At 52.9% G+C, this 71310-nt stretch overlaps 1 protein-coding gene and 2 long non-coding RNA genes across 3 annotated transcripts; 2 read left to right on the plus strand and 1 right to left on the minus strand.

Annotated features, from left to right (window-relative positions):
* Window positions 1-9045: 9045 nt before the first annotated feature.
* LOC119103541 (uncharacterized) lies at window positions 9046-19854 on the minus strand. Its single transcript, XR_005094775.1, has 3 exons — window positions 19618-19854; window positions 13662-13827; window positions 9046-12302 (listed from the first exon to the last, which is right to left on the minus strand). It is a non-coding gene; the product is annotated as an uncharacterized LOC119103541 (long non-coding RNA).
* Window positions 19855-21328: 1474 nt separating this feature from the next.
* LOC119103158 (inhibitor of Bruton tyrosine kinase) lies at window positions 21329-51198 on the plus strand. Its single transcript, XM_037226608.1, has 18 exons — window positions 21329-21469; window positions 21853-21978; window positions 22879-23100; window positions 23515-23599; window positions 23963-24081; window positions 27273-27403; window positions 27945-28073; window positions 29479-29650; window positions 29995-30117; window positions 30402-30497; window positions 30710-30921; window positions 39193-39218; window positions 39697-39902; window positions 40343-40540; window positions 40867-41003; window positions 50116-50130; window positions 50379-50563; window positions 51185-51198. The coding sequence occupies exons 1-18, from the start codon at window positions 21329-21331 to the stop codon at window positions 51196-51198; spliced, it is 2337 nt and encodes a 778-aa protein (XP_037082503.1).
* Window positions 51199-56101: 4903 nt separating this feature from the next.
* On the plus strand, window positions 56102-62018 carry LOC119103358 (uncharacterized). Its single transcript, XR_005094748.1, has 3 exons — window positions 56102-56140; window positions 56323-56646; window positions 61310-62018. It is a non-coding gene; the product is annotated as an uncharacterized LOC119103358 (long non-coding RNA).
* The last annotated feature ends 9292 nt before the right edge of the window (window positions 62019-71310 follow it).

Here is a 71310-nt window from a genome sequence, read left to right on the forward strand (position 1 = left end):
AGTTACCACCCCCTACCCTCCCCCTGCCAGCTTGAGGTCCAGCCCCAATTTGGGAGGAAAGTGAACCAAATCTGAGAAGAAGATTGTTTGCTGGCTAACCATTTTGGGCTCTAGACAACAAGGTTTATCTTGTTTGTAGATATGCTCTTTAGTACGCTATTGTTGAATTACCTAAAGAACGGTTGTTTGGCGTCAGAGCTGGCGTCAAACTGACCCTCCCTTTAGTACTCCAACTTGCCGAGAGGTGGCAGTGATAGTACTGGAAGTGTTTGCTGGAACAGAATCGTTATGTGCTCATGCTTTGGGTCTGTCCTGGCATTCTTGCTATTTGTCCATGACTTTAATAACTCACTTCTATTCACATACTCGGCTATGATGCTTTTCTTAACACGAGCCCGGGTGGCCGGGTAAATTCCTTTCGCTTGAGTGGGGGTCAATTTTACCCCCTTAGTGTAACAGGCTGAGAGAGCTAGAAACACCAAATTCCTATGGTGTATTGCCCTATAAGTGAGCCTACTTTTCTTGTTGAATTTTGAGGTTCCTAGGCCATGACCTTCTGATCAAACACGTGCAAACAAAATCAAACTCCAGATTGATGTCCAAAGTACCTCAGACCTTTTCATGCAACCGCCGTGAACCTAGATACCTGTTCTAAGGAAAAGGTAATTGGTGCTCCTTTCAGGTCACCAATCTTGTTTAAGAGGAAGGTCGTGTGGCCACAAACTGAAGAAGGTCATCGTGGCGAAAATTTCAGAACACTTCTCTGATTTTTGCCTTTAAATACATGCCCAGGATTACGTCCGCCCGTTGGCCACGGCTCACTGTTGTCAGCCACTGGGCCGACACTGTGCGGCCCGACGAGATTGCAACGTCTGCCGTCGAGGTCCGTTGGCCACGGCTCACTGCTGTCAGCCACTGGGCCGACACTGTGCGGCCCGACGAGATTGCAACGTCTGCCGTCGAGGTTTCTGTTGCTAAGGTTTGCGATTGCACATGATCAAAACAACAGTACATAATTTGTATCGCCGATCGATTCTGACTGAGTTCTGAAGATTTCTAGACGAATATGGCTTGACCATGTAAATACACATTGGTGACCATTTCGAACTATAGACTACCTTCGAGGGGTCCTTGATATGTCCGTTGAACTCAGATGAAAAATTCTGACAAAGCTTCTCAATTCCATTTGTTTAGAGCTTGTCCATTGAACCATTGCAAGTCAAGAGCACAGGTGATATTTTACATGCAGCCGTTCAAAGCTTGATTTCTGCAGCATATTGATTTCAAAATGTTAACAAAAGTGATTTTGTAGCAGCTTCTGATTTATATTTCCGTTCTGGTTACAAGGTAAAAATAATAATAAAACAAAGAAGACTGTGTCAATTGTCAACAAGTAAGTGATGTCCGGTAAGTTTTTTTTGGAGGGGGCCACCATCGGGGGAATTATGTCAACTCCGCACCCCTACCCCCTAGCAAAGCTCTGGCTATGCCCCTGCCGGCATATCAGGGCGGATCAAGTCGACTGCTTTGAATGGGGGCAACTGAATGTCCGTCGGGCCATTTCATACGTAAGGCGGGCAGGTTCCCTCAAGCCTATTTTCTGCGTTGGTGTAAGGAAAGATAGTGCAGAAAAAGACATTGTTGAAGATGTCTAATGTATTTTTTTACACACCAATAAGTAGTAATGCTGATCCATACATATGCAGCAAATCAGCCAAACCTTCAATTCACAGTCTTCCATGAGGAAAGCAGCCGGCCAGGGCAGTGGCTTCCGATGGACGACGGAAGGACAGCCCAGAAAACGAATGCATGCCAGAAGGGCCTGCATTTTGTGGCGTGGTTGTTACGGCAAAAACTCCAGCCTTATGCTTTTTGGCACTTGTTTTCGGCACTTAGTATCTGAAGCTTCCGAATTGGTTTCCACCTATCACATCTCTTTAAAAGCCATCGTCAAAATCTAGGTGAGCGAAAATTGGCGCAATATAATTGCCGTTAATTTGCATGCCACATTTTGACAAGCCTAGGTCTGGGCCGTATGTTGTCACCTACTCTGTGGAGGCAGAGGCTTCCTCAATGAACCGAAATACCTACCCGCTCGTAAAAGCTCGCTTCCCGGGGAAAACAGTGTCGAAATGGACGAATAACCTTTAGAAGCTGAGCAGCCTTATTCGCCGAATGACATAGGTGAGTCGAGTAGGCAAGATTGTACATCAGTGGGAAACAGCTGTAGGTTATATCTACCAAAGAGACTATGCTATTTAACTACTTTCAAAATTCATGTGAATCTAGAACAGACAGTAGCCTCCATTTCCACTCCCCGGCACTGGGCTTGCTTACCACAAAAGTTCCTAAATCATACCTTGTGCCTTCACCCCCTCCACACAGGCACACATTTTAAGGCGTTCCGACACCTGTGACAACGCCTATGGCGCCGCAGAACAATCAAGGATTTGAGCCTGCTTGTTTTTCTTTTTGAGTCACAGCCACTGACATAAACAAATCATTTGTGACATAATTTGTTATAAACCACAACTTTGAAACTGATCATGTGCGACTGCACACCATATTGTTGAAATAAAATCTGTCTCTCTACGTGGCTCAGAATGGCTGACAGGTATGTTAGGTCGATCAAAATGCAATCTTCACCTACACATGATCTAGAGACGCGTTTGGTTTGATGATGGCAGTGACGGTCGCCGCTGCAGTGAGCTGACGCGTGCTGTGACACGACACCGGCCGGTCGGGTCGTAACGGGTTATTTCGATTAGTTTCTATGAGGCTGAACTGCATTTGATTGTTTTTCAATGGGATCTGGGTTTAAAGAAAATCAGGCCTACCATGTTTACTTAAGAAACCGAGGTAAAATATCAAAACAGTCCGGCGTATGCACCCAGTTGACTTTGAATACTATATTGAGCGATATTTTAGAAAAATATCGGTTTTTAACTTTCAGATGCAATTTTACCAAACATTTCATATAGTGCACAAACTGCTCTCGCTCGGAAATAACATTTGAAAAATAGGGCTCATGACGCCATCACGTTTTTGTCTGCTCCTGGTTTTTTTTTAATCCCGTTGTTGGCCAGTGCTTCGCGCTAGACAGGACCGTGAAATGCCACATTACACTTGGTGGCCACTCCCACGCATTAGGGCTCATTTTGGTGGTTTGGTGGTGGTTCAGTTTAATGCACACTTGCTCCGCCTGCCACGCGTTATGGGTGTGCAGGCCCGGGAGGGTTCGTTTAGCGTTCACCACAGACCAACCCCAACACAGCGCACCAGGAAGGGAAAGATATGTTCACTGCACATGTATAGTATATAAAGGGCCGTCCTCAAATCCCGGTGGTTCTCAAATCCAACCCGTTTCTCTCCAGTTCCAAACACAGCCAATCGCCTTGGAATCGGCCTGAACAATGAATTAAGATCAATCGCACATTTTATACAAGTCAGATCTCTACGTGCAGTCCTTTACAAACACATGAAGGAGCCTGCCCGTGAAGGCCGCAGGGTGTCGCCTTCTTTGGCCCGTCCCAAGGAACCCACCCCAGGGTGGCCACGGTGTGGGGTGCCTCCAATGACCAAGATCCCCAGCATACATAGGGTGTGCGCCGAACTGATGCAAGCCGTTCCATTGCGCATGCGCACCACCCATCTACAGCGCCTGGAACACCCGCTCCGGAGTTTGTCATCGCTCGGCGGCCGGCCTCGGCCTCCCGAGCCAGCGCGGCCGCCATCTGCCAACCAGCGTGAGTTCTCCGAATCAGCTGAGCCTTGGTGCCGTTTACAGCAGAGGCCCGCGCCTCACACACAGGACGGCGCTCGTCTGCCGTTCCAAGTGTCCGCACCATGTCGACCGCGGAGCGGCACGCGAGCGTCGCACCGCCGCGGGTGAACACGTTTACGCCAGGGCCCCTAGGTCTTAAGAGTCCGCACCATGTCGACCGCGGGAACGGCACGCGAGCACTGCACCGCCACGGGTGAAAACGTTTACATTCTTTACCTGCAATAGGCCGGGGGTCTGAGACAACCATGCCCCGGCCGGAGGGGAAATTGGCCTTCCCGTTAGGATTTCCAACTTTCAGATGTCGTACGAGAAAAGGCAAATCGTGCTAAAAAAATCCAAGATAGCGCGGTAAAGGTCCCACCAAATGATAACGAATGCACACAACTTTTCTAACCTTTATTACAATGTGAGGCCACCACAGGTCACGAAAGAAAAACAATGATCAGTCGGATAGAGACAGTTACAACGTATGGTAATACTTCTCGACAGATGTTGAGGGCACGGGAGTAAATATTAAAACTTCGGGGAGACAATTCCAACCATTTTGCTTCTCCAAAACTGTTTTCTGATTTAATTTGTGTTTAGCTTACTTTTGTATTATTTCAGACATGCATGCGGATTTACCCAGTTCACCAGACATCTTTCTCAGACCGTACTGAACGCCATGCTTCATGTGGTAAATGGTGCCATCTTTTCCTATCATACGCGGCAACCGGAGATATTTAGGGTCAAACCCGAGGTTCCTTCATGCCAAAGGCTCCGTTCTGTCCTTTTATGTAGCCTTGGTTCTTGTGCATGGCTGCTTACAGCCACCTCAGAGAGTTCATGGCGGTCAAAATGGTATGATGTATCCCCTTAAGGGCCTTCGGATCGACCAGGGAACCCCGCCTCTGTGTCACCAGAATAACAGCCAGAACGCACCCCGCGCCTGGACGGATTAGCCCTTCAGCCCTGGACCGGTAATGGTAATGTGTCCCCTGGTGTTTTTCTCATGGGCCCCTTTCCCGATGAACGTAAGGGGTCTCAGAGGTGTTAAATGGAGTGGATCGAGATGATGGCAAGCATGGAAAAGGTCATGTCATATTCGCCTGAGAACGTTCATCCACTTGCAAAATCGACAAGCGAAACAGACCGAGCGCAATGTCAGCAGCAAGAACAGCGATGGCCGGGGTTGCAGTTTCGCAAACAAACGGTGTTGGCCGCTGCAGGTAACACCAGGTGGTGGGCTCCCTGCGCGCAAGAGCGATCGTCCCGAAAAATACTTCCAAAGCGTTTCCAAAGAATTTGAACCATATGAAATTTGGATCGGGGCGTATGTTTTTATCAGTTTAGAGGATGTCATTTGGTCAGATTAATAGCCAAAGCAGCACGAAAAACAGATATTCCACCTTAAATCGTCCAGTTCCACAAGCCGAATATATGAATGAGCGCCCGGCTGAGCTGCTCTTATAATCAATCTAAAAATCCCACAGCTGAAATAGGTGCCCGGACTACTTTCTAAGCATATGAATTAATGTCCTTTAGCATTCAAAAGTACTTTTTTCTCAGATGCGTCATCTTTTTCGCCAGCGCGTTGGCCACCTCTCAGTGTCAGCCGCGGGACCGACGCCGCGCGACCTACAGAAACTGCAACGCCGGGCGTCAAGGTTGTCACAAGATCTGCGGGCGCGCATGTCCAAAACCATGTTGACTAATTTTTCTGGGTGGTAGATTCTCACTGAATCGTGAATATTTCAAGACAAACATGGGTTAGCGATGTTAATATACAATTTGGACCCCACTTTGATCTACGATCTACGCTCAGAGCGTCCTTAAATATCGCTGAAGAACACAGAAAGCATCTGGTGAATCTTCCGATATCTATCGGCTTAGGAAGAGTCCACTGAACCATTATAGAATGAAGAGCCCAGTGATTTATTCCACACAGCAGTTCGATGCCTAACTCCTGCAGTTTATTGATTTCAAAGTACAAGGAGAATTGATCTCGCGATAGCTTCTGGTTTCTGCTTGTGTTCTGGTCAAGTGTAAAATTACAATAAAATGAAGAACAGTGCCCATCTTCAACAATTGAGCATGGGGGAAGATGCGCCTTTCATCATCTGGGGCCTTTGTCAAACCTGTTCCTTCCCTCTTGGCCAGGCTCGTTAACAACTAAGCTGTACCCGGCGGTTCTTAGGGGGGGGGGGGGGGGCACCACCTGGGGAAGCTTCTTTCAACCCTGTACTCCCGACTGGCAAGGCCCTGTCTACGCACCTGCCTAAGTATGAGAGCAGATCAAGTTGGCTACGTTGAATACCAGGCAAATGAGTGCCCGGTAGAGCAAGTCACACTTATGGCAGACGGCTTCTTGAAAGTTTATTTTCCGCTATGGTGTGGTGCAATAAAAAGTAAGTTGGAAGTAGCTAGTGTAGCAGATGTACAATCTATGCTTTATACGCCAATAAGCAGGGATGCTGATCCATAAGCATGCAACAAAGCAGTCATTCGATCGGTTCGCAGTCCGTCGCGTGGGAGACTGCCAGGCCAAGGCAGTGGACGCCGGCACCGGACGGAAGCACGGCTCAGAAGAGGAACATATGAGAAAGGGGCCCTTCTTTCACTTGGTTTTTATAGGAAAAAGTCTGGTTTACTGGTTTTTGTCACCTTGTTTCTGGCAGTAAGTATTTGAGGCTTCCGAGTTTGTTTCCGCCTAAAATGGCAGCAAGCGAAATCTAGACACATGAGAATACTGACACATTATTGGACATTAATTTAATTAAAAATTCTGACCAGCCTGTGCCTAGGTCGCATTTTGGCATCAACCCTGAGGAGGCAGATGCATCCTCAATGACTCAGCATGCCTACCCGCTCGTGCAGTTTTGTTTCCCCAGCGAAAACACTGCTGAAATAAACGAATGCCGCTGAATTCAAATTGACCCCCACCCGAGCGCGCTAAGAGCGGAAAATACTCTCTACCCTCTCCCCTACGTTTATCGATCCCAGTCAAGTATGCGATGAACCTGCCCCCCCCCCCCCCGACACTTTTTGAAACGTTCCTACACCTATGGCTGTGGGAAAAGTATCCCAGACACAAAAATACAATGTTAGGCTGACTATGAGGTCAGCTGAGGCCAACTTAGGTCAAATTCATAAATCAACACAATGAGAAAAAGTTGAAGTGCTAACCGAGTGTAAGTGACCAGTGCAATGTTTGTCTATGGCCAGAAATGGTGTGATGCACGTTTACAAACACTCAAGATCGCACAGCTCTTATGTACATTTTATAAAGTCCTCTCAACGCTTGGCAATGTACTTGTAACTAATTGAGAACAGGCGCGTTGGTACATTAAACCATACCTCATCAGCTTCACAAGCAAGATATAGAGGTGGTTACACGCGCCGCCCTAGTTCCTCTAGCCCCGCACTGCTGACAACAGTGGTCATTGGCCTTGGATGACCTCACATGGCCTTACGTGTCCTTACGTGACCTATTATGACCTCCCTATGCATTTCAGTGATTCAACCATGTCCGTTTGGTGGAATAGTTTAATTCTGCGCCCAAAATTAACTTATAAAAGTGCCTATTTAAGCTCAGCATGTGTATTGCACAGGGCACCCATAGGAGCATACCATGGCCTAAAGCAGTATCACTGATCTGTGGTCACATGTTGGTTGCGCATGCAAGTTAGTACTCCCTTCCTCACATACAAAAACCAAAGATACACAAAACACGCACAAATTTGCATAATTTACGAAAAATAGCCCAAACTGACCTCATCTCAGGCCACTGACCTAGTCTGCTACGAAAAATTTGAAGCGAACAACTGTAGGTGCCATCATGTTCTATTAACACGCGCCCGGGCGGCCGGCTAGATACCCTTCGCTCGGGTGGGGGCCAACTTGACCTCACTGGGATCTAGAGAACTTAGAAAGCTGGAAACACCACATTTGCAGGGTGTGCTGACTTGTACGTGGACTCACTTAGGTCAAAGTTTGAAGTTCCTAGGTCATGACCTTCGGGTCAAATAGGTCAAACAAGGTCAAATTCCAGGTGGGTTCCCAAAGTGCCCCCAGAGCCTAGACAACTGTTTCTGAGCAAAAGGTCGCATGCTCATTTAAAGTCGGTGACCTTGTTTGACCTTTTGAAGGGCATGGGGACCAAATTCATACGATACTGCTCTGGGTTTTGCATAAGAATAAACAACAAAGATTACACTAGGCAGTATGTTTCTAAAAACAAAATGTTGATCTGGGTCAATTTAGATCAATGACCTATTCTGCCTCTGAAAAGTCCGTGTAACATGTATAATTAGTTTCCTTCTACCAATAAACTCGAAATAAGCACCAGCAACTTTTCCATATAGCAAGCCCTAAAGCAATAAAACAGGTTGGTTTTTACCTTGGTTTACCTTTATACCTGACCTTGGGTCAACATAATTTGCTCATTCAATATTTGTGTTACCTGAGACGGCATCTCAGATATGTACACCTTCATCTGACACTCCGTTGTTGCATCAGATTGAATGATTCCCTAGAAATTGACTTCGCTGAAGTCATGGCCTGACTTTGAACTGTCATAGGTCAGCGACCTTACATGGTGCATCTAGATCTTGATGTCAAATGATCCGCTATTCAATTGTCTACAGCTATGCACAATTTGGCGCGGCTACGCGGGGCCTTTCGGAAACCACCCTGTAAAAAACCTTTAGGGGTCAAATTGACCTCCACCCGAGCGCGCGTTAATGTAGCAAGTTGGAGCACTGACAAATAACGCACAAGAAAGTTACACAAGACCATTTTTTAAGCTGACCTCTGATCTGACCTTGGTACATAAAAAAACTTACGATTTGCACTAAGGATGTTCAATTGATAGGTGAAAAAGTACTGAAAATTTGGTGCGCTAAGGGCGTTCATTTTTGAGCACTGCTCAAAACACCAAGGGACGGAAGTAAACTTTCCCCGACCGGGCGCGGGTGAGCGGTGCGTCACACGGCTCCATAACACGCTTGAGACGTTTTTTGCCCAGTTTGAAGGAGTGCCGTGTTAAAGTGCACCTATGCGTGGACGAGTTGTCGCAAAATGACCCTAATAGCAAAGCCGTTTTAACCACATCATGCTACATTACCATTCTCACACTCGCATTATTCAAAGTTTGGGCACGCACGTGCTGTGCGAGCAAGGGCGCATGGGAGCGCGCGGCCGTGAGCCCTGGCACCTGTTCGTGTGCAGGAGTGTGCCGATCAGCACGCAGCACAATGTCTGGTGTCTCTTACCATGCGAAATGAAACAATATTTTGTTTATTCACTGCTACCATTGACATCACACAGCGGCATTGAATGCAGTCCAGTTCCAGACCCTCGTACCCTGGAAAGCGTACAGAGCTAGAGCAATGAGCGCATGAAATGCCGTATTTTCCCTTTAATGAAGCGCGGAGTCCCGCAGATGTATAGCCCGAATGTTTTGTCATTCCCGGAGCATACCTGAACACGTCGTGGGTGGACGTCCCCACGGAACCAAACTAGAACATAAAGCATCCAGTTTCGTTGTGTTCCACATCACCATGCACAGCCTTTGCGTTGGTCGGGCTTGCCGCAAGCATGTGATGGAGGAGACCACGGACTGTCCATCTCAGTCGCGCATTAAAACAAGAGACATTGCATTTTGAACACGCCGTCGATGCAGGTACAACACGCTTTGCCAACCAGTGATCTGTCAACACTGGCTCAACGTGGGAAACAAGAGGGAGTTTGACCACAAAATACACACGAAGATATAAATCAATTGCAAGACAAAGGTTATAGGGCGGACACAAAGGCAGTCTTGGCAACTTACATGCAATTACTATCTGAGGTACTTCAAAGGTGTTGCCAACTGCAGAACTTCGGTCCACTGTACGGCCCACCCCGCTAAGTTCATCACGTTATTTCACGATTATTTACAGTTTTTAGCGGAGCCTTACCGCAGACGCCCGCAGCTGAAGCAATTGATTACCTAGAACCGTCCAAGTTTCAGGCTTCGAATTTTTACTGAAGCCAATGAGTGGAGCTGTCTATCCTCTTACACCAGTTTTGCCCTTCGCCCGTATTCATCTCGGCTCCTGAATATTCACCAATACCACGTCAATTTACCAAGATAATTACTGAAGAGTGGCCAAGAGCTCAATGTTTGGGGGGGGGGGGGGAAGAGGGGATCCGACCATCGACCCACACTATTCTTACGCGGACGCTCCAGTTCATCATCCGCCGCACAGAGGTTTTTGCACATGCCGTCGACAATAAGCAGCAGGCGAAATAACTTCAGGATATCTAATTTACGCTTCACAAACAACTATACGCCTCACAAACATCGAGGGCGACATACCGAACATGTAACAAATCATTCCATAACTAAATCATCAGTTCACTGCACCTGGATGCGTGTTGCTATCATCTCTGTTGAAACATTATGCTCCTATCAAACGGCACGATAAAAGTAGAGGTCCACACCAGCCTTTCGTCCAGTGGGAAGTAATACGCTTTGGCTTCTTCAGTACATCGCCATATGCACACCGCTCAATTTAACATACTTTTTCGTATAGCAAAACAAACATCATCGGGCAACATAAAACAGCAAGGCAGGAACAATGCCAGGTTATCACACGCGTAACACACAGAGGGACGGTTATTAGACAAGCGTGAGAACAAAGTAGTTACTCTGAGAGATGAACATTGCCACCCAAATACGCGCAATTGAATAGTGACCAACCCAAGTCAGGTACATAATGGAAACCCGCCTCATAACCATTTTGCGCAGATTGGCCGAGAGTTACAAATGTGTTCATCCTGATGGCAGTCAAGCAAAACGAAACTTTTATCACAAGCGCTTAATTCGCTCGTGGTGCTCACATCGTTTCAAAACATTCCAAGGGATGGTGTGATACCCGCAAGTGAATCAAAATTTGTGGGCGAGATGCCCACCAGAACTGACCTAAAACTGCGTAGTTTTACAAACGGCGATAAAACGGATGTGTGTGTTACTTCACGCACACGCCACTACATCCAGGATATGGGAAAAATAGTCAGTAGCAAACACGGACTGCGTCCGATGTTACCTTACATTCCGTACTTTAACCAGCAGACACATGTGATTTATTTAGTGCGAACAAAACTGCAAGAACCACTGACTTGGATGACAATGTTAATGGTACCATCTCATGCGTTACAAGACGTTGCAAGTCATAAAAATGAAAGTGAAACTGTACGAGGACGCACCTTCGTGGCTCCGTCTAAGCTGGATCATAGAAAGCCTATCGCATTCACTCACCGATGAGTGATTATCGGTTTGCTTGCCGTTCTAGTACAAAACACGCCAACGTGCACCACGGCAAGGACACTACACCAGAATAGGCGACACGCAGCCGACCGCACTTGAGAGTGAGGCGAGCGTGGAGCCGGCCACGGCATATCTACCCACAGACGACTACTGAAACTGTGACGCGGCCGCCGAGCCCTGGCCGCAGCATCTAGGGCCGGTGCGCGAGGTGATGCAAACTCGGTAGGGCTCGGTCTGCAGGCGCCCGCCTTCATTACATCTCCAGTAATCTGCCACTGGCCACACACACAGCGTCCAGTCGTGGAGGAGAGTGCAGCACGGAGACGAAACAGGACGACAAAAGACGACTGACGCCAACGCCATCAAATGTCAGATGGCTTCCCATCAACCTCGCACATTATGCAGGGCGTGGTACTGCGCAGAGTACGTGAACAAACTCAACAGTAAAAAACGGCAGTTCTCGGCGGTTCATGCCTTCAGTGTGAAGTGCATAACAAAGGCAGGGTGGTTTGAAAGCAACTCTTTGGTATGAGTTATGGCACACAAGCGGCGAAGGATTCGGATAAATGAATGATATGCGTCACTCTTCCAAATAAGCGTAGCAGATGATGACGACAACCTGAGGACCTTTCTGGGGAAAAACCATCCCCAAAGCATGCATCTTCTCACAGCGCATGCAATGGGGTCTCAACGCACGCACAGCGGGGACCACCAGGGCAAACTGCACCTGTAAAACTAAGCCTGCGCCACGCGGAAACCGCCCGGCGGTCCACGCCCGACCCTGCGCCGGCAGCACTGCAAAGACTAGGTCCGGCGCTGGGAGCACGCACCCGCCATCCAGCGAGCGGGTGCGCGCTCCGTGCCCCTCCCCACAAGCCACAGCGGGCGGCACCGCCAGCCCGCGGGTGCCGCTCTTCGCGCCGTCACAGGCGGGCGCGCGGGTATCACACTGGCGCGCGAGGCGACGCCGCGGCGCGCGGAGCGGCCGCCGCGAAAGACTAGAGCCGTCGGGCTGAGTAGGAGGCGGGCGCCGCCGGGTGCGGCGAGCCCTCCCCCAGTCGGGAGTCGCCCGGGACGCCATGTCGCGCTGTGCCGGAGCCGCCGACAGCCGGCGCCCCGCCTCGTTGACGTCCCACTACGACTTGCCATCCTTGTTCTGCTCTGGCGACGCGCTTCCGCTGCCGCTGCCGCTCGATGCCGCCGACGGCCGCGCGTCGCTATCGGCGTCTGCAACAAGAGTCACGGGCCCCGCTAACACGCGAGTACCACCCAGCATAAGCACCCAGCAAGTCGCGTGCGGTGATATTGCAGGATGGCTGAATTCACTGGTAAGTGGTCCGCTGAATACCAAAGCGCCACAGGAGAGGGGGGGGGGGGGGGCACCGACAGCAGTTTTATGGCTACCAGGGACTCAAGCATTTTACATCTGACCTTAAAACTTCAATTTCCTCGCATGTTGCGCCACTGAGCTACAACCAAGTTTTCAAAGGACTGCGTGCAGAAAATGTGAAAATCAGCGGTTCTCTGAACACTACACGACGCATTTTCTACCTTATGTGCAGCCGTCTTAGACCATCTACGGGTCAATGTCATGGGTCATGCATGCCCTTATGCTATCTTACCTTGCGCATTGGAAAGTAAATTGTGTCATCAATGACAAATGGAGAGAAAGGGTAGTGTTTTTAGTGCGAGCGGTACTATCACAAGCTCGTTAAATGTCATAAAATCCCATTAAGCGCCATTTGGCTCGAATTGACAAGTCCACAAAAAGAGTTCAGTTAAAAAGGCAAAGATTGCCGACGACCACTACCAAAACTGTCATTTCTTCTCTGGCATATCACGCGTGGTTTCTGCAGAGAATGTGCCAACCGCCTACACTGTCGATAGTGGCAGAAGCACCTGGACAAGTGGATGTCTTAGCGAGTGGATGCTTGCGCATGGACATGAATCAAAACATTCAGTATATCATGCATGCATGCTATATCTGACCAGAACCTAGTTTCATGCAACAAAAATACAGGCATATTTCTCACTCGCTTCGTGTAAGCATACGAGCCGGAATTAAGCTGAGCCTTTTCATCCCTCCATTCTCAGGACGCGCCGGCTAGGCTATGTTGTTTTTCGTCTATTAATCCATACGACCGATCTGACTCAGCGTCTTGGCCAGTACACGCCCCTGACCGGATGACGACCATGACTGGCAGGGGTGGGGACACGTGCTGATGGTTGGCGAAACTAAGGAAGATTGGATGTTTTAAGTCCTTTCGAAGTCAATGTTTTGCACGAACGTTCTTAGGTAGAGGACACTCACTAGATACAGCTTTCTGCGTAGACTCAGAAGCCATCATATGAATTAAGCAGATTTTGCTGATTGGTAAACTTTGCTTCCAACCATTTTATCACATTGAGCTACGGAGAGTTTCACATGTACAAGACTACAACATGGCAGCCCCGAGCCACCGACAGGCGGCATTTCAGACACATTCTTTCCATGCAACGTCACCGGTGCAGCGTCAAGCTCTAGCACCATTGCGGGGGGGGGGACATCCTTCCCCGCTGCTCGTAGTGGCCTCGCCGTCCACTGACCTGAACACGACATCTTCTCCATCTGCTCGGGCAGGTCGGCCGTGGACGTGGTGGCGTGCTCGCCTCGGATGTCGGGCAGCGCGTTACGGCGGCCGGCGCGCCCCGTCGACGCGAACTCTTGCAGCGTGTCGTCCATCTCAACCATCCTCAGCCGCACATCCAGCCACTGTAACACAGCGACGTGCTCACTGTGCTGGCACCAACCCATCATTACCCTACCAACATTAACCCATTGGTCGTCAGGTCCACACAACCAAGCAATTAAACAACATATGAGTACATTACTGATGAGACAATGAGCAAGGCTGAGAGCCCATTTTACCACATTGGATACAATCCCAGTGACGTCATAATTTATTTAGCTCATTAGGCAGCATGATGGAATGTCTTATAATTGTGTTTGGTACTTTATTCGGTTATGGTGCATAATAAGCTAGGCTAACCAGCTCCTACACAAGCTCTTGCAAGCTAAGGCAGTAAGCTAGCACATAAGCTTTTACTGTCCCAAACAATACGCTGGTCTGAGAAAATTCGTTTCGAACTGCAGAGCCTCAAGACCAGCGCCACCAACATGAATAAAATAATATCACAACCAGCATGAAAGCAGGGCGGGAACACAATGGAATTTGCTGTTAGGAATACCATGCCATACAGCTATTACAAGATCCTTGAAGTTAATGCTATTCCCAACATATGTGTTTTAAGTTCGTGATAAATCCTCCTGAAAAGTATCTATGGCATTTGCGCATGCACACATTATCCAAATGCACGTCACACATTGAAAAAACGCATCAAAACTGGTGCTGCCATAGTGTAGTGAAGTGTAGGTGCAGCTTTAGTAAATGCAGGTAACAGGCACAACTATGGCAACTGTAGCTTAAGCCTATCAAGATGGCTGCCCCTTATTCCCCATATGATTCACTGGTTCCGACAGCTTCACCAGTAGAACTACGAGGTCCACATCAAGAAACTTATGCAAATCCCACAAACTTGCCAACCAAATGTCAGAGATGCTCCCCAGCTGTGGAGAAAGGACAGGCATCTTAAAACAAGCAGTCAATACCCAGAACGGTTTGCAGGACACGTACCTTGATACTACACAGCTAATCAAACATAAGAAATATGCATAATTTGCCTCCATGTTGGATATTTGCATAGTACACTTCACATTTACCCACACTCACCATAACAGCTCACCTGCCTGGAATTGTGCTATGACACTTTTATGACCGACTCATTTAATTATAAGCAGTAGATTATTCCTATTTTCCACTACCTATTTCCCATATAGATTCCTCGCCATACCTTACCTTATCTTTCCCGGTCTCGTCCGGCTCCTGGTCCGGGAACCAAACGGTCTCATATAGGTAAATTCAGTGTGAAATGTCATAAATTATCTCCACCCAGTGCATATCAAGTCTAGACTTAAACCGCTCAACTAAGGTCGACGATACGACCGGGTGTGGAAGAGAGCTTCAATCGTTGACGACCCGCGTGCTGAACGAGTTACGACGGCCGCGAGTCCAAGCTCGAGGTTTTCTTAGCTTCCATTGGTGTCCTCTTGCCACCTCCGAGTTGTCTGGTCAGGACTCCTCTTCCGACAGCGACATACCTTCGTGAGGCAGTTGATACACTGTACCCATATCTCGCCTGCGACGACGATAGTACAACGAGGGCAACTGGGGAAGTCTGAACCTCTCAGGGGATTGTGGCCGATGCCTCGCTTCGTACACAAGACGCGTAACTTGCCGCTGAGCCTGCGCCAGTCACCGCTGGCCCAGTCTGCCGAGCAGGCCCAAGATGACGTTGCCATACTCCAAGTATGGACGTACTAAGATCTTGAAGAGCAGTGACACCGCGTGAACATCGATGTTGGCAAACGACCGTCGCACGCCCGCCAGGCTGGCCTTTGAGATCGCCTCCACCGTCTGCACGTGGAGATTGAGCCTATGATCCACGAGGATCTTGAGCTCCTCTCTGTGGCCTCGACCGCGATTTCGGCGCCGTTCATTAGGTCAGTTTTGAGTTTCAGTTCTCGAGATGCATCTTTTTGCACTTCGTTGCATTAAAGGGGGGTAAGTCACTCTTCTGACCACCTCACCAGGGCGTCCAGGTCGATCTGACAAGGAGTCTCAGTTAGGGATCCAGGGACACGACAGTATATCTTGGTGTCAACCGCGCGAACATCTTGACCACACTTTGGCCTTGACCTGGTGGGTCGTCCACGGAGATAATGAAAGGTGTTGATCCCAGCACTGATCCTTGCGGGATGCCGCTGACGACGTCGATCTGGTCAGACTCCGAGCCCTGGACTCGCACTCTCTGCATACAATGGGCAAGTAAAGCCCTGATCCAGCGCAGCAAGTCATCCCTCACACTGTAAGCATGGAGTTTGGAGGGCAAACTGTTATGCGATGCATAATTAAAGGCTTGGCTGAAGTCCAGTTCCGCCACGTCCACCGGCTCTCGATCCTCTACCGCGGCATTCCGATCTTCGACGAATAATAATAGCTAAGTCATACATAACTGCTTTGGGAAAAATCCTTGCTGGGCTGCATGCACAAGTCCGGACTCCGAGAAGTGGTTAATTAGCGAATATCTGACGAAAGATTCGAGTCTCTTGGAGGAAACGACAGTAAGGCTCACTGGGCAGTAGCTCGCTGGGGATTGGCTGCTGCCTTTCTTGAAGATTGGGACTACCTGACCAAGCTTCCACTCCTGGGGTGGCCTTAGGGATGCCAACGATTTTCAGAAAAGCATGCTCAGGGATGGCGCCAGGACATCTGCAGGCTCACAAACAAGCCTTGATGTACATCATCTGGCCCAGGGATGCATGAGGTCTTCAGTGTTGCTTATCTTTTTTGCCACTGCCTGGGTAGAGATGTCTATGTCACCCAGAAATGGTCAACTCGAGTTGCAAGGCATCACTACCAGCATCTTATGTGTGGTATTGAGTTAGTGTACATCCAAAAGGCCTTGGGGTTTCTTTTGAGGTCTGCTGCCAGTTTCGTTTCACACTCTTTTTGAGGGTTTCTTTTCAACATCCCAGGTCCTGGCATGGTCCAGAACATCCTGTGTCTGTGTGTATGTATGCCACAGCTTTTTTCTTACTCCGCTTTAGCTACATGGTCGTTAGGTTCAAGCCCAGATTCTTTGGTGGTCTTGTCCTTTTCCTGATGGAGTAAACCTCAGCAGGCCTGGTGGTTATCTCCTAGAAAAATTTATAGACTTCTTTGTCACTGAGGTTCCCCATCTGGGTCAGTCCATTATCCTAAGGATGTCTATCAGGTGCTCATAACTGGTGTGTATCATTTGTACTAGATGAGGAGTTTGTGGCCCAGAATAGCAGACCAATGCGCACCTGATAATCACATGGTTGCTGTTTCCTAGCCTAGGCAAGTATTCAATTTGGCTGATCATTTCCTGCTCTTTGGAAATATGAGGTCAAGAATGCTTTAAGCTTCACACACCCAGTAGTGTGCTGGCTGCTGGACATGCTAAAACAGAACAAACAATAAAAAGCCCTGGAGAGCCTTTGTCAGTGACTGGGTTGCATGACTTTCCAGAGCTAATGACTGGACTGTTCCCCAGTCAATCTGAGGCAAGTTAGAGGACTCTACACACTCTCTGGATAAGGTCCTCCAGATGATGCATGCTGTCTACACTGTTGCCTGATGGACTTCTGTATATACATCCAAGTATCAAAGCATCCTTCCCACTAAAGCCATCTTCAGCCCCATTTGCTCCTGGTTACCTGGCCCCAATTAGTGCTAAGCCACATCTAGTAGGTTGGATACATAGCCACATATTGCTCTCTTACCACTAGATCCCAGGTTGGCCAGAGATGGATTAGAGTGTGTGTTTAGAGTGTACCCAGATATTGATAAGAGTGATGGTGCAATAGGAAATTCTGGGCTTTGGGGAGCAACTTGGCCAGAAACATAATTTCTGGCTTGCTGCCACAACTAAGCATGCATAAACCATACCTTGTACTAAAGAACCAGTCTGCCTCAGCATATGATAACTCCAAACCTTGACTCAACTGTACTGTGCAGCATTGTGTATACACATTGGTCATGAGGAGCTGATATCACATTGAGTTGACCCTCCCCTGTTGCCATCTCCATTTGCTGGTCAAGCTGACGTACCTTTAAGCATGCTGCTGGCCTCCCAGCCTGAATTGGGTGACCCATGAATCCATCCTCCATAATTGCGGTCACTGTGGTGTCAGCTGTCATGTCAGGGTCCCCACAACCCCCAGGATGCTAAGCAAGGTGACTCAGATTACCCTCACCAGAAGGGTTCAACCCATGGTGGGCAGCCCACTTGGGTGCCTATGGAGTCACCACTCTGGTTTGTTGCAGTTGATCCTGGTGCAGGTAGGAGAACTGCCCTGGTGTCTCTGGGACAATCGACTGGGCAAGCTGCTAAACGTGTTGATGTTTCACCACTTTGGAGGATAGCTGGAGCAGCTCCTGTTATGGCAAAGTGAACCACACTGGTACCTCAGGGCCATCAGCTTATCCATTATCATCCCATCTTTGATATTTGCATGGTATGCTTAAAATTTATGTGCACTCATGTTAACTTAGCCAAGCAATATTGGCCAATTCAATAACTTCATATATTGCTCTACACCCTATCCATTTCTGCCAGCACACACAGCTATTTTGATAGCCTGAGAGCCAAAAGTGCAAGGTTTACGAGCATGGGTGAATTACACAGATATGGTTACAAGTCAGCCTGCAAAAATATACCCACTGTGCCCAACACCAGTGTACCCAACATGTGCCATCAGTGTGTAGAACCTGACACTCATGTGTGGCAAACACAGGCAAAGAAGCATCAAACTGAACTTTTCAGTGAGCATGAGAAGTGTTTTAGAGTAATCTTGTGAAAATTCTCCAGCATCATAATTCCTTGACACATTTGCTCTCTATACCCAGGAAGACAGTGTGCCAAATTCACAGGGCTGCAATAACTTAAAGTTGCATGCATCCATCTGCTGAAGCTACATTTTTGAACTTTGGCTGTTTGCATTCCAGTAGCAACTTGTGACATGCAAGTTGTCATAAGTTGTATAACTCCGCAGACAGGCATAATAGGTATAACATGCATGTTTTGTGGCTTGGGTTACAGGAGGGGCTGGGGCTGGCAGTAGGTTCTGGAGAGTGAGCATGCAAGACAAGTGTTGTGTGATGCTAAAATATAAAGCACAGCATACATATCTAAGCAGTTTATGCCTGCCTATTTAGCTTTATTAGGTCTCCCAAGGAAGCTGATACCCATGTGGCTTACATGTTTGTTTTACTAATCACAGTTATGCAGGATTATACCCCACACAAGTGGAGCACATAATCACAAAATCTAATGTGATTAATGGTCTCAATTTATGCTTATAAGTGCTACTGAGGTGCCAACCTGCAGAATGTGATAGATTTTGATGATAGGTTATTGGGGCTGAGATGGAGTGCAGCTTCCACCTCAGGGCTGCTTATCATAATTTGGACAGGACAAAATTTGAATTTGAGCATTAATGGTAATATAATGCCTTCTTTAGTACAGGCCTGCTGCATGACCTACAGCAGTTGATGCACCCTACCCACCCCCCCCCCCCCCCCAAATAGTACAGGTCTGGTCAGATCACACAAAATGACCAAACCTGATCAAAGACATGTTTTGGGGATAAGCAGCTAGTAAGGATAGCAAAATCTGCCCACAGCCAGCCACCCATCTACTCTATTTAGGGCAGAGTTCTGCCTGCCCCAAACTTGTTGCTATCTTATGTTTGTCATGTTTGATTACATAAATTGCATCCCGGCTGCAGTGTGCTATACAAACATTTCCCGGTATTTGGTGTTCTCTTAACTTATCAGCTGACAAATCCTTCTATGCCGACATCGCCCATCACCTAAGGGAGGCAAAGGTAGGGAATCATCAATTAATGCCAACTTACATTGGGAAGTTCTGCTGTGAATCCTTTTGATGCCGAATGCTACTGCCCAGTGCGTAAATCAAATGTTCCCAACACAGCGGACTCGTAAGAGCTCAGAATCCACCACAAAATTGACAGAACCCGCCTATCAGCTTCTGTGCAGCCTTGATGGGTTTGGCGCGACCCGTAATTGACTAGTTTACTCTCACAATATGCAACTCTGCCGACGACTCGACGCACGCCACCGCCTTTCGCAACGCACTCTATGCCAATTCATGAGCATTGCCAAGGAATTGATATGAATGTCTTCAAATACTGTTCAACACAAAGCTGCAGTGCTTTTGAATCGCTTTAGCTGTGTAGCTATTGCTGGAGAAACCAAAAGCCACCATCATTGAAATCATGTGATTGGTTAGTTGGCGTCTGTAAGAGCAGCCTTTCATTTGTGGTCTTCGTTTCATATTTCGCGCATTAAATACAGTTACGGCGTCCATGAATACTAAAGCATCCGAGCGCATGCTCTGCTGCATGCATGCAGTGATTAGGGCTGTGCAAATGTGGTGACGCTTGTGCGTTAATGTTTACGTGTTTTGAACGGAAGCCACCACCGTTGTCTGCTGAAAGTGATTTAAAAGGTACAAGATGCTTACGTACCAACCAAATAAGGCAAATGTTTGAGTTACGTGATTTGGGAATTATTTGTACTCATCAGAATTTTATGTTACGTTTTCTGTGGTTAAGGCTTTTGTCCAGAACAGAATAATGCGGTGTATATCCACGTCCCCCCCCCCCTAGAGCCCTAGTCATCATCGTCCTGCATTGTTGAAAATTGGTATTTTTGTAGGAGTGCCACACTGTCACTGGTGAAACACATCTTGTGTTTTGAGAGCTCTGTGTCATTATTGACTTGACTGTGCATAAGGGGTGAGAGCCTTAGATCCCTGAAAACAATTAGAAGTGGGAAAAATATGCTCAAATGTATCCTGTCATTGGTCCTCAGACAAGTCATTTGGAAGGTTGTTGCAAACATGTATTACCACGTGGTTAAATTAAAAGGTGATGTGTTGTATAACATGCATGGGGAGATCATACCTAGTAAGATTATTTTCAAAATTTGTGTTGGTTATGAAATTAAGCAAAATTACAAATCTTAAAGATAATTTTGCTTCATTAGGTGGGAAAGCTATGCTTGAATTGAAATGTTCAGCTTACTTCATTGTAATAACACAGCTAGTATCAATAACTTATCAGCAAGGTTATGCATAATTTTTGCTGAATGTAGTGCCCACATGTTTTGTCAAAGTTCTTCAAGTTGCCAGTGTATAATTGCATTAGTGACCTATGCTGGCTTCAGGAATCACTAATTGTGTGATAGAAAGTGATCAGGGGGAACCGAGTGTGTGATACAGTGGTGTCATCAACAAACCAAGAACATAACAGTGTTGTGATTAATTGGGAGCATAAGGCTTGAGGTAATTGTCTCACATTAAGCAATTATGGCCACTCCCAGTTATTTATTACGCATCTGTGCATGGTCAATGCAAAGTGACACCTGTCTGACAGTGGCTTCTCAGCATTTTCTGCCCCATGCCAGCCAATCTGACATAATTGGCTAGTAAGCCCATCCCTCCCACCCGGCAGGCGCCACAGTATGCCTGAGAGGGAGCGGCTGGGCATGCCAGTGCGCTGCTCCGAGTGCACGCGTCGCTGCCGATCGCGCCAGCACGCCGACATGGTAAGCTCGGCCATCACCAAGGCGTCGGATGCCGAGCTCATCTCCTACATGTCCTGGCTCTGTCACAATGCCGCCACCGGCACCGACTCGGCCGGCCGCACGCCGCTGCACGTAGCTGCCTCCTGCGGGCGCCGAGAGGTCAGTGCTGTGTCCCTATGACTAGTGAGAGGTCATACCCACTCCCACCATGTGATGGGCAAGAGTTCCAACACGTCCTCGTGTGTGTGTGACTGGCGAGCGGTCCCATTTCCCCATGTGGCCGACGCGAGGCAGGACACGTGTCCCTGTGATCGTTCGTTTAACGTACGCCCACTGTCGCACATTATTTGCTTAGCGCCCCATCTCGGAGATGGGGCGACAATGGTGCCGTGCCCGACGTACAGCTCCGTCAGCTTTGACGTAGACGCTGCAGTTTTGGCGGTTCCCTGGGCCGCTGATCACCATCAGCCGGGCCCGTGAGCACGCCACCTCAGGTGCTCTGCGCCGCACCACCGAGCCGTGACGCTCATCTCCGTCTCCAGCTGGCTGAATGGCTGGTGCAGGTCCACAGCGTTCCCCTGAACACGGAGGACAAGGAGTCGGGCATGACGGCCCTGCAGCGGGCCGTCTTCTACGGCCAACTGAGCGTCGCTCGCTCACTGCTAATGGTAGGCTTCAGCGTGCCGCTCGCTGCTCGCGTCTGGAGTAGGACCGTGCTCTTTGTATTGGGGCGATGCGTCATTCAGCTCAAAAGTGGCTGACCCGGTGTTCTTGTGTCACGTAACGCTGACGTGCTCACGATAACGTCACACTCGGATGATGTATTCCCGTTGTCACGTTCCACACCAACCCCGCACCCTCGCTGGCATGCTGCGCTCTCTGAAACCTCGTCCCTGGCATCACGGCACGCCGATGCTGTCTCCCTGGTGTCACGACGCCCCGATGCAGTGTCCCTGGCGTCACGACGCCCCGATGCAGTGTCCCTGGTGTCACGACGCCCCGATGCAGTGTCCCTGGTGTCACGACGCCCCGATGCAGTGTCCCTGGTGTCACGACGCCCCGATGCAGTGTCCCTGGCGTCACGACGCCCCGATGCAGTGTCCCTGGTGTCACGACGCCCCGATGCAGTGTCCCTGGTGTCACGACGCCCCGATGCAGTGTCCCTGGTGTCACGACGCCCCGATGCAGTGTCCCTGGCGTCACGACGCCCCGATGCAGTGTCCCTGGTGTCACGACGCCCCGATGCAGTGTCCCTGGCGTCACGACGCCCCGATGCAGTGTCCCTGGTGTCACGACGCCCCGATGCAGTGTCCCTGGTGTCACGACGCGTCGATGCTGTGTCCCTGGTGTTACGACGCACCAATGTTATGTCCCTGGTGTTACGACGCACCAGTGTTATGTCCCTGGTGTCACGACGCTCTGATGTTGTGTTCCTGGTGTCGCGACGCGCCGACACTGTGTCCCTGGTGTCACGACTTGTCGATGTTGTGTCCCTGCCGTCGCTTCGCCCCGTGCCCCTGAATCGACAGCGTCGGCCGGCGTGGTGACCGGCGGTGGCCTGGCCGCAGCTGGGGGCCAGCCCGCTGACGCAGGACCACGCTGACATGACCACCTACGACGGGGCGCACGCCGACCGGCTGCCGCTGGTGGAGCTGACGCCAGCGGCGCCTTGCGAGGCCTACGTCTGGGGCAGCAACCCCTGGTTCAGCATCGGCGTCGACCGCATCAAGGCGCGTCAGGTGCCGGAGCCGCTGGACCTGTTTCGGCGGGCGGGTGTCTGGATCAAGCAGGTCGGTGGCTCTTCTCGGGTTTGGACGGGGCACTGGTCAGGGGCCGAAGGGCCTGCGTACCCGGCTGTACCTGTGCAACAAAGCCGGGAGGGACTGGGGTGGTTCGCGGTATCTTGTACGGTGGGGTACAGCTGGACAAAGCTTAGTCCCTGGAGTAACCACATGTTGTTTAGTGTGCAACGTGTGTTTGATACTTTGTGTAGAGATATCAAAAGTACCTATGTTGGGTGGCATGTGCGGTCTTTATTTTGCGACTCCACGAAATCGTCGCTTCAGATTTTGAGCACTTGCGTATGGATCAGCCCAGTTTGTCGGGTTCGTGTATCAAATTAGCTGATGGTCACTAACTGAAGGTCGAACGTGCCGTTGGCTGCCCTGGGCACCCGCCGCATGCCGGTCGCTCCTCCTTTTCAGATAAAGATGACCAAGTTCCACACGGTGTTCCTGACCCAAGGCGGCGAGGTGTACACATGCGGTCACGGCATCGGCGGCCGGCTTGGTGCGTCCATCACGCCCCTCTGCCGTCCACCACACCCCTCTGTCGGTACCCCTGACCCCGTCTGCCAAGCCGAGAGGGCCAGTATGCAGAGCCGGTATGGTGGCTACTTCGGACTGTCATTCTGCCACCTGCCGGCCACGTGGCGAAGTCTGGCCTGCCTGTCCGCTGCGGCACTATGTGATGCGTTTCACAGCATCCATGTTCCAGCGTATGTGGTGCCAAGAAGGATGGATGACGCCATTGTGGTTGGGAAGGGGGCGGCGGCATGTCCCCCAACTGTTTTGGAATGGGATTTCCCCTAATGGTCGACGTGATGAAGTGTTCGGTGTAAGTGACTACATGCGCTGACAAACACTCCGGCAGGTCACGGCGACGAGGAGTCCGTGCTAGTGCCCAAGAAGCTAAAGGCCGTTAAGGGCGAAAGCTGTGTGCAGGTGGCAGCGTCGGTCGACCATACGGTGCTGCTGATGGAAAGCGGAACAGTAAGTGATTCTCTGGGATTTTCAAAGTGTCCTAAGTGTCAAAATGTTATTTCGATGCTGAGTGGTTCGGTATTATTAACAAAGCTTAGAAGTGTAGCTGAATCCAGGGGTTAAGGGCGCAGCGTCATATTTCACGACTGGGTGGTCCGCTAAGCAAAACAGCGGCGAAGTGGAATGTGATGTCCGAAGGCGAAGGACTAAGCATCGCGTGCAAAGGTGGAATGTTACAGAATATTGCCAAAAAACTGGCCGGATCGGCATTGCGTGCAAGAGCTGACGAATTCCACCCGCTGTGGATGGGGTTAGCATCGTATTCGAGGATCGCCTTGATTCATGTCTGTAGCGGCACGACGCCCTTTAGACCGTCCAGCTGAGTGGTGTTGGACCTGTCGTGTGCGATGCAATGGTGACTACCAGCCCCGGAGAGGACTTGCATCAGTACCTGCCGGAGTATAAGGAGAACATGCATCAGGGTAGTCACTGACTATCCTGACGCGTGTTCTCCCATACTTTTCGCTTTATTGAAACAAACGAACTTTCTTGTAACCAGTCTTCTTTTGCTATTTGAACTTATTTAGCCTGCCGCCTACATGGACATATATCCGTAAACATGCCTTGTGTTTTTTCAACATTTTATTGCATTTTACATTTTATTGCAGAACATGTTATTGCTGCGATGCTCATGTATTTGTTGCTTATTCAGCTCGCATGATGCTCTCTGACAGCGGTGGGAACCGTTCACGCAGATCATAACCGAACTTGGCACGTCCGCGCGGCACACGCGCTACCACCAGCTGCGCTTCGCATAGCCTCCATAGCTGAGCTTTAGTCCCGCTGACATTACGGATAGGTGATATAGAGGGCAACAGAACGCACTGGCTGGCGGAACATTGGGGATGGTTCTGAAACTGTGCCCAGTTGCCTGTGGACTGCTGGTGATGCAGCCGCTCTAAGTGTGGCACCGGCGGAATCCCCGCTGTGGCACGGGATCGCTCGAATACTGACACTGGAAGACATACCACCGCTGATGTCAAGTGTGGCGCCACGCCTGTTGTCGGACTTGATCCCAGTGCTATCAAGCATTTTTGTATTTTTTATCGTACGTTTTCCATGTATATCTCCCCTTCTCATCTTGTCCCTGCGCATTCAAAGCGAAGTGGTTTTCGGCGGCAGCATTGCTGACATCACTACCACCACCTCTCGTGCTCCCGCCTTTCGGTGCAGTCACTAGCTGGCTCCGTGTTTCGACTACCGCCGGCCGTCGCCGACGTCGGTGCAGCGCAGCGTGCAGGGGTAGAGCACGGCCGGGCAGCAGCGCTGGCCGGCGCCGCAGTCTCTGTCCCGCCGGCACAGGCTGGGCGGCTCCTGGCCCTTGATGCAGGGTCGGAGCGAGGTGATGGGACAGCGGCGCCACGCCAGGCCCGGCGTCAGCAGCAGCACCAGCGCCACCAGCGGCGCCAGCGGAATGTTCAACCACATGACGGCAACACGACGCTCGATGGACGACTGCCACTGCCGGCCTCGCACGGAGGGTCTCACTGACTCTGACGTGGCGCCGGGCCGGACAGGGGGACGGGCGGCAGCTGACAAGTCACGGGTCACGAGTGACGGGTGACGGGTGACCAGCGGTGGCGGCGGCGGCCGGCTGTGACGCGTGGCATTGTGTGCCCGGTCGGCCGCCGGGCGCGAGCGGCGCAGCTGGTGATGGAGCGACACGTCAGCGACGAAGGGACGTCGCCGGACGGTCCGCGGTCGACCCGAGGCCCAACTGCGCTGGCGCTCGCAGCGCCACGTGACGTTGCGCTCACTAAGCGGTGGAGAGCCGGTGGCCGGCGCTGCCTTGGGCTCGTCATGATACGACGATGGACGGCCGACGGCTGGCAGCAGCGCGCTGCGTGTATTACTGTCAGCGGTGCGGCGGTGCTCGCGCTGAACGGCGTGGCAGGCGGACGCCGGCGCGGAGCGGAGGCGGAAAGGTCGACCACTGAGTTGCTAATTGCTGATGGGCCCGCTGATCGGCCCCCTCCCGCCCTCCTGCCACGTCACAGCCTCCGACGCCCTCCTTGCCGCGCTGTCTGTCACGTAGTTTGGGTTTGCAGCAGTGTAGGTCTCATATGTGCCTGCTTGGCTTGACTGAGAACACAAGCGGATGGAAAGGCGCTCGAATCGAGGAACAAGACCCATTATCAACAAAAATGTTGCAAGATGGTCTAGACTGATGTTATGGCAGTGCTCTCGCGTCGGAGAGACGTTATCATCACGTGAAATTGCTTTACAAAGTGGACTGGCCCCAAGGCGTGGACGTACATGAGTTGAAGAACAGGCACAGCACAAAGCATGGACTTCTTAGCATGCAATGACTGCCGTAAATGATGACCATTGCAATAGTTCACGGAAACGATGCAAATAGTACGTAACAGAAAGCTTTCGTGCTTCCACCTACTCAACCATTCCACATTTTCATGGACTCATAAATTTTCGATACGGGTGGCGCGGAGTTGACAGCTGAGAATATTACGGAGTAATAAGTTCAAACAGCCTTATGTTGTGACCGTAGTTTCGAAGAACATATTCTTAGACGAATGGGTGCGGTGCAGGACGCTAGCCTAAATGTTGTCCACATGTTTTGCACAGGCGTGACCAGAAAGGAGGCTCTACTCTGACTGTTTCCCGCCAAGCCATTTCAGAGCTATGTAGGGTAACGCGATGAAGCGCAAAAAAGTGAATATCATATTCACGTACACGTTTAGCAAATAACCTTGTGCATGGGTTTACTTTATGCCAATCGAATGGCACCAGGGGATACAAATGATGAGTAGAGCTGTGCTAGTATTATGTGGGATACATTAGCTGTCTCCGCAACGAGCCGTCTAACATTTCTAAAAGCATGCATTTTCCTATTCTGTCATCATTGTGACATTGTTTGTCATGTGTACAGCGAGCACATTCTTCTGCGTAATTAGCTCATAAATGTGCTAGTAAGCTTGTTTGCCGGGACGGGCGACATAGCTTGATTGCACAGTGATCGAACGTCCTTCCGTCGTGTTTGAGCGCCGTTCACGTCTGCACTTGTCATTGTGCCACTCACACCCATCTGTGCGCCCATTTTTGAGAGCTGCACGCGGCTGTGGCACAACACCACAGCCAGCCACGCCGCGCCGTCCGCAGCTTGCCTTGTCCGTCCCCTCCAGGTGTGGACGTTCGGTCTGAACCAGGCGTGCCAGCTGGGACACTCGCCGCCTCCCGCGCAGCTGACCACGCCCCGTCTCCTGGAGTGGAGCCGCGGCAGAGCGGACCGCATCACGGGCGTCTGCGCCGCCAGGTAACGGGTCGGGGACCGCATCACGGGCGTCTGCGCCGCCAGGTAACGGGTCGAGGACAGCACAAAAGGCGTCTGCGCCGCCAGGTAACGGGTCGAGGACCGCACAAAAGGCGTCTGCGCCGAAAGGTAACGGGTCGAGGACCGCACAAAAGGCGTCTGCGCCAGATGGTGATCGTCTTAAGCAGTGGTGTGCTTGTCTTTAAGCCATGCCATCCAAATTCCTTTTCCGCACATGACAAATATTTCACTGGCTCTGTAGTGATAATCCCTGTCACGGGTGTGTGGTCAGGATGCTGGATGATCATTGTATTAATCTGCTGTCATACATGATTGAAAACTCATTGTTCAAGTGCCGCATGTCGTGTGGTTTGTAGAAATCATTTTGCCTACACTGAAGTGCCACACTGGTATGTAAGATGATTTACCTGCGTGTTATAATATCGAGCCGCCTGCACGACTGTTGATATAGATTAGACAGATTTAAGGAGGTTGGTTACGACTTGAGATCGCGCCTGTGTTGAAACGTCTCGACCATTAACAGGTACCACACGGTGTTCTGGAACTCGGAGGCGCTATACTGTGTGGGGCTGAACGGTGGTCAGCTGGGACAGCACAAAGATGAAAACAAGGACAAGCGGTTCATCCTGCCCAGAAAGGTGCGCAAAGCGCTGTGCCTGGCCCTGAGCCGTCCTCGTTAAACGCGTGCAGTTGCTCCGCTATCACTCGCAATCAAAAACCGCTGTCGTGATTCGATCGAACGTGCATCGTTTCTATGTGTTAGCTCTGCAGTGTTCGTTCCAGGCGTCACCACTCCGACTGACGTTGGGTTACACCAGCCCAAGTTCTTTTCCCGGGTCACATCACGTGGGCCCGCCCGCCGGCGCGCCGTCGGAGCCGCGAACTGACGCTGCTGCCGGCGCCGCAGGTGACCATGCTGGACCGGGACCGGCCTGGTGACGCCCGGCTGACGCACGTGGCGTGCTGCGACGGCGCCACCGCCGTGGCCACGGCTGCCGGCGACGTCTACCTGCTCAGCCAATACCGCTGCCGCCGCATCGCCTCCAAGTGCGTTCCGGCGCGGACTCTCGTGGTGCCCGCGGACTGGGCGCCATAACCACGGCGTGGGGGGGGGGGGGGGGGTGATGTAGCCAGGATACTTGGGTGCTTGTTCTTCGATCTCGGGACAAACCGATGTGTTTGTGTTAGCTTTTGCTTGTTAAGTTTACTCGGTGGATCAGTTCGCATTATTGTGGCCGACCTGTATCTGTGTCGCTGCCGCGTGCGAGTGCCCGCGCCCTCAGTCAACTGACCCCCCCCCCCCCCCTCCCCCCCTGCCGGCGGAGCAGGCTGCTGAACCTGCGCCAGCTGCGGGTGGACGGCGGCGCGCCGGACGCCGAGCTGGAGGGCCGGCGCGCCGAGCGGGCTGCGCCGCTCCGGCTGCTGCTGCTGTCGGCCGCCGGCCGCCTGCTCGTTTGGCACGAGAGCTGGCCGCTCGTCGCCAGGTGAGGCGCCGCCGTTGCCGCCGCCGCCGCGTCAGGCGTCCCACTCACAGGCGGCGGCCGGCAGATGGTGCTGTGAGTCGTGTGTTCTGCTTGGTCTGCGTTGAGCTTGGCTGCCAGTGGTTTATGTGTTCTAGCTACGGCTGTTAGCCCCTGCGGAATTGTTCCCACCGTTCATTTTTGCATGCCTGCAGGCATCCTTTACTTCCGCGGCATTGGTGACTGTTCAGAAGTTGTTTGCTGTTTGCATCATTCACGTCGTCTGGACACGTGTCCGTGCGTGCGCCATGTAGCCTGAATACCTCTGATAGTCCCTGAAGCATCCTCCTCCAATACGCTGGAGCCGCGGTTCGAAGGCGATTAGGCGCCGCTGACCAGACTCGACTGACGTTGTTCCCTTCTGCGCCGCGATCCATACCCACTCGCACCACCGTTTAGCCCACCTGCGGCTCAGTTCACACCCACGGCCGCGACTGTAGCCGTACGCGCCGCGCTGTGCCGTCTCGGCCGTGGGCGAGGAGGTGCTCAGCCCCTCGGTGCCCCTCCCTCGGCGGTGACGGCGGCGTCCGCACGCAGGTGCGTGTTCGGTCTGCGGCGCGAACTGGCCGTGGCGGACGCCGAGCTGGACAAGCACGGCCTGATTCTCATCTCCGAGACGGGCCAGGCCTTCACCGGCGCCATCGTGCTGCCCGCCGGGCGGCACGCGCCCGACAAACAGGCCAAGGGTGGGTGGCGGCGACCGGGCCATGTTAGTGGGTGGGAGAGGGGTGCGGCTCGCCTGAAGGTAATGTGTAAGTCACGGGTATATCTTTATATATGTATATATATGTATATATATATATATATATATATATATATATATATATATATATATATATATATATATGGAGTACAGGGAGAGAGGAGGTCCATGCGACACACCAGATGTTGCTGGGTGTCATCCACGAAGATGCGCTGCTGAATGGGAGTGAGATGATCTCTTCAGGTGATAATCTGCCAACCGACCGTCCGCTTCGCTGCTGACTCGTGCGTTGTCTGGCAGATGGCAGGCGTGCGGCGGCCGCCGGCGCACCGGCCGCCACCGACCGGCAGCAGTGCGCCCAGGTGCGCGTGACTCGCGTGGCGCACATCCATCGCGCCGTCAGCATCACGTGCGACGGCAGCGGCGGCAACGCGGCCGCCGTCCAGTGTGACCCGCGCGCCTTCCTGCTCGAGGTGCGCGCGCCGGCTTCCAGGGGCGCCCGCGGCAGACTGGACCTAGGGCCGTGTTAGGCTGCTCTGGCACGTTGTTGACTTCAGGCTCCCGGTCGAGGTGGTTGATGGTGGACACCTGACGCCGGTGTGTGGGCTCGGCGTGAGCACCGAGTGACACGAGCCGCGGTCGGCCTCGCGTTGTTGGCGTCGGGAAGAGGCCGTGCGATGGGCACCGCGAAGTCGGCCAGCGGCGCCTCGCGGCCCGTGGGGCGTCACACCGACAGAGGCGCTGCTTGCGATTACAGGTGCCACAGGTCTCGCCGCCCCAGCTGCGCCACGACCTGGGCCGCCTGCTGGAGAACGCCGACGAGCACGACTCCGTACACGACATCGTGCTGCAGGTGAGCCGTCATGCGTGACGCCACGTCTCGGGTAGCCCGCAGTCTCCGCGGGTCCGTCGCTCAGCCGCCAGCTGTCTGCAGCAGGGCTGCGGTTGTCGCCCCGCATGCTTGTCGGGAGTCCTCCGGCGCCAGTTGGCCGTCTGGCGCCAGCTGACGCTCGCCTGGCTGGCGCGGTGAGCCGACCACTGATACCCGCCTGCCGGTGTCGCCAGGCCGGCCAGACCCGGTTCGCCTGCCACCGCTACATCTTGGCCACCGGCTCGAGCTACCTGCGGCAGCGGCTGGCCGGCGGCAGCGACGGCGACGGCGTGGTGGACGGAACGCTGCGCTTGGAGGCCGCGCCGCCGGCCGCGCTCCGCCAGCTGCTGCTGTTCCTGTACACGGGCACGTGCGACCTGCTGCGGCCCGGCCCCACCGAGTTCAGGTCAGACGCACGCCGACGCCGCGCCTCGGGCTCGGCTCAGGCTGGGCCATGCTCGAGACGCCGTGAGCTCTTCTGGTGAAGTTTCTCCAGGGCGCATGTGACTGGCTCCTAGCTGCCCGGGTGTGATGACCCCGTGGCACGCGTAAGTTTCCCTGCGCTGCCCGGCGGGACCGCTCCATGGCGCCCAGGTGTGATGACCCCGTGGCACGCGTAAGCTTCCCTGCGCTGCCCGGCGGGGCCGCTCCATGCCGCCCAGGTGTGATGACCCCGTGGCACGCGTAAGCCGCCCTGCGCTGCCCGGCGGGACCGCTCCATGGCGCCCAGGTGTGATGACCCCGTGGCACGCGTAAGCCGCCCTGCGCTGCCCGGCGGGACCGCTCCATGCCGCCCAGGTGTGATGACCCCGTGGCACGCGTAAGCCGCCCTGCGCTGCCCGGCGGGACCGCTCCATGCCACCCAGGTGTGATGACACCGTGGCACGCGTAAGCCGCCCTGCGCTGCCCGGCGGGACCGCTCCATGCCACCCAGGTGTGATGACCCCGTGACACGCGTAAGCCGCCCTGCGCTGCCCGGCGGGACCGCTCCATACCGCCCAGGTGTGATGACACCGTGGCACGCGTGAACCGCTCTGTGCCGCCCGTCGGAGCCGTTGCATTGCACTCAGGTGTGTTGCCGTCCAAAGATAAAGCCCCATATACTCAGTTTTTGCCATTTCGCGTTGTTTATGTCATTTGATTCATCGTTTCAAGCTGAATTTGGTTTTTAAACCATTAGTTGGAATTTTTACAAACAGGGCTAAAAAAGGGCTAGAAGTATGTGACAGTTCCAACTAATGATTTAGATAATCGAACTCAGCTTGAGAGGACGAATCAAATGGCGAAAAAAACAAAATAGCCAAACGTGAGCATATGTGTTCTTGGCTTTGCGTGACAGAGTGGCTCTGTCACGACCATCTCTCACAGCATGACTGCGCGGTGCGGCCTTCAAAATTGGCTTAAAAGAGGCGACATGTGTCACTTGTCGGGGGATTATTGGCGCGGCTCTGTGTCTGACAGTGTGTTTTGAGAGCGTGGAGTGCCTTGTTGGCGGGCCGGAGGACGCTACATTTTACAGTCCGTATCAGATCCTCAACTGCCCTGGTTCACGAGGATGTTGCAATCCCGAAAAACCAACAACATCCGTGGCACGCGCACGAGCGTACTTAGCTTTGCAGTGATGAACCAAAGCCCTTTTCATGTCAGGAAAGCAATCATGGATTGTCCACGCTCTCCTCCGTCGAAAGTAGTTGGCCTCTTGTCCGTACAACGACGGGTTGTCGAGATTTGTACCCGGCTTAGACATGCTAGGGTGCAGATCTTTGCAGTGAAGAAATTATGTGTTTTTTCATAGACATCAAATGTGATAGTTTATAGGTAGTCCGGCACAACTTGGGTAGGCACAACTTCTGAATTATTTAACGTGTGACTGGACAATGCGTGAAACTGCGACAGACGATTGCGAAGTTCTAAGAACATTGAGGACCAAACGCGGTCTGACGTTAGCGAACTACTCAAGATTCTCTCTGCTCAAGTAGCACTCACTCGGCTTATGGCTTTGTTCGTAGTCTACTTCTCTCATCCGTTCAGTTTTCCATTCTATGCTCTGTCCACTGGTTGTCAGAATGGTGATGGGGTGGGTGTTTGGGATGCCCCAGTGGCGAGTGCCGCGTAGAAACTGCTGACGTCGGCTGCTGGGCGCGCTCCTGCAGGTGGCCGTCACCAGGCCCGCCAGGCTGTCGCAAATATAGATGGTCCGCACAGGAATGCTGCCGTTGAGACGACGTCTGATCCTTGCTGTTCTTGGTGAGGGCATTTATGTCCACGCATTTGTGCGCCATATACACATCGCGAAACATCATTTCTTACGAGCAGGGCTGCAAACCTGGTAAACACAGATCCACCAGATCTAAGTCCACTTGCTTGTGGTCAGGAGCTTTATTATCAAAGGCTGGTTTTATAAAAAGATATCGTTCCCTGCGCCCCCCCCCCCCCAAAAAAAAAACTCAGTCGAAAATCTTTCCTCCGTTTGCCGAGTGGTATAACGGCCCTGACGGCCGACGTAAATTTCAACTTCCACGCTTTTTCAGACTCAAAATCAGCTGTTCAAAATCAGATTACCAGATGCTGTCTTGCAGCCATTAAACAGCTTAATTATTTCGCGATGGTCGATTGCGCTGGTTGAGAACGACAACATAGCTTTGGGACAAAATTAATTAGACAACCAGGATGGTCGGTTCCATCACCAAAATACACACCACGATCACCAACGGAAGTAGCAAGTCAGAACGGCCAATTTGTCACCGGAAGGCTGAGTCATTATCATCGTTGCCAGTTAGAATCTGGTATAGTGAAACGACCAAACATCAGGGCTAAAACTACCGATTACGGGTGGAAGGGCATTAACAGGGCAGGGGCGAGGTCAAGGGTAAGGGCAAGGACATGGGAAAGGCAACAGTCACCAAAATTAACTAAATTAAAGAGTCCCCAAGAGCCCCTGTTCGGTCCTAGAGTGTGCGACTGGCCAGACCCTTCTGTTGTCTGATTGCGGACCATTTCATTGAAATTTCTCATTTCTGTGTCATGTCAGACAACAAGGAAGTCGACCGGCGCAAGTAACTCTCTGACATTCAGGTTCCCGTTCTTTTCTTCTTCAGAAAAATGTGTCTCTGGTCGACTAGGAGCCCCTTGCCGACACAGGCTCCCCTGTAAATCAATATGTGCCTTGGTACAGCGGGCCGCCTTGTTTCAGGGGCCGGGGGTCAACGTACGAGACCTTCAGTAACCATTGCGAATACCAGCCTTGTCCCTGCTTCGTAAATGGGACCCCCGGGGCCCAAGCCGACTAAGAGCTAATTGCTCAGCATTGGTAGTCATGGACCCTCATAGACGCCTTTGTTGTTCTGATACCACCCACAGTCGCGACGGGTTCCTTTGGCTGACCTTTGAGGGTCAGGGCCTTGCCCCGGGGTCGACCCTCGGCCAGCCCTTCGGACTCCCCAGTCGGGCCCTTAATAGTTTGTGCCGATGCTCCCGAAAGTCACTCAGAACCTAGTGGGAGGACATGTCCCCTGTACCCTCCCGCCTCCCCCACCCTCCACCAGCTGGCTACCCCCCCCCCCCCCCGTGATGTGTAGGTATGCACGAACCTCAATGCTAATCAGCGACTCGCTCTCACAACGCAACTCCGAGGCGAATGACGTCTGCGTCCCAAACCGTTCCCAAGCTGATGCAAGTTTGGTTTAAAATATGATCGTTTTTTGCTGGTGAGCTGAATATCCTAAAGACTGGCGCAAATTAGTGATTTCCTATCATGTCTTGGTGATTTCTTTTACTTGTCTGGTGGAACTCCAGCCGGTCTGGTTAAAACAATTCTTTCTAGATGTTTCCTTCGTGTATTTGGTGACCTAAGTAGGCATTGTGGCTAGCAACTTCGTTAAGCTGGCAGTGAAAATGTCTATATAAATGGTAATAATCCGACCGGTGGTGAAATGTTTATTTTGGTTGTATTTCATCCAATCTGGAAGAAGTGACCATTCTCGTTGCTTTTTATTTGTTTTTGGTGACCGGTTAGTAGGAAGCTCATAGTGTTTGGTGTTGCAAATTAAGTCCAACAAGTGCATTATGCGTGCAACTTATTGTCTTATTGGGACGACAATGATATTTGAGTTTAGCAGTGGGTGCCTCAACTGTCTTGGCCATGTTGCGCCCTCAACGAATTTCTGCTCGAGCGGTGGGCAGTGGCCACAGGAAGATATAGCACTTTGCATGCGATGTTTTTGCGTTTTATGAATAGTAAGAGGGAATGTTCCACATTTGAAGATATTGAAGCAAGCATCAGATGTGATGAAACAAGCTCATTTATAACCATTGTTATACTTGTGAAGGAAAAACGCTGCTCTAGGCAACATAATTTCTTAGTTTGGTAAATATACCCCCCCCCCATGCGTCTCGCCGTTTGATGTCATCGTACCTAGCACAACATTGATTGAGAGCCAATTGACGGTCGTTATATTTGGAAATCGTGCTCACGAACGGAAGATGTGAGCGACTCGAGAACAATATTTTTTTAGCCTCGGTCCGTGCATGGCCAATAGAATGCCAGGATTTGAATGACGTTATCGTGACGGCATGGATGTTTGAGTGACCTTGAAATAAGCTGCTCATCTTGGCGGGCGTGTAGCTCAGAAACTAGGGAGATTGGGGCCTTAAGAATGTCAGGGCCGAAGTGAACTGCACCGAATAATCTTGAAGATGGCTTTTTCGGTTTAAAACCCGATAGAAATGTGGAACTCTCCCTGACAGTGATTTTCACATTTGAAGATCTTAAAGCAAGCATCAGATATGATGAAACCGAATTACTTATATTTATTGATATGCTTTGAAGTAGAAAAGACTGGTATAGACAACACCATTTCCCCGTTTCGTAAATATGCTCCTCGATGCGTCATTATTTGATTGCGTCATCGTACCTTGCACAACACTGATTGAGAGTCAGTTGACGGCCATTATATCTAGAAATCGCGCTCACGAACGCTCACGAACGCCTTGCTGTTGCCAAGAAGTATAGAGGTTTGGGGAGAGGGACTGAAGGGAAGGTTAGTCACCAAATAAATCACTAACCTCATAGAAGTAGGGGTAAGCACACAAGGTCCATGGTATTCATGTGAATCACAACCAGGGATACACAATAGCAAATCCATGTTGTTATCATCCAGGTTGCACGGAAATTTTTTGTCTAGGGACATCTAGAATGAGCAGTCTAAGGGGCCTGTTTTGGGCCTGTGGAGCCCGGGAACCCTTTGTTGTGCTCCTTGTTAGCTTGTCAGCTCGTTTTTCTCCCACAACTGCGTATTTACCATTGCGCTTCTCGCCACACAGTTTGGTGTGGCCCGTTGGGAGACAATCGCACCCGACAGCGGATAATTTTCTGGGACTTTTTTTTGCTCGTAGCTTTATAAAACTCAGGAGAGAAAATCTGAAAGAAATACTTCCGTCGACGATATTTTTTACCTTGGCTCAGTGGGGCGTACCAACCACATGCAGGAAATGCGTGTATTGATGTATCCAGGCTGGACATGACCTGATAGGACCAAGGTGGATGGGGCGTATCAACCCGATCCGACCTGACTTGACCTGCTCCGCTTGGCTTGGCTTGGCTTGGCCTGGTTAGGACTGGATCACGAACACTTTCACGGCGTTGGCTCTTCGTGACTTTTTACCATCAACTGTACATAGTTTCATGGAACATTTCTTCGACGCTTACCTGGACGGAAGGGTCATTAACGACGCATTCTTCTGGTCTCGCAAAACCGTTTAATAAAAACATAGCACACAAGATGCTATCGCATTCCTCGCAACTGGCGCGCCACAGCACGTAGGTGTGCTTTAATACGATGCATTCCAAACGTAACTATGTGATATTGCGTGTCATAGAACTAAGACTCCAAGTAGCCACGTTTGCATTTACAGAATTACATGGGACAAACGCGTAAAGCACTGAACGTGAGAACTTGTTTTCTTTTAGCGCCATGACCTTCGCCGATGACTGGCAACTTGGTCGCAATTGCCGACAGGTCAGTGTTGCCGTCTTTTCGCGTGTACGCACTTCACGTGGAAGCACCTCTTCTTCCATTTTGGTGTATTGCGGCGCGGTGCCACTTGAACGGCGCAGACACAGCACATATGTTACTTCCCAGGGCTGGTGCACACTAAATGGGACAGTTAAGCCCATGTGTATGGATAAATAGATGCTGATATACCGGTAGTGTACTGATAGATACTAGCAGCAGATCGCGGATCGTATCTTGATTTATAATTCCCGTCAGTTGTGCAGCAACGCTTTAATCCTGTCTGGTTTTCCGTGGCTTGTTTTTCGTTACCGATGCAACGTTGTGTTACATGTCGCCCCACATGTGCGCTCGGTTGTAAGGGAGCATGGCTTATCTGGCGTCCCGCCATATGCCACTTAACGAGCAAGATGTGCAGCTTCACAGCCGCTGGCGGGCGCCCGTTATGCAAAGGGTTAGGGCTAAGCTAAGGCTAAGCACAGTTCGCAGCCCATATCTTCTATGGGGTGCGAACCAGGGCACTGCGCGGCAAAAGGTTTTCAGTGGCTCCCGCCGAAAAGCAGCAGCATTAGTCATAGACTGAGCTGTGAGCCTTCACATTCACACCTTGTCGTTCAGGTATGACACAGAACAGAGGGGTGAAATCCGGCACGCGCGCCGACCACCAGCGCAGTGCGTGGCGGAAACTAACAGGCCTCCCGGGGTCGCTGGGTCCATCCGGGAACTAGTTCAGGAACGTGTGGTGTGGCACCGTCCAGAGGGGTGAGATCCGGCACGCGCGCCGACCACCAGCGCAGTGCGTGGCGGAAAATAGCAGGCCTCCCGGGGTCGCTGGGTCCATCCGGGAACTAGTTCAGGAGCGTGTGGTGTGGCACTGTCTTGTTGGAAACACCCTGTGTTCGTTCCGGCTGGGTACCAGATAAGAATGAAGAACCAGAGAATGCGTTTACCGAGGCGCGTTTTTCGTTTTGGAGTACCCAGGACAAACTTCCTGTCAGTATTTAAGCGCACATCTGCTATCTTTAAATTTTTGCTGGATGTATTGAAACTTGCTTGTGACTGAAGAACTGGTGTCATAGAAATCGATTGGCGTGGTATTGGTGGCATGTCGGATTAAACCAATACCGGTAGGTTTCCTGTGAAGGAACTCAATGTTCAGGCACTTTCGAGGCCACACTGCACGAACGACATCTGAACCCAGCTTATTGAAGCAGGACCCAGTATCGTAACCATTTCATTGCAGCACCGCCTTGACGTGCACAACCGTAGGAGAAGTATGTTGAGTCCCCCGTTGACCTAAGCATAGTGTAAAACGGGCATAGAGCTACCTTCCGCCTGAAGAAATGTTTGTGGTAATGATTGGATGCCGAATCATGCGCTGTAAGAAACATCGTTTTGTCGATACAACATTTATGATCATGAGTTCTGTCACACCCCGCCTCCGCATGGAAGGGTACAGACACCTTCCCAGCATTCTCTGAACCTCGTGAATACCCGTCATGCGGCTGATGGAGGACATTTACTCATTTTAACTGCTTCTCCTGACCAATGTGGTAACTCCGAGTTTACTAGACAGCCAAATTTCACCTTTTATCTCAGCTTCAAATGAGGAATCCTCGCCGGCGCTGAATGGGAGGACGCTATTCGCAGCAAATCATTTCATAATCTGGGCATTGCTCGCACGTCTAAGCCTACTTACGCTGTCATCTTCAACGTAAGCCTGAGGTATTTTCGACGTACCTGGTCAAATTTTGGTAGTCTGCCACGATCAGTCACGAGATAATTTAACATCACGATCCAGAGCTGATACATGCCTCCCACAAACCGATGCAGGATGTTCACGCCTGTCTCGTAATCAAGCCATAACCCATCTTTTTGCGCCCTTTACATCCTATCCCACGGCGTGTGGGTGTGTTATTGAAAAGCCCCAGAATAAAACTGCGCAAGTTGTTAAGTGCGTTTGTGGGGAACATTATTCACATAGATAAGACAGTGGCAATTGGCTTATTCCTCGGAGAAAAACCAGGCGAATGGAGATATAAATGGGTTGATATGTCGGCAACTGCCTTTATCGAAATAATCGCAGAAGCATTAGTGCTGCGACAAGGCAGCGCACAATATTGTGTTCAAGCCATTCCACGGTATCCTACTTCTGCTGGGATTTAAGTGTAATCTCAACGTCACCGCGACGTCTCTAAGTGCACGGCAATGGCACTCCGGGCTAATCGCACGCCTGAAACAGACGAAATGATGTCGGTCTCCAGACTGATCTTTTTGGGGGAAATCTTGACTCTCCCTCCCTCCCCGATGTCCGCCGTTCTTTACAGCGATTGCGAAGAATTATTTGTCGTAGTCAAACACAAGCTCACTTAGAGGTAGCTCGTAAAGGGTGCGGTAGCTAGTGAAGGATACGTGTTGAAGGGAACTACCATGAATGGCGTTGAGAATGTGAATTTTGAATATTTCTGTCAGCTTTGTTCGCCCTGTCATTTTGTTTTTGGTAAAATATAAGATTATGAGGTCTATAAACAAAAAATCACGCTTCAGCGCATCAAACGTCGGCTGTAATCTATGCCAATGTAATGCTCGTGGCAATAACGGCGTTGGAGGCATTGCTGGTTGGAGTGAAGAGCGCTCAGCTGACTGGGGTGTGCCCGCCGCCGCAGACTGGACCCGGTGGCGGAGCAGCCGAGCGAGCCGGCGCGGCCGCACCGCCGGCAGCAGAAGGGCAGGCCGGCCGAGCGGCCGCTCCAGCCCGTCCAGGTGGTCCGAGAGCTGGCCAAGAGGCTCGGCGTGCCTGCGCTGCACAGGAGGCTCGAAGGTAGGCCGTCGCGTCACGCGGACCGGGCGCCCGCTGGCGGGGGCGGGGTCAGACGGCCGGTGCCCGGGCGAAGGTGGATCGAGACCCCTCGTTGTAAGATGTCAGCTGCCGATGCCGTGCCGACAACGGCAGCCAAGTTTCCGATGTGATTTCTGAGCGTGTGTCATGCTGGGTGCTAGCAGCCGCCCCTCCGCTTGCTGACATGGTCGGCGGTGCTGTGGCAGTACAGCGTCGGCTGACCGTGTCACGGCTGGTCGTCTGGTGGCAGATTGTCTTTGGCGCTCCTTCAACTCCAGCAGCCAATCAACGAGTGTGTCTGCGCTCGCTCCGATCCGCCTCACTCGCGCAGGGGTTCGTCTGAGCGGCGGACGAGTCGAGGTGCCGCGCGCCCATGACGCCTCCCCCTCGCCGCTGAACTTGGACCCGTCCGGTCTGCCGGCGCTTAGTGACGTCACCATCACCAGTTCGGATGGCGTGGCGCTGGCCTGCCACAAGTGCGTGCTAGCTGCCCGGCTCCAGTACTTCAGCGTGATGTTCAGCAGCTGCTGGGCCGAGGTACGGCGACAGAGAGACCGCAGCCGCCCAGCTGCTCTCCGTCTGCCGTAAGAGTAGGACCCGCCCAGCATCAGAATGTGTCCACTCTCACTCAGGACGGGTTCATCTGCCATCAGAGTGGCTCTGTCTGTGCTCATATCATGACCAGCGACTCATCCAGCGATCCGTCCGCCCTCGGAGCACGGGCGGTTTCCTCCTCTCTCTGAACGGGACTTCGTGCCTCAGAACGGGTCGTCAGAGGGTGACCATTGTGGCGGTCCCCCCTTCTGACGTCAGATTGTGGTCCGTTATTCATCCAGTGAGCCATCCGCCCTCACAGTGTGTATAGTATCCCTCTCGCCGCAAAATGGGTCTGTCTCTCCCCCGAGTGGGTCGTTTAGCGTGTGGCCAGTGAGATGCTCCCTGCCTCCGACCTCAGAGTGTTGCTTGTCGGTCCCCAGAGCGTGGCCAGCGAGGCGGTGCGGCTGTCGATGCCGGCGGCCGTGCTGACGGTGCTGGTGGCCTTCTGCTACACGGGCGAGGCGCGCCTGCAGCCAGATGACCCGGAGCCGCTGCAGACGGACGACCTCGAGCTGCTGTGTGGCCTGCTGGCCGCCGCCGACCACATGCTGGCCACCCGGCTCAAGGAGATGTGCGAGGTGCGACTGGGGCGCGGCGGCGCCGAGGCTGGCGGCGTGCGCTCGCGGTCCGGCCGCCTTGCGGGGCGCGCTCGACGCCCGGCATTCTGGCGTGGCACTGCTGTCGTTGGCTGATCTCGGGTAAAGTTGGTCCATCGCTGGTTATGGTGACAGTGTTGACATGTACCGCCTCTAGTCTATGGTTTGAATGTGCGGGTGCAGCAGCGCCTGCCGGGCCCTCTGTGCAGAGGACCTCCAGGCGCGGGCAGGCGGGCCCCCTTGCGGTCCGCCTGGCCTGGGTGTACCGGCCAGTGCGGGGTCCTCAGCGGCGATCCGCGCTCCGCCAGGTGGCGCTCTCCAGGCAGCTGACGCTGAAGAACGCCGTCGAGCTGATGGAGTTCAGCGCCATGTACGGCGCTGAGCAGCTCAAGTCCACCTGCATGCAGTTCATCTGCCTGAACCTGGCCGCCGTCATGGAGAACAGGTGGGCGGCGCCGGGGTCTGTGGTGGATGGTCGTTGGGAACTGGCAGGCGCTGGTCGTACGTAACACTGTCTGCCGCTGTCTTCGCCACGGTTGATGGGGTTTGCACGGGCCTTGGACGGCTTTGCTCGGGTTGCTGATTTGGTGCCCCTCGGGACTTTTTTGGCATAGCTGATCCAAAAAGGTGACCTCTGTCATTATTTTTAGGCTACGTTTTCGGTGAAGTTTACATAGTAACGTTGGTTACATAGGATTACATCAATTAATTTCGTTTGCGCACCTGACGATTTATGTATTAAGCTTTCAGTAGCCGGCGATTTTTAAACGCAAGCCAGTTTTAGCCAGTTTAGGTTGAAAAATAAAGCGGCATTAGAGCTAAGCTAGGTGGTAAGCAGTCCTGTACTTAAAAGGAAATGTTTCAAATTTGCAGGCGTTTGGGCAAGAATCGGATGTGATGAAATGAACTCGCTTGTAGCTTTTGATATGATTTTTAATTAAAAGCCTCCTAGGCAACAACATTCCAGTTTTTAATGAAGACACTCCTCAACATGTCATCGTTTAATTGCGTCATGGTACGTTTATATCGGAGTACGGGGATATCGATAAGGTAGTGATTAACACATATGCGCCTTTGCGCGTCTGGGAAACCAGAGGTACGGGGTTCGATTTTCCGCGGTTCCCCCTCCTTCCCGCCAGGGTGAGAGGCTGGCAACGCCAAATAGCCTCAGCCCCTGAGTCATCGTCAAACACGGATGACGATGACGTCAGAGTGGCCGCCGAATGGGCCGTGCGAAATTGCCAGCGTAGTGGACGGACTGGCTCACTCGTAGTGTCTCAACTTGTCGAGAGGTGTCGTAATTATCGGGGCGTTGTTTGCAGACCCCAAATGTGGCTTGTTCGCGTGTTTTGTTCCTTTCCCGTGGTGTTCCTGCATATTTGCCCGCGATTTTATATTGTTTTACTTGCGCTTACATACTCGGTTACAGTGATTCTAAGGTTTTCGATTTCAGGTCATATTTCTTTCATAACTCGTACCACTGTCCCACTCTGTATTATGCAGCTTAAAACGTGACCCGTGTCCGTAACTTGCTCCGAACGAATGGCGTCAGTAGATGGCTAATTCAAGTCTGCTAGTGCCAGAAATCGCGCTGACATACACCAGACATGAGTAGCTTGATGGTCATATTTACGTTGGCACAACGTGGCTAATAGGGCGGCAGTTCTTGCGTAATGTTTCTTTGACGTCATGCATGCCTGGGTGACTAAAATAGTCTGTACGAAATAGCCTGCACAAGTTCGCAGGCGTCACCCTCAGAAACCAGCAAACCATCGGGTTTTAAGTCTTAAAAGGCAGATGGGGACTGCGCTGGATGATATTCAAAATGACTATCTGAGCTCAAACCCATGTGCAAATGTAGAATATTCCCTTCAGACCCGTCCAAGTCCAAGCCGCTGCCCCGCTCCATGCGGATTGGTGGTGTCCCGTAAATAGGTTGACCGCGCCAGAGACATCTGGTGACCAGACCTGAGAAGTTCCTCTCGGCAGGAGATTAGACACATATACAACATATGCATATGATGATGGTTCGACCGAAAGACGGCTCTATCTCATAATGCAGGCTGTAGCAATGACTTGTTTACTCCATACCTGTGGTTCGGGAGGAACATGAACCTTTTCCGTGCAGCCTGGCGTGACGCAGGTTACTGATGGATATGCCAGCTCATTACAATGCAGTTTCAAGTGGACAACACATAAACGCCGTTATAATGCAATACCATGCTGGAGTGGTCGGTTTGCGTGATGCGCAATTGAGTTCTGGTGAGGGCGGATCCAGAATGCCGCCTTGGACGGGGGGGGGGGGGGAGGAGGGGTCAGCGCTGGCTGTGAGTGCTTTAGTCCAAAAAGGTGTCCTAATTTCTTATTAGCTTGTTCCCCTGGTATTCGACCTTGGTTCGCAGGCGTATGCACAGAGTATCTCATTTTATATACTTTAAGTAATCAGGTTCTATCATTAGTAGTTATTTTAAAGTTCGTAATAAGTATAAACAGACATTTATGGACATATGCCTACCATTACAGACAGTGGCACATTTGGGTATTTCTGTTTTTATGGTCAGCGCTCGAAGCAGCGTAGCGGAATGCCCCCACGACCGCTCCCTGAACACGAGCACATTTTTCAAAATTCCGTGATGGCCACAGCAGCCGCTGATGTCTTGCGAATGACGTATTCAGCCGCTGAGAGCGTGGGGCTCCCCTCTCCGCGTCCTGCATCCCGCGCGCGTCTCTAGCTCGCAGACTGCACTGGCTGTGTGAAACGCCAGTCTAAGGAAGGCCCCGCACTGGCGCGTTCTTCATGCGCCGCGGCGTGTCGCGGCGGCCACGCGGCTGTCGCACCACTATCGTCCGGCTGTCGCACCACTGCCGTCCGGCTGTCGCACCACTGTCGCCCGGCTGTCGCACCACTACCGTCCGGCTGTCGCACCACTATCGTCAAGCTGTCGCACCACTGTCGTCCGGCTGTCGCACCACTGTCGTTCTGCTGTCGCATGACTTGCGACGGTGTCCGGTTCAGTGGTGGCAAACGGTTGCAGGTCAAAACGTTTTGGTCATATTGCATCAAGTAACCTTTGATGTTTTTGGGGGCACAAAGAATTCCCCATCACCATTCTTTTAAGACGCGCTCGGGTGAGGGTCAATTTGCCCCCCCCCCCAAGGTTTTTCGGAATGATTTCCGCGATGTGCCTACCTGTAGACAGTTGAATAACCGTCCGTTTGGTATAAAAAATTTAGATGCACCTTGTAAGGTCGCTGACCTAATGCAGGTCAAAGTCAGGCCATGGATTCAGCGAAGACAGTTCCTAGGGAATCGATCATTCCGGTGCAACAGCGTAGTGTTACAGGAAGTCATATATTTCCGAGGCAGTTTCTTAGTCAACACGATGATCCAAGTAACCAATTCCATTGACCTAGGGTCAAGTATGAAGGTCAGATCAAGGCCAGAACCAGCCTGCTTTTTACGGAAGTGCTTGGTGTACTGGGTAGATTCTGGTGCTCAGTTTGAATTCACTGATAACAGGAACCGCATTATGCATGTTTCATGGGCTTCTTAGGGACCAGAATAGGTTATTGACGTAAAATGACACGGGTCAAGATTTGTTTTTAGGAACATGCAGCTTAGCATAATCCTTGATGCTTATTCTAATGCCAAAATCAAAGCTGTCTTGGGTTATTTCCGTCACCATGACCTTCGAAGAGTCGAACAAGGTCACTGAACTTAAATAGGCACCAGTGACCTTTTGCTTAGAGCAGGTATCTAGGTGCACGATGGTTCGATGGTTGCATGAGGAGATCTGTTGGCACTTTATACACCTATCTGGAGTTCGACCTTATTTGACCTTACTTGACCCGAAGGTCATGACCCAGGAATCTCATATTTTGACACAAGCAATATCACGTATAGGCTAACAGATTGTTTGAATTCGGCGTCTTTAGCTTCATCAGTTTCCGAAATCTGAGCGGGTCAAATTGACGTCCACCCCCACTCGAGCGAAGGGTGTTCAACCAGCCACTCCGGCGCGTTCTTATTCACACAAGAACAGTTAAGCTCATTCTATGCAAAGCGTTCTTCGGTGTCCATGGTCAGTTGCGGCCAGTTGCGAAACGTAGGATTGAAGTCTCCCTTTCGCATTGGGCCGCACGGCAGAATGTATTGATACCAGGGCGGAGCTTCGTGAAGGGCATCGGGGGTAGGGGGCGAAACTCCATGTGGAAGATGGAGGGGTCCAGAAGTTTTCCTGAGAATCCTTCCAATGCTTTTAGCATTGAGGTTGACGTGCTACTGAGGGGGGAGGGGAGGCGACTTAACATCGGGAGGGGTGGTGTGGACCCCTGAAAAGGATACGAGGATCCACCATGTTGATGCCATCATTTCTGTGGCCTGCAATATTCCACTGGTTGTCGGCCCACAAAAAAACTGACGATGCCCTTAAGATATTTCCCGAGCCATTTCCTGAGGTGATGGTGCAGCATGCCCACCCATTCGGCTCATTCTGATTCGGGTCCATGTTTAGAATATTTGAGTTCATCCCTACGTAAGTGGGCAATACGACTGGGTCTATTGCCTTCATATCTAACATAAGCCTTAAGATTGACTTTCGGTGCGCGGATTCTTCTTCATCTGGCGGATCCAGCGTAGCCGCTTGCACTTCTTTTGAAGCAGCAATTTAATAACACCCTTATCGGCTCTCCTTCGACGGTGATATGTAGGCATTGTGTTAATGTATGATACAGCATTCAGTTCAGGACTATGCCATCCATCTTGCTAATGCCGACAAAACACGGAAACGCGATTAATATTCGGTTTACTCGGTATCCATGGCAACCCATGGCAACTAGCCATACGAGTGACGCAGCTCACTGTCGCGCGGCAAGGCCCTAGGCCCTAGGTCGCGCAGCAGCCGGACTACAGTCGCGTCGCTCTTCGTGGGCCGCATCAGACCGCGCGGGCCGCATCGGACCGCAAAGGCCGCATCAGACCGCACAGGCCGCATCAGACCGCACAGGCCGCATCAGACCGCGCGGGCCGCATTAGACCGCGCGAGCCGCATCAGACCGCGCGGGCCGCATCAGACCGCATAGACCGCACAGGCCGCATCAGACCGCGCGGGCCGCATCAGACCGCGCGGGGGCATCAGACCGCATAGGCCGCATCAGACCGCACAGGCCGCATCAGACCGCACAGGCCGCATCAGACCGCACAGGCCGCATCAGACCGCGCGGGCCGCATCAGACCGCGCGAGCCGCATCAGACCGCGCGAGCCGCATCAGACCGCGCGAGCCGCATCAGACCTCGCCGGGCCGCATCAGACCGCACAGGCCGCATCAGACCGCGCGGGCCGCATTAGACCGCGTTGGTCGCATCAGACCGCGTGGGCCGCATTAGACCGCGCGGGCCGCATTAGACCGCGCGGGCCGTATCAGACAGCGTTGGCCGCATCAGACCGCGCGAGCCGCATCAGACCGCGCGGGCCGCATTAGACCGCGTTGGCCGCATCAGACCGCGTGGGCCGCATCAGACCGCGCGGGCCGCATCAGACCGCGGGGGCCGCATCAGACCGCACAGGCCGCATCAGACCGCGCGAGCCGCATCAGACCGCGCGAGCCGCATCAGACCGCGCGGGCCGCATCAGACCGCGCCGGGCCGCATCAGACCGCGCCGGGCCGCATCAGACCGCGCGGGCCGCATCAGACCGCGCGGGCCGTATCAGACCGCGTCGGCCGCATCAGACCGCGCGGGCCGCATCAGACCGCGCGGGCCGCATCAGACCGCGGGGGCCGCATTAGACCGCGCGGGCCGTATCAGACCGCGTTGGCTGCATCAGACCGCGCGGGCCGTATCAGACCGCGCGGGCCGCATTAGACCGCGCGGGCCGCATCAGACCGCGTGGGCCGCATTAGACCGCGCGGGCCGTATCAGACCGCGTTGGCCGCATCAGATCGCGCGGGCCGCATCAGACCGCGCGGGCCGCATCAGACCGCGGGGGCCGCATTAGACCGCGCGGGCCGTATCAGACCGCGTTGGCTGCATCGAGCGGCATCCCGCCGTGTCGCTCCACGCCGCATGAAGAGGCACAGTGTGGAGCGGCACTCTAAATGTCCAAAATCGGTATCAATGATCATCATGATGCATATCTCCTGTGCACTTCAGGCACGTCTCTGCTATTCGCGTGTTTCTGATAACCGTTCTCCACTTCGCCAGCATAGTCAGTCTAATGTCTGCCGCGTCGGCACGTAGTCACCGTACTTTTTTCCTTTTAGTTTTTGCTCCCGCTGTACGGAACTTGCGGCGGCAGTTAGCGCGTTGGATTATGCAGCGGCCGGTGATGTATGCGGTAATATGTCGGTGCTCATTACATATGGTATTCCTGTCCTATGCCCTTTATCAAGTGATGGATGGGCGTCATTCAATACTGCACAGCTAGGGAAAATGATTCCATGCTCTCCAATGCCATTCATGGTATTTACTAAGCTGCACGCCGGGGGTTAAGTCTCATATTATTAGCATTATGTTGCTAACATTTGACAGACATTATATATATATATATATATATATATATATATATACGTGCGTGTGCGTGTGCGTGTGCGTGTGTGTGTCTTTAGCATGCGACTGATAATGTTCGTCCCGACCAATGTTCCTCAGGGAATAATTTGCAAATGCAAAACACATGTCGGGTAGCCTTCTCGCGCAGTTCAACACCACGTGGGAAGTGGACCGGGCGGTGGTGCTCTAGGGAAGGGGAACGAACGACAACAGGTGTCCTGGGAAGGCTGGGCGGAGCACATTCTTTATTTCCTGTCTCGGGTCAGCCAATGTTGGTAACTACGTGAGCCTGAGGAGTTAATCGTCATAGAGTGTGGCTTTACCGACAGCACGCCGCATGTCACCAAAGTCCAGCATATGGAGCTCTGGCTTCCCTCACGAGTTATCCACACTGGAATCGGCGCCGCTGGCACAGCCATCATCCCCCCCCCCCCCTCCCCCTCCCCGGCGACCATCACACTCCACTGTCCATCTGCAGTGCGACCTGTGTGGCACGGTGCTGTCCCGCTGTCGTGCGCCGCTATGTTGTCCAGCGGCGCCGCGGTGTGAGCGGTCCGACGGACACCGCCCGCTGCCGCGCCCGCTGTCTGTGCTCGTCGGCGACGTCTGCGGCGCTTCGCGTGTTCGTGGGGAGTAATATGCTCCAGCGTTGGTCACGTGCCGCAGGAACTCCTGTGGACGGGGACCGGAAGTTTTATTTTCCGGGCAGGACTGGACGTCGTCGGAGTTCCTCTGAACGGGGTCCGGAAGTGCTTGTTTCCGGGATGGTCGGAGCTCGTGTGAGCTCCTCTGGACCAGGATGCCCAGACTTGGTCCAGAGGAGCTCTTCAGGCCGCCAGTGGGGTGTCACGTAACAAGTGCTGTCACGGCCACGGCCACAGCTAGCAGCCATTCGACCGTTCTTGGCTTGACACACTTTCGTGATATGTGCTGGGCACGGGGAGCACAACCAACTGACTTACGGCCGATGAGAATGTTTTATAGGCATTACTGGACGGTTTTGTGAGGTTGTGAAAAACAGGGTGTTGGGTCAGCGTGCCCTAAAGAGGGCGTTTATTCAAAGACCGGGGACGGCTAATTTTGCTGATTTCGACGCAGTAACGAGGCAGCTTGCAAAGTTTTGTAGCTCAAGTCAAGTCACATATACAGCACAACTGACAGTCAAATGATCCTTTTATTTGATGAAGACAACTCCCTGCGGACTTAAACAAGGCCGGTGTATGCAGGCAATATCCGCATTAGCGTGTGCTGCCGTGTACCTTAAGCGTCGCAAGATTAAGGATAGCCAGAAGACTGAATGAGGTTTTAAAATAGCCGGGGAATACCACTCACGCTTTTGGGTATTTCTGATGTATTCGGGTGGCAAGCAAAATTATACTGATACGCAAAACATGGTTTGTTCTTTGATGGTCTGAAATCCCTGTTATATTTAAACTATGCAGCTAATATCTCAGAAAGCCATGTTTCTCGCCATGTGTTATGTCTCCTCATCATCATCAGCATCATCACGTCAGAAGCGCCATCTGATCTCCACCATATGTGCTCTGTTTGGATCGTTCGGTGCGAGAAACCGCATGGGTCGATCCCCTCACTGCCGTGAGAGTTGGCTTCTCTCGTTCGGGGAAAGCCACGAGCGACAAACCCTTTCGTGGAGGCTGTGGTTTCGGATAATGTCAGTCTTTTTTAAATCGGCGACAAGTTTAAAGATGTACTGCTTTTCTTGCAATGTCTCCGGACGATGGTAGGCTCACCAGGGAGGTTCAATGATTCTGGTCAGGATTCTGGTCTCCAGAAGCGCAAGCCGTATGCACGTTGCTGTATTACAGAAAGACTGACGTTCACTTGCCATTAAATTGCTCCTTGTCCACATTCCCGTCTTGATGCGTGAAAACGACGCCGAGTTTTGTGCCAGCAAAGAGCCAGCAAGGGAAGCTAAGTGAAGTTGGTTGTGGTCGGTTCTGGGGAAGCTTAGTGACGATGGTTGTGGTTGAGTCAAGGGAAGCTTAGTGACGATGGTTGTGGTCGGTTCAGGGAAAGCTTAGTAACGATGGTTGTGGTCGGTTCAGGGGAAGCTTAGTGACGTTGGTTGTGATCGGTTCAGGGGAAGCTAAGTGACGATGGTTGTGGTCGGTTCAGGGGAAGCTTAGTGACATGGTTGTGGTCGGTTCAGGGGAAGCTTAGTGACGATGGTTGTGGTCGGTTCGAAGCTTAGTTACGATGGTCGCGAGTGTCAGGCTGATGAGGTGGGATAGACAACATGAGACAAAGTATGCCAGCACCGGTGCCGTGCTCAACATGATCATGGTGTAACAAATTGCGTATGCGCGTTTGGTAAGTGTTTGGACGTAACAGAGAAATTCCTAATGTTTTTGTTCGTTTTATTTTTCAAGGGCTGAGTCTTTATGGCCACGAAGGTAGTTGTTTAGAAAGGAATGCATAGAATGCAGGGCATTAAAACTTCATTGTCAATGGCTGACCTTGTGAATTTGCCGTATACAATTCATCAATTTGCACTACGCATGCTTCACCAGAACATAACTGACGAACGTTTAGCAAAGACGTCAAACAGGAGAGATCCCAGGGGGCCCTAAGAGGCGGACGTTCCGTTCGGGAACGGTCGGGAGGCATGCTGATACCGGAAATGTCCTTCAGAAGAGCACTTAACTTCCAAACGGGCTCCCTCGTCGAATGTTGTAACACTGCCCCAGGTCAACGGGTGCACGGCAAGGAGCAAAACCCAGTCACGGTGCCGTGCAGATCCATGACTGGTCCAGAATAGCGAGAGTAGCGAATAAGTCGGTAATCCAAGTAGTGTTAGCGCTGTTCGGGCGCATCACCCTTGACGGAATATGGTGATCATTGACATCAAAACACGTACTCGGGCCAACCAAGCACAACAGCAAACCACCAGGCGTCATGAGGACGTCACTTGTTTTCCAGGGCGCGCATTGCGATCCAGTGTGTGGACAGGCGTGCGGTGTGCGACTGACTCCTGCCCTGGGGTCGACAGGAGCCTGGAGCAGGCGTGCGGTGTGTGACTGACTCCTGCCCCGGGGCCGACAGGAGCCTGGAGCAGGCGTGCGGTGTGCGACTGACTCCTGCCCCGGGGCCGACAGGAGCCTGGAGCAGGCGTGCGGTGTGTGACTGAGTCCGGCCGGGGCCGACAGGAGCCTGGAGCAGGCGTACGGTGTGCGACTGACTCCTGCCCCGGGGCCGACAGGAGCCTGGAGCAGACGTGCGGTCTGTGACTGACTCCTGTCCTGGGGCCGACAGGAGCCTGGACCAGGCGTCGGAAGCCGTCATGGACGAACTGACGCGCTTCTACCGGTGTGTCAACCCGCTAATGCGACACCGGCTGGTGCGGCCGTCCGGCGAGCCGCCCACGCTCGAGCACGTCCGCGCGGTGCACGAGGCGTACCCCGTCGGCAGTGACGAGCCGGCGCCGGCGCCCACCGAACGTGAGACCACACTCCCTCCGGGAGGACAGGGAAGGGACCATCGAGACAAAGGTGGTCGGTCGATATGGGACCGGCACCGGCCGAAGGGGGCTGACGATGTGGGACCAGCAGCGGTCAGAGGTGGGTTAATGGTCTGGGACCAGCACCCGTCGAAGGTGCGCTGACGTTTTGGGACCACCAGCCGTCGCAGGTGAGTCGATTGGTCTGGATCGGTACTGGTCGAAGGCAAATCGACTTTGTTTAGGTTGACGGGGGTCTAGTAAAGCAAGCCAGTGCTTTCAAGCGTTAATGCGGTAATTCGCTGCGCAGGGTCAAAACTCACGATACGCCAACGCCGACTCGGTAATCCTGACATTGGCTATGGGCCTAATGGTGCTTCTCAAACCACGCATGTCGCGTTACAGCCCCGCACCGTGGTCAGAGAGACGGAATGCGGCACCAGGCGTCATGTAAAGCCCGGTCATATTTCTTGGATATGATGCGATAAGGCAGCCGACGGGTCGATGAACCGCCCCCGGCTTTCCTCACCGACCGGTTTTCAAGCGGCGAACGGGGCGCTGTCGGCGTGCACAACGCCAATGCGCCGCCGGCGGATGTGGTCCGCCGCTTCGGACGGTGCAGGCAACGGATTCTGACGAACGGCGCTTGGTAATGGCGCGCCATAACAACCACTCGTGGACGTGGTACACCTTACCTCGATCGAGCCCCGGAGTGGTGAGGGGGAGAGGTGCTATGACAGGGGTAGTGTGACAATAGTTACAAATGAGCTTAGCAAATTGTCTTGTTTAGAGTAGTCTTCTCCATTTGAAAATGTACCAATAGATATGGGTGAGCTTATTTCAACATATCTAATGTTTACTTTAATATATTCAAATGTGGAGCATTACCTTTAATAGAACACCCATTGAAAACACCAGAAAAATAAAGCAATTAACCTCATATCACTATCAGTTAACGTATTTTAAAAGTGCTGTTGATCTCAGTGTACCTAACATGTTCCGACTTCCAGTTTTCATTTATTCGCGTCGTAGATTATTGGGTTAATGTTCCCTTTAAATATTGACAGCATTAGCTGTCTCTTTTTTTGCAGCAGCACACTTGTGTTACTTGACTTCCTGTCTAGCAGGGGTACTCGCGGAATCTTTTTAAGAGTAGCCCTCAACTCCTCTAAGAGGCGTCAAGAGTTTCCATTCAGATTTTCCGCCTGATTTCGTTTATCGGTGTCGTTCGGGAGGATGGGGATCGTATAATGCGCAAGGCGGCAGGCTTCGTCCGTTGAGATCTGATATCAAGTGCTGGAGTTGTTGGCCGGCCGAAATACACCACCTGGCCGACATAAGTGGAAAGAACACGATGGCAATGTCCTATGCCATGCATTTTACCTTCCTGGCCTAACTAAGAAAGATGACTTTCTAGCACAGAAGCGATATTGGGTCAGTGCTTACAATGTTACATTAACTAAGCTCTAAAGAACGCGACATAACGCCCCATTTTCACTGAATACGTAACCACGGGTACAAACGAGCAGCTTAGCCCAGCGATCTCAGATTTAAGCGTGGTCATGGGATCATCACGGCGAACGTGCGAGCCTGGGAGAGTAAAACGGTACGGTCGCCGTTACCGGCGGCGATCCTCGACGCTATCAGCTGTTTGGATAACGCGGGGACGTGATGCAGAACGTATGAACACACCTCTGAACTTAACATGTTTTGTCGGGCACTGGCATTTGCGTCATGAGTCGATCTGTATGCAGAGCCGTTGAGCTACTGCATTTGCGGGATCCAACCCAGAATCCACCACTTTTGAATTCCCTCCGCCCACCTCCGACTCTCTTCACAAATTTAGAACCATTTTCAAACCTCAAAATTTTCACAAATGTAAAATCGCTTCGTCGTTTGTCAGCCCAGTTCTAAAATGGCAAATGAAGCATACATGAAGATGATGCCTTCGTCGACTGGCAGTATTGAGCAGCCGTCGTAGTGTTTCAATTCGTTGGAGTGGGTCACTATCGCAGTGTGCCCTAAGTTTGACTCCCATTACGCCCGTAATTATCGGCGCGCAGCACACTTTGCATATTAGTGCGTTCATATATCTGCCTAGGGACTTACAGTTAACGACCGTTGTGCCCGTTTGAAGCTGTAAAGCCTAAGGGGGTAGGAACAATGGTCGTAATTTGTCAACACGTCGCTCTTCGAAGCAGTGATGATTTGATAATCAAGGCGATAAAAGCTGAAATTTCAACCCATCTATCTTTCAATTCTCCTGGTTGTTGTACGAGGAATAAGGCTTTTAGTACCGTTATCTATATGCATACTGTTCCTCGCAAGTGCACTTAACCACATAGATAATTGAGACGCTTTGCTCTGCCCACACACACGGATGCTGCTCAGGCGCAGTTCATCTGTATCCTTAATTAAACTTAACACGCAGCTGACCTGGGTCTTAGGCAGTTAATCATTGACGTTGGATGCTCAACATGTTACTCGTATGCTCGATTCGTCTTCGTCTGCGGGCCCCCTCTTCAGCTCTCCTGATCATTTATGTTGTTAAGATTACAGGTGCAAGACCGCCGAGGTCTGGGCATCCTCTACCCAGATTTGAGCTCTATTCTACATTGGAGAAGTACGCACTCCTTGCATACCTCTCTACTCTCCGTGACGCTCCTATCCACCCGTCTCCTCAGCTATGCTGTCTCCTCATCTCTACTTTCCTCCCTTGCTTCGGGATGTCCCTTTACCTGGTCTTAGAAACACCTATCTAGCTACATTTAAATGCTCAGGCGAAATTTTGTACAATTTGTTGAAGAAGCATCAAGTTTTTGGACGCCGCTCTACTGGGTTTATGGGCCCCTGTCCCTGTCCGAACATGGGATATTCCTGTGACTTAGCTCGGGGTGTGATTCTATGGTTGGTTGCATCTCTTCGTATGTGTCCCCCCTCCCCTTTACCTACATTTGGGACGCGCCTCTTCCCAGTGCCGTTGAGCCCGACTTCGAACGTGGCCTCGCATCCATTTTGCAGTGTATCTGTTCTTGGGCGTGAGATGTTGTATTTGGCCTTGGGCTTCTCCCATCTGGTTAGGGGTCAAACAGGCCTAGCCAGGCTCGGCTCGCCCTTGTACTTGGTCGTTTGGGTGCCCCTGTGCCTATGCTGGGGTTTCACCGCGACATGCGACTGGTAAACTTCTTCATACGCTGATGGACGTTCGCCCACTTACACGAGGCGTGCTTCTTCTTACGTCTTGGGCGTTCCTCCGCTTCGTAACGACATCACTCTGTCCGAATGAAAGGGAGCACCTATGCCAGGGCCGGATGACACCTGCAGCAGCGCGAGGGGTTGCCATCTGTCTGGAGGCTCGGCACGCTCCTGTACTGGGGTTTGGGCCGTTCGGCTGCACGCGTTTACGGGCGTCCTTGATATGACGTTAGGGGTGTCTACCGTGGCGAGGAAAGAACCTGTACTGGAGCCGAGGACCTGTGCTGGAGTTGAGGACCTGTGCTGGAGCTGGGGATCATGTCTCTCTAAAGGCTCGGGCGCCCCTCTGCTTGGTGCCTCGGGCTGTGCTAGAACATTGGGGCGCACCTTCACCAGAGCTAGGGGAGCGCGCCTCCACTCCGGGAGGCGGGGACTCCCCTCTTCGTCCGCCTGCCGTCTGTCTGCCAAAGCTGATGCGCAGCCATGCCTAGGGCTGCGGTGCCGCTTCAGCTGGGCGTGGGACGCCTTCCATCTGGGTCCGGAGCTGCTGGCAGTCTGGGCTTGGCGTCGCCCGTTCACCCGGGCCCGGGAGCGGCGTTCTGCTGGAGTGTTGCGACCGCCTCCCGTAGCTTCCCAAAGCAGAGGCTCCCCATTCAGGCCAAGGCGCTCTCTACTTCCGGGTGGGAATGAGGCTACATGGCGAGGCCCCTCGGGTGCGCCACTGACCGTCACTTCCGGGCCGCCGCGTGGCTGTCCGAGGCCAGCGCGGCACTGCTGTGAGTGGGCCCTACTGAAGAATGCGCTCGCCATTAATACGGAATAACGCCAGCGTCATGCTGATGCACTGACCTCATGACCCCCGCCCCCCGCTCGTGGCGGCCGCGGCTATGTGAGATTAGCGCACCGTCCTGGTGACAAGTCTGTCCGTGATCGGGGCTTCCCCTGCTGCGGCTCGGAGCGGTTCGCACGCGCGGACCTCTCGCACGTCGGTATCGGCATTTGATGAGCCAGAACGCTGAAATGTACTAGGCATTTGTAGATATGTCAGGAGCAGATATTGGGAGCCCAGACATTTGGTGGATGGTGGGGCTGTTTGAAATATTAGGAAGGTCATGTCTGGCACGTGACAGTGTCATCAGGTCTGATGGCGGCACGTTGTGCAAACAATGTTCTGGTGTAAGGAGTTTACACCCACGACTAGCGGAATAAGAAGGACGCTTCGCTCAGTGAAATGGAGTGATGTGGACCGTCGCGGTGTGGAGTGGAGTGACATGAGCTGCCCGAGCGCGCGTCACCAGTCGGGCGGATGCCGGCGTTTGGCGCGTCAGATGCATAAGACAGAGCCGAGGATACTCATGAGAGCGACCGCAGCTGAAGTTTACTAGCACGTGTATCACAACGCCAGTAATGCAAAAATGCTGGTCTTAGTAAGTGATGCCAGCGCCAGTCTTAATGAGTCCTAAGACCTGGAGGCTCACATTGCGGCTAATGAGCGTGGTGCTCGCCGCAGCTCAGTTGTCTGTTTATGCCTGTATCCATTGGTCCTTATAAACCCCTGCTGAGTCTCCCACGGGGACAGGGTGCATTCATTGGACTGCAGCCCTCACGAATACCTCTAACGTGTGAATGCGTGTCGGCTCATCCTGATGTCCACTGATGTCCACTCCGCCATGTTTGCAAAGAAACGCCGCCATTTGGAGCAGCGTATTGTCACAACCGACCTGGGAGTGGGATCTATGGAGGGTGTTCAGGCTATAGCCTACCTTGGCTGGGGTGAGATTTATGCAGGGTGTTCAGGTCATACAGGTGCTGAATGTGCCAGCGTGGGTCGTTATACGCGCTAGTTGTTCCGGCCTGTGTCACAAATCAGCGTATGACACCTTGTAGGTTGATTAATGTGACGCGTGCAGGCCGTTTTATGTTTGACATGCTTGGCGCAAATGGAATGTAGCTGACTGTCGCCTGGTGGAATTTTTGTTGAAATATGTCAACATTTGTTGACATTCAACGCGTGGAATGACGAACAAACAATTTGTTGACGGCCTGTTCCCAGTGTCCTTCTACCAAAGGCGGCGAAATGGCAGTTCGAAATTCAGATATCACACAGACCCACGTTCGCATTTCGAATTGTTTGGACGCTGAGAGCGAGCGCGACGCTGCAGCGTAAAGCAGCTGGCGGCGGACGTGTTGCAGCGGAGGTGAGGAGCCGGCCGCCGCCGCGCCGCCGACCTGCCGCCGGCCGCTCAACCTCCACGTCGTCGGGGCCGGAGCCGGAGCTGGAGCGGCGCCGCGCCGCCTCCACTTCGTCGGCCGCCTCGCTCACCGAGCCGGAGGGCGCCAGCGACGACGGCCTCGACCTCAGCGGGCTGGTGGAGCGGGCCAGGTCAGCGCCGGAGGAAGGGGGGGGGGGGGCGCGCGGCCTGGCCGGCCAGCGGCCAGCGCTGCCACGCAGCCCGATGCTGTGCTGGCGGTGTGACGTGGATCAGGATGATGATCGCTGCTCTGATGGCGTGACGTGGGACGTGACTTGATAGCGTGACGTGACGTGGCCGTGACCTCCCACAGCCCGGTGCCCGAGTTCACGCTGGTCACTCGCAAGCGTCACTCGGAGCGCCCGGCGGTGGCTCCGCCCCCTGCGTCAACCGCCACTCCGGAACGCTACATCCCTGGCATCACGCCCAAGCCCCGCCCCATCCGCGCCGTGCGACCAGTCAGCCCGTCGGATGAGGAACCGACCCCGCCCGCACACGTCACATCCGGCCAATCGACGAGCGCAGGCGGCGTGACGTCACCCATCGAAGCGTTCCCCAGCCTGGGCTCTGCGTTCCCGGCCCTGAATGGCGAGGCCATCGGATCGGCTGCTGGAGCTGCTGGGCTGTCTCCGACCTCGTGAGTAAGACGTGACGCATCTGCCGAGCTCAAGCTGTCTCGTAATGTCAGCCTGGTAACGAGGGGAACGTGTTGCTTGGCACGGAACAGGTGGTCTAGGCGATAACTTCGTGCCATGTGGGACGGAGATGATTAAGGCGGCGAAAAATATCGAAACAGTACAGTCATCAAGCGCAAAATCAACGACCAGGCTTGCACAGTGACAGTGACACCTCCAAGCAGCTGTCTTTGCCAGCATGATACATTTATCATTTTGGATACGCCAACAACTATGATTATCATTTTGGATGCGCCAACAACATTTTTATTAAATAAACTCGATATTTGTTTTCATTTGGGATATTTGTATGGCAAATTAGTCCCGACGGCTTCAGCCGTGTCACCTACTTCCACCCCGTGGTGGAGCCGACTTTAAGTTTTCATGAAGCATTCCCTGTGTTTAGGATCCCTTTGCGTCTGTACTTTACTGAACATTTGTTTGTTTGTTTCACGCTCACCTCTGGAGTTCTCCTTGATACTACAAGTAGCTGTGTGGGGGTTGCTTCATCCCAGATGTTAAAAAGACATCCTTCATTTTCATCGCAACCTCCCCATTATTGATCCTGAGCTCTTCAGATGGTCAAACCAGCTCGTTTCATGCCTTGATGCAGGAGCTGTTTGCCTCGCTATTCCAGAACAGTGGTGTTTGGGGGAGCTCACGTGGGTGGGTGTTGCATGTACGATGCAGGAGCTGTTTGCCTCGCTATTCCAGAACAGTGGTGTTTGGGAGAGCCCACGTGGGTGGGTGTTGCATGTACGATGCAGGAGCTGTTTACCTCGCTACTCCAGAACAGTGGTGTTTTGGGGAGTCCACGCGGGTGGGTGTCGCATGCCTTGGTGCAGGAGCTGTTTGCCTCGCCATTCCAGAACAGTGGTGTTTTGGGCAGCCCACGTGGGTGGGTGTTACATGCACGATGCGGATTTTGCCGCCATACCGATGATGATGACGATTTGGGCTTTGAGGCGCACATGTTGGTCATATGGCGCCCATAACCTACTTTTTATCTAACGGATGCATGAAAAAGGTGTGGAGATAAGGCTACGTCCGATGTATGACATGAAATTGTATGGCTTCAAGATAACGAAAAATATGACTCGAGTCGTCTCCCAACATACCATGGGGCGTTTAGCGCACGGGCCCCGATCCAAAATGGCGCATGCGTTCCGGGGCGAGGTGGGCACAATCTATCAAGACATGCCGTACGGTGTAACGATCCCCGCAGCGAAAACATTGTGGTTGGCCTTCCCCACATAACAGGTATCGGTGAGTTGCCTATGTGTGTCCGTTTCTCAGGCGGCAAAGTGTCACTTCATCCCGCCTCACCTTACGACAGCTAGACGTCCATGGTCCCAACTGGGACGGTATCCCGCTCAGTTTATTGGCAGCATGCACATCCCAATTTGCTTGCCACTGCTTTAACATGAATGCAGATACTACTGTATGTAGGGTCGTTAGCAGTGACTGTCACAGTGGGCATGTGATTTACGCGTATGGCGCACCTTGCTGTCGCATCAGCTTCTTCATTACCCAATATGCCAACGTGGCTCGGTATCCAGCAGCATACCACCTGCTTCTCAGATCGGGACAGTGTAGTAACAAGAATTCAGATATTCTGAACGACGGGATGTGATGAATCAAAATCCTGCAATGCCACAAGACTACTAAGAGAGTCGATAACACTAAGTGTTGATCGTCACTGTCAACTTCTATAAAATGAAGTGCTTTAAGAATGGCTATTAGCTCGGCTGTGAAGACCGATGCGTGACCAGGCAAAGCAAAAGACCGTGTAACAGGACCCTGCACAAAGGCGTATCCAACACCGGCATCCGCTTTGGATCCGTCCGTGCAGGTCTTCTTGTGATCCGGGTATGGCGCGATCAACTCCGGAGACCTCGGCCGAAACTCGTCCGGGGACTCGAGCTTGTCTTCCGTGTCGATGACCCAGCCTGTCCCACTCCAGAACCGATCGCGAAGCGCACCTCTCGTAATCACGGCCGGAGGGACGCAGGTGTGGTCCGGCACCTGCATCACTCACACGGGCTCGCGTGCCTCGCGTCGTTCACAAGCAGTAATACGGTGCGTTGACTTGCGATGGCGCAAGATTAAATTTGAAACCATCAGGATTAAAAATGGATGGAAACCCATATTCTACTCATAGCATGGACACGAGTGTTACTAAAACTGGGCTAATTGAATGAATGGTGACAAGACAGAGGTAGAGTAATATAAAAGCAAGCACGATTTCAAACGTTGACATTCGGTCGCTGCACACCTTCAGTCATGCACAAATTCCATCCAAGCACGTCCAACGCTTCTGTAATGGATTTGGATCCTCAGATATTATTTGTTTTGCCCCACCGCTGTAATAAAACCGCAGCGGCCCGTGCTGCAAATGACGGGTTAATATAGCTAAATAAGCCGAGTGCCTGACACTATAACGGCCGGAGTGCTTTCCTGTGTGGTTAACAACCGGCTCGTCGGCGCGAAAGCTCCTGATCGTGTCTGCTCAACTCCGCATTAAACCGTCTACCAACTGTCTTGGATAGTTGGTAAACGGTAAACGGTACCAACGGTTAAATAGAAATCGGGCCGTATTATTTTCAGAACACAAACATGCTGGCGGTTTGATCAAACGGCGTATGTCTGCAGCCTTGCAATATCGGCTTTATTTCCCCAATTCAATTACTAGTGGAAACGAACAGTTCTCCAATCGTAAAAAGTTGGGTAGCATGGGTCCAAGCTGGATCGAGATCTCGGCAACCATACCTACCAGCGAGGCGAGACTAGCGTATGGTGACGAAAGAGAAGGCGGTAAGCACCTGAACAAAAGCGCGCGTCGATGTGTGCGCTTGGTCAGGCGCTGTCCTGGCCGAACCATGGGCTCGCCGGCCCTCAGCCAGACGTTTTCCAGGGTCGGTGTCAGCCCTCGGCGGCCGGGCAGGTCGAGACGCGTCGATCGATGTCAGCCCTCGGCGACCGGGCAGGTCGAGACGCGACGATCGGTGTCAGCCCTCGGCGACCGGCAGGTCGAGACGCGACGATCGATGTCAGCCCTCGGCGACCGGCAGGTCGAGACGCAACGATCGATGTCAGCCCTCGGCGACCGGCGGGTCGAGACGCGACGATCGATGTCAGCCCTCGGCGACCGGCAGGTCGAGACGCAACGCTAACTGTACGACGCAGGCGACAGTATTAGCTGCGGGTCACCGACGAATCTGCCCGACCCAAAGGCTGGCTGATCATGGGGCGGGAAGCAGCCAGTGTCAGATTTTTCGAAACCGATCCCAAATACAAAACCTTGTGACTTGAACCAAGACCGATCGGTCCGTGAAAACGACACAGGAATGTAGCCGTGTTATTGCGGTCAACCACCTGAGATATTTGAATTCCTCGCAATACTTTTGTCACAGCTGTAAAACTGAAAATCTTTGTGCATTCATAAAGGTGCCTGTCTGAAAATCTTGACTCACAATCATCATTTTTTAAAGCAGATGACTTGTGTATATATGAATGTATGCGTTTATGTATTTAAGGTGCAAAATAATAGTCATCGTTGGGCGCACGAATGGCGAAACTGAGACAAAAAGTACATCACTTCCTTGATAGCCACTTGAACCACCGTCATAAAATCTTAAAACTAATCCATCCATTGCATCTGCTACCCTAATTGCGTTACTCAGTTTACGAAATTGACGAGAAAGCGTTAAAAACTGCAGTGTCCAAAAACCTGATCCGGATATTTTTTAAATTTGATCCGAACTCTTTGAATGGATGGATTTCTGGGATCAACGCTCACGCTAAGCAGCGCTTGTTGTGTGAGCCCTGACCCCACCATCCGATCGCGCAATCCCAGGCAACGGCAGAATTCAGTGGCGAAAGCTTAACGTGCCGCAATGCTCGGCACGGTCCGTCCTGCCCTCTGACGTCAACTGACCTTTAGCGCGACCGCTGCTGCCGGCCGCAGGCCATACCTGTCAAGGGCAAATAGCGAGCGCTCTAAAGCGACTCGAACCCACCCCGCCACGGGTGGGTGGATCGGAAGGCAGGGGATCTAACCAACTGAGCCGCCGGGACGGACATATCATATATCGTATGATATAGGCGGGAATGTGGTTAGATCGCAGACAACTTACAAAATCGCTAGACTGGAGACTTCTTTATAAAAAACCAAACCCAGACCAGAATGTTGAGGCGCACCAGTGTAGCGCACAACACGTGTTGCCAAGTGTCTGGGCCTTGAAAAGTCCTCATCTTCACGCCGTCCCGGTACCTGTAACAGACGTCCCCGCACTTGCTCACGCCCTGCCTGACAGCCACCGACGCTCCATCCCATCTGACGCACCTGTGTTTGTTTATTGAGAGTTGGTGAAATAAATGAATTGGGTCGCGGGACCGCGATGCATGGCTGCGTTGATAACCCTGGAGTAATGACTTGATGAGGAGCCAAGGTCACTGATGCTCGACTCAGGGAGACTTTGCGCTCCTGCGTCGTCGATATAGCGGACAAAGCATCACCGCCAGTTGTTATCGTTGATTGAGCCGACCCGAACTCCCGCTATCGTCGTCCTGTGACCAGGCGGTGCGCCGCCCATCGTCACGGGCCGCCGCTCGGCTCTGTTGCAGGGAGAAGCCGAGGGAGACGCGCAGGTCATCCAGGAAGGGCGCGCGCGGTCGGCCCCTGGACCTGAGCGGCGCACCGGCCGCCGTCCCGCCCCCCGCGCCGTCGGGCGCCGCCCAGCCGAGTCCGAGGTCAACCGGTGCCCCTCGGCGGCCCGTCTGGGGTCACAGTCGGCCAGGTAATCAGGCTGTGGGAGGGACGTTACGCACACGGGCTTTCGTGGAAAGGTCAGACACGAAACACCTCTTGCCTCTTGATTTATGAGTGGGTTGCAAACCCTTGCACTGAACCGATCCAGAGAGGGATGGTGGGAAGGCCCGTTTCATGCTGCGTGACACGTCCATTATTGCGATGGCCTGATGTGGAAGTTCCACTGATCCTGGCTGCGTATTCCTGAGGATGAAGTCTCCTACTAAAGTTATTGTGGACTGTGCTGCTATTGTATTCTTATATAAATATGAAAACCTAACATCCTAAGCATCGCCGGGCAAGCTGGGCCGACTTCTCCGGGCAGACAAGGCGCGTGCCTGGTCCCCGAGCCGGGAACGTGAAGGCACTTCGCTGCGCAGCCGTTCAGGGCCCGTGTGTATCTGGACTGTTTTCACTGGGCGGTCGGACTCCTGAACGGACGATGCGGGGCCCGGGGCGGCCGATGTCGGGCGCGGAGCGGCCGATGTCGGGCTCTAACGGCTGATGTTGGGTCCTAAGTGGCTGGTGTCGGACTCCTGAGCGGCTGATGTGGGGCTCTGAGCGGCTAATGTCGAGTCCCGAGCGCTGATCTCAGACCCTAAGTGGCTGATGTCAGACCCTAAGTGACTGATTTCAGACCCTAAGTGGCTGATGTCAGACCCTAAGTGGCTGATGTTCAGACCCTAAGTGGCTGGTGTCAGACCCAAAGTGGCTGATGTCAGATCCTAAGTGGCTGATGTCAGACCCTAATCGGTTGATGTCAGACCCCAAGCGGTTGATGTCGGGCCCTAAGCGGTTGATGTCGGGCCCTGAGTGGTTGGTATCGGGTCCTGACCGACCAGTGGCGGGCCCTGGGCGGTCGATGTCGGCCCACTCGTCCCGAGAGGCCCCACATCAGCCGCTCACTCCGTCGCACCTAGGGGCCCTCCGCGGCTGACGGCCCTCGCCCAGGGGCCCTAAGCCGCTCTTAGCAGCTGGGGGTCCACGAGGCCGAGCTGCAGCTCCTGCTGTGTTGTAATCGCGCCGTACCCTGGCTGCGGTGTTGACGCCACATACGCCACTCACGCCAGCATACCGCCCGTGCAAAGAACACATGTCTCGTGATTCACTTGAAAGTGACCAACGGGGTGTTGTCGCGAAACAGGATCAGTATTCCATACCCACCACTGCAGCTTGCGGCAGGGCTCATGTCGTTGACCGGTACCAGCAGCAACGGCTTCCGCCCGCACCCATGACATGCGGTCTTGTGTAATACAGTCTGGGCTTGTGTTTCGGCTTACGAAACTCTTGGCCGAGTTCTGGCCGCCTGTCATGCTAAGATTTAAAATGCATGTGTGGTGATTTGGTGTTTTAGGTGCGTCGGCATCGGGGCTGTTTTACGCCCACATTAAAGATGCATTAAAGACACTCCAGGGGCCTGGCGTGCGTGTTACGCGGGCCGTTACAACTCGTACCCCGGACCCGGTGGCCGGGTGGGGCCATGCATGCTTCGGCACGGAGAGTCGTCTGGCCCAGACCGCAGGTGTCCGGTTTGTAGGTCGATGGTGCGGGTGAGAACTGCGTGTATTCTGACGCTTTTTACTCCCCTGCTGGCATTGTTCACGCGAGACAAGAGACTGCACATTGAGCCCCGATCACGTGGTGCGTCAATCTGCCTGCTGCGCCGAGTTGTTTTGAGCGCCGCGCGGCTTCAGTGTGACTGTGCTATCGGCGCCGCTCTGTGGGCCTGACGCCCGCCTGTGGGCCTGACGCCGCTGTGTGGGCCTGACGCCGCTCTGTGGGCCCTGCCTGACGGCCGGTTTGCGGCAGACTCGGAGTCGGCCTCGTCGCTAGCTGATATTATGGCCGAGGAAGAGAGCGCCGGTCGGCCGGCCGTGCCGTCGGCTCCGTCTCCGGCTCCGGCTCCGGCTCCGGCTCCGGCTCCGGTTCCGGCTCCGGCTCCGGCTCCCGCTCCCGCTCCGGCCCCGGCCCCGGCGGCGGCGGCGGCGGCCAGCTCTCCCACGTCGCCGGGCGGCGGCGCGGAGGGCGTGTGGGGCGGACCAGCGTCTCCGCCGTCCGCTGGCGCCGGCGCCGCCTCGCTGGCCGACATCATCCGCCAGGAGCGGCGCCGCCTCCACAACCGGCAGCTCATGAGCGACAAGTCGCTGGCGCTCATACAGGTGCATAGGACGGGCCGCGCCGCTGCCGCCCGACCGCCCGCCGGCCCGCGGGGGCGCGCAGTGTGCGTGCGTGCGTGCGTGCGTGTGTGGTGTGTGTGTGTGTGTGTGTGTGTGTGTGTGTGTGTGTGTGTGTGTGTGTGTGTGTGTGTGTGTGTGTGTGTGTGTGTGTGTGTGTGTGTGTGCATGCGTGCGTGCGTGCGTGCGTGTGGGTGCGTGCGTGCGTGCGTACGTGTGCGTGCTGCAGTGCCGTGGAACGTGATCAATGCCTGCTTGTCTGGAACTTAGTGCGCCTCGCTGTGCGGTATTATTGAGCGTGCTGTGGTGGACCCAGGGCACGTCGTGGGCTCGAGTCGACCTTTACGGCTGGTTGATCCGCGCCGTGGCATGCCCTGTCGCGGGTGACTTGTAACGATCTTAAATAACGCTGTGTCTAGCTACTGTACGCCTTTGCGGCACGAACGTGGGCGGCTGGCTATCGGCTTTGTTGGCCCCGGTGGTACCTATGCCGATGAAGATATCAGTCCCACGCGGTCCCACGTGCTTACGAATGGCGTGTATAGTGACCTCTGTCCACCATTAGCAGGGAGATGCAGGGGTTGGCCATGGGGAGAGGCATAACTTCCAATTTTTGCAGTCGTTTTGAACGCTGCAGGTGTGCGAAATTTCTTTCGTTGCGCACATTGATATTACCTGTTTGTAATCTACATACTTTGGCGTGCTTACCTTGATGTTTGTTCGCGGTCGACATTCATTCATATGCATGCAAATGCACGTAAATGCTCAATAAGAGTGGGGGAGGGCAGACACGTCCCCCGCGCTTCTTGATGCGCACCTGGTCAGCGGCCATCATATCCCTGGGTGACGGGGTTTCACGGTCCTTGCGTCATTCCGCCAGTGGCGGGACCTGTATATCAGAGCCAGGTGGTGAGCGTGGCGGGGCTCCCTTCCCGCCACTGCTGGGCTCTACCCCTCTGTCGATGCCGAAAGTGTCCACATCCATCAGCGCGAGACGTCCGGTCCCCTTGTCTGTGAGTGTAGCGGTTCTGTCCATCACAGGGATCGTCCTGTCCGCTTTTGCCAGATGTCTATAATCCCACCAACATCAGAGGTCTTCCTATCCTCAGCGCTAGGAGTTTGCCTACCCATCAGTATCAGAGGTGCGGTAGAGCGTAAACGCCTGCGGCTCCCCCGTCCGTCAGTGCCGGGGTGTCAGGTTTATCCCTCAATGTCAGAATCGGGTGTGGTCTCTCCAGTGTCGGTGGTCTCCGTGTTATCGGTACGAGATGTTTCCCCATACTGTGCATACCATACATACCCCGCGACTGGATGAACTGCGTTTGTCTGCGTCAGAGCTCGCAGCACCCTCCAGCGTCAGGGTCTCTCCTTCCGATCACCGTCAGGGGTGTCACGCGTGGCCGGGGCTTTCCATCTATCGTTGGGCTCGCCCCAGTCCGTAGTGCCAAATGCCTCCGCGTCTGACGAGGCGTGTCTGTGACGGTGGTGACGGCTGCGCCGCCCTTGCTGCAGGTGGAGGAGCGGGCCATCCAGGAACTGCTGCAGCTGTACGGCGCGGCCGACGCCACCGCCGTGCGCATCACTGTGTGTCGGGAGCAGGCCGACCCGGCTGAGCCGCGCTGGCTCCGGCAGGGCAGATAGCCCCTCAGGGCCGCGCCGACACGGCGCCATGGTCCGCCCGGCGCCGTCTACTGCCGCTTGTTTTTCGTTTCGTGGAATGTCGCGTTCATGTTGTGATGTGTGGTGGCAGTCTGGCGTGGGCCGCTGCTGTGACTGTGACCGCGCCTCAAGCGGCGTGACTGGTGCCGCGTGCCCCGGGCGGCGCGTCTGCGGCGCCGGCCGGCCGGGCCGCCTCGCCAGCCCGCTGACCGGTCCTGCTCGACCGCAGCCGTGGTGTTGCCATCGTTGGACGCCCACCTGTGTTGGGCTTGCTGGCATGGGACAGTCAGCTAGGCGCGCGCGCCGCGGTGTCGGATGCGGTTAGACATTGGTGTGGTCTGTTGTTTCGGCTCGCGTTGAATACACTACCGAGGCAGTGAGTTGGACCTTCACACGACTCTGGCTGGATCGGACGTTTGTGTGCGGGATTCCAGGATGAATCACGGCCTGTGTCGCAGCAGGGGCTCGATGTGGCCTGTGGCGGCTTTGTGCCAACGCTGCGCTGGCGCCGCTATGCCGCTGTGGCGCGGCGTGCTTCGGACTTGCTGCGGATGCAATACATTAGGAATGGACCGACTGCTTTTCCACTGTCGCCGTCACCAGAGCCGTAGCAAAGAAGCGAGATTGACGGAGTGCAGCGCGGACGTCGCGTGTTTAACTCATTTGAATGTCTGGGCAAGCCGCCAGGTGGTGGTGCCGGCATCCCGCCGGTAATGTCGCCGTTTGCATGCACACTCGTTCATCAAGCTTTTGATGTGGCTGTCCACATGTATGCATGGGGTGGTGGTGAAGTGTGTCACCATACATTCGAAAGAAGCACACTGCTTGCATTCGCTGGCGGATAGAAGTTCTTGATACGGGCCTGGCAGTGCCGTTAAAAAGGCAGTCATCGGCCAAGCTACCACTGGCGGTGGGTCATCGCAATGCTCCCAGTGCGAACGCCAAGGGTTTTCTGCACAGATTGTTCACCGTGAAAGTCATTGAGCATTTGAGCAATACTGATGTAAATTTGGAGGGAAATCACAACATATAAGCCAACTGCAGTACGCCGACACTGCACGCATCCGCTCGAATCATGCAACCTCATTTGGTCATGGTTTGCAGCAGACGTGTTGTTTGTGGACCTTTCGCCTCACTCCACTCAACTCAACCACTCCACATCGGCTCCACTCCACCCAACCACTCCACATTGGCTCCGTTCCACTCAACCACTCCACTTAACCGCTCCACATTGCTCTAGAGTTGTATATGACGTCAACACTGGCTAAAATGTTGTGTGAAGCTGAATAAGTCACGATTAAATTTCCATACGCCTTAGTTGTTTGGACGTGTGTGCCGAGTCCGGGTGCAAATTGGCACTTTTGCAGTACTTCCATTTCAAGCCTCGCCAAGCATGTTTGGAGTGCAAGCGCTGCACCGTTCACAAGAATTACGAGCCTAACTAGGCGTGCATTACGGGATGGCGAGCCTCTTCCGCGATGCACGCTTTCCGGTTTGGACATCATTGCCGCCCTTCGCTTCGACGACATCTGTGGATTCGTTGCTCCCGGGCCTTTTACGTTTTGAGCGCCATGGTAATTAACGAACCGTGTCCCTGTGATCGCCGCCGGCGACTCCCCCGGATACGACTCCCTGTCGCGGCGCCAGTCACACCGTGGCCCTTTTGAAAGATGCTGATCCGACCCTTTTCGAGTGGATGGATTTTTGGGTCAGAGCTCTCGCTTAACAATGCTTGTTGTGTGTGCCTTGGCCCTTGCCATGCGATCGCGCAATTCCAGGTCAATGACAGGATTCCGTTGCGAAAGTTTAAGGCGGTACAATGGTTGGCACAGTCCGACATGGCCCCTGGGATCACCCGATCTTTGACGCGGCCGCTGCCACCGACCGCAGGCCACATCTGTCAGGGGTTAGACATTGGGCGACTAAAGTGCCTCTTATACACCCCGTCACGGATGGACGGCTCGGGCAGCAGGCGCCCTTTTCACCTGAGACACCGGAGCGGACACTCCGTGGCAGTACGTGAGCGCCTCCGTCAGCAGCTTATCCAGGATTTGATCAAGTTCGACGCGACGTCACGCGTCACGAGATGTATCGGGCGATGCGCTGAGAAAGAGGACGCGCGCGCAATATCTGTTCTCTGGTGCTGCGTCCCAGGGCTCTGTCGGGCCGAGTAGCGATTGAGCAGTCACTGCTGATGGCCAGCGACCTCTGACTGTCTCGGTGATCAACGTGCTGATCATATTTCACCTGATTGATTTCCTCAGATTTATTGAGGGTCCGCCCCCACACGCCGGGGCTCCTGAATAAGACTCAGTTCGGGGAAATGCGTCTCAAGGTCTCAGACGGACATGGAGCCGACTGTTTGTTGTTTTACTCACCCTCCTGCGTCTACCCGCGTCCTGTGATATCATGTGTCGCTCTTCGGGCCTCCGGATCGGTCAGGGTCACCAGACTGGCATCCGGAAGGCCCCCTGCGGTGGGGCGGCATGGCCCTTAAGCCCCTGGCCGGGAACAGCGATTTGCCCCCTAGCGTTTTACTCAAGGAGGCCCCTATCGTGGCAAGAAATTGCGGGTCTCATTGGTGCTGAATAGGGTTGGTCAGAATGAGTTAAAAAAAGAACGAGGCAATCCCATTTTGACTGAGAATGTCTGTTCTTTTGCAGAATCGACTAGTGAAACAAACTGCCAAAAGGCTTGAGCCTGCGCGCCCACACTCTCGAAAGCACGGATAGCGATGGTCTGGTTTTCAGTTTACGTAAAACCGAACGGCGTGAACCGCTGCACTAAACACCAGGCAGTGCGGTTCCGTCGGTGTATGGTGCATTCTTTACAGCTGGGCTGAGAGAAGTTCCTAAAGGTCACGTGGCGCCTGGATGTATTTTGTTCCAGTTCAAATAAAGCAAACATTAGTTCACGATCACGAGTAACTTTCACCCTGTGACCATATAGCCCTCAGTGGACAAAGGGTGGTGAGGAGGTCTGGAAGCAAGGAATGCTTGCACTCGGGTAAGAAACCAGACCAGCGGGGCGGTGACTGGGGCCAGGAAAAGAAGAAGGAATAGAGGACAGTTAATACGCAGTTAAATTATGTATGCTCCAACTCCTTTTTACATCAAACGTGTCAATAATTTTACGATTTTTCCTCCACCTCTTTGCGAAAAATGTTATTACCCCTCCACCCAAAAAAATATCATTTTCAGAACGCTGCGGCTTGAACTGGGCAATAAGGTAAACCGGGCGCGTTACACGCAACGCAACGTTCAGAAGAGAAATCCCTAGCATGCGGATATGGCTGCATGATGATGATGGATCTGTAGCTTATCAGGTCCTGCATAACACCAACCACGCGTTATTTGCAAATCCTTTGAAACTGTGCTATGTTCTGAATTGTTACATGGCATTAAGCACTCCGGTATACAGCTCACCTGCAGCCCAGCGACCACCAGGAGCCAACGGGAATGACATCATGCCACAGTGCCCGTCACGCCCTCCAATTCATTTCGTTGTTAAGGCAGGGCACTTTGGAATGTAAGCCAGTCTGTCGTAGATTACTCGATGCTCGCAGCTGAAAGCTTATTGACAACTTGCTTGATCATAATGGATGTTTAATAGGCTATTAGGAATTCGCGCACACATGCGGTCCAGTATGGGTTGATCCCATAACTTTCCCTGGACGGTGCCGCGCCTTCCTCAAGCGTGGAAGCATATGGTAGTTGGCAGTACCCCGCTGACAGTGAAGGCCAAAGCGGTTTCTATTCACAGCCACACCGCCAAGAAATTGGTTGCATTCAGCAGTAAAAGAACGCATGACTTCTGTGCACTTAAGCGACCTTTAGCTCAGTCTGCGGCCCGGAAGCGATCGGAGGCAGACGGCTCTAGCTTCGGTGACCACTGGACAGGATTGTACGAATCACCTGGAAAATAGTGAAATTAACTCGTCTGCAAAGTATCCGGTTTGGAATGACTGATAGATGCTTTTCAACCAAACGTGGAAGCGCTCAAACATTAGTTTTGTTCATGTCTTCGGCTGAAGGTCGTGCTCTCTGATGTCCTGAATAACATATATTGATCAGGACGGATCGATCTCGTGCCGATGACGCAAATGTACTTTTTCAGTGCATTCATGGACTAGATGTTAATAGCTTAATTGCACTGTACACCAAACAGTCCGTCACAAACTTCATGATAGCGCCATCAACATCAAGAGTTTCAAAAATTATTTTCACGGCGTGCTAAGCGTGGAAAAATGTGCTACAGCTGCGAATGATAAGATGGAGCGATTCAGAGATAGGTGGAAACCTTTAATAATGACAACTCTGAAACTTCAAACGAAAATTGGTTGTAAAGCTATACGTCACGTGGCATGATGTTATTTTATATTGTTTTTATTTTATTCTGTCACTTATTTAGCTTTGATTTTATTCAATTTATTATTTTGCATTTGTATATACATTATATATAAATATTTATCCTACATTTTTTTATCATATTCATAGTATTTTATCTACTTTCTATTATTTATTTATTATTATTGATTTTCTTAATATTATATATATAAATATATATATATATATATATATATATAAATATGTCCAAATAACGGCATTTGGCTGCGTGTCTCGGCGCCGGCTGGCGTGCCTACAGCAGGTCAGCTGCGCCCACTCACCCACTCACCCTGCCGGCCCCGCACCTGCAACGGAGGGTCATGCCATAACTGCCACCGTCAAGCTTGGCACGTATGCATGCACGTACCTTTTGAACCCTAATGGTTGCGTGACGGGAAGTGTTCCGCTGACGGCGAGGACTCGGCCGCGGCCCCACCGTTTCCTGCCTGAGGGGTTTCGCTTCGGTTGCAGCAGTTGAACAACGCCGGCATTCATAAGAATCTGACGTTTTGGGTCGCACATAGAGGTTGTTCCGTGTCTGCATGGTTTCACTTTGATTGCAGTTGCTACGGCCTGGTGTTCATATGAATCCGGCATTTCAAGAAACTCGCATTTGTAGCGTGAAGAGTCCATTGACCTGTCACAAATCCAGCGCCGTCATCGGTCATCGGTCCACGGCCCAGGCGCGTGGAGCGCGTGCCGCGTTAAGGTGGAGCCATAATGGAGCCATAGAAGCGAGCTAGTACGGAGTCCCTGGTGAGGTCAAGAGATCTCGAGGCGGCCCGTTAGTGCACACTCAGGCAGGCGTCTCCTGACAACAGGGCAATTACGCTTGGCATTCACATAGCTTCCTTCGAAATCCTGCCGGAGTCCCGAGTGGCGGCAAGGGAAGTTGCAGCGTGCGGATCTTGGCTTCTGTTTCACAGCTCATATATAAGCGTTAGATTAGTTTTGACGCACTAGCGGCTGAGAACGTTACTGTCGCAGTCTGCTGAGCCGGTTGTAGCCGGGCTGATAGTTCAGTGCCGACGGCTGGAACTTCTTGGCAATTCATTGCCGAAAGGAATTTCAGAGTACTTACATGTGCCAGTGCTACGCACTGGTGCCGTTTTTACTAAGGCTTTCCCGAGCTCCAAGCAATCACAATACAGTAAGATATGAAACGACTAGCCATCTCCTCAAAAGCCTTATACTTGTGCTGTGGTATACGTTGAAATGAGATAAAATATTGCATTATTATATATGAGACCATGTACATTTTTTCCCGATTATTGGTTAAAATGGGCAAAGAAATCATGTAAGTTGTTCAGTGCATTAGCGAGGAACATTAGTCATATAGATAAGAATTATTATTAGCCTTGTTTCTCGGAAAAAAGCAGGAGAAGGAGATAGAGTTAGGTTGATGTTTCGGCAACATGCTTTTCTCGAAATTCTTCCGGTATTGTTTCGAGAAAGGTATGCTTCCGAAATATTAATCTAACTATATCTCCATTTTCCCGGTTTTTCCGAGGAATAAGGCTAATGCCACTGCCCTATCCATGGGACAAAGAAATGCAAAGTTTTAATTCCGCTTGAAAGTCACATACTAAGGAGGCCTGA

The sequence above is a fragment of the Pollicipes pollicipes genome, unplaced genomic scaffold (assembly GCF_011947565.3).
Source record: "Pollicipes pollicipes isolate AB1234 unplaced genomic scaffold, Ppol_2.1 Scaffold_5724;HRSCAF=6776_pilon_pilon_pilon, whole genome shotgun sequence".
Taxonomy (NCBI): domain Eukaryota; kingdom Metazoa; phylum Arthropoda; class Thecostraca; order Pollicipedomorpha; family Pollicipedidae; genus Pollicipes; species Pollicipes pollicipes.

What these genes read in the sequence shown, in the direction of transcription:
- LOC119103158 (XM_037226608.1), top strand. Translation starts at nt 21,329, where the DNA reads ATGGTAAGCTCGGCCATCACCAAGGCGTCGGATGCCGAGCTCATCTCC. An exon ending in GGTGGCGGCGACCGGGCCAT is followed by an intron (nt 29,651 to 29,994) that starts GTTAGTGGGTGG and finishes ACCGACCGGCAG; the next exon opens with CAGTGCGCCCAGGTGCGCGT. An exon ending in CGCGCGCCTTCCTGCTCGAG is followed by an intron (nt 30,118 to 30,401) that starts GTGCGCGCGCCG and finishes TTGCGATTACAG; the next exon opens with GTGCCACAGGTCTCGCCGCC.